This window comes from Lemur catta, chromosome 17 (genome assembly GCF_020740605.2).
Source record: "Lemur catta isolate mLemCat1 chromosome 17, mLemCat1.pri, whole genome shotgun sequence".
NCBI classification, from domain to species: Eukaryota; Metazoa; Chordata; class Mammalia; order Primates; family Lemuridae; genus Lemur; species Lemur catta.
This window is the reverse complement of record NC_059144.1, coordinates 41380080-41445106: the sequence shown is the minus strand read 5'-3', so window position 1 is coordinate 41445106 and position 65027 is coordinate 41380080. Positions and strand designations below refer to the sequence as shown.

Sequence of the window (65027 nt, the reverse complement as noted above, 5' to 3'; positions counted from 1 at the left end):
ACCCAGTAACAGTCGTGGGCATTACTATAAGTGGCTCCATGAACCCCTATATGTACTTTTATAATCCTCTCCCTTAACTAACTGCTTAAGCCTTTGAGTTGTTTCCCAGAAATGATAGACTCCTGGCCTCAAGTGATCCTCCTACCTCAGCCTCCCAAAGTGCAGGGATTATAGGTGTGAGCCACCGACTGGCCAGAAATGATGAATTTTCTACCAAAGAAGGTGAGATTCTGAAGGCTCCAGGGCAGACTTCCTGATGCCAAGATTCACCATCCCCCACAATCTGCCCCCAATGCATGTAGCCCCTAGTGAGATACACCATGACTTGCCCCAAGGCACATGGTCCCTCCTTTAAAAGCCCATGACCTCCCTTAGTCAGGGAGCTGGATTTGTGGCAGCTTCTACTGTTCTCCCAGGAAGACGTATTAAAAATTCCTTTCTTCTTTGGCAATCCTTGTTGTCTCAATAATTGGATTTTTGTGCAACAAGCAAATGGACCTAAACCAAAACCCCCTTGCGGTTTCCACTGCATGTTATGTTCAACAGAGAATTTAAGTCTTTGTTCTGAAGGGCCAGTAGATCCAAAGGATCAATTCCTAGAAATCAATACCTAGAAATTGCTGGGTCATAGGGTGTTTGTGTTTTAAATTTTAACAGCCCACACCAAATTGTTTTCCACAGAGGCTGTGCCTGTTTAAATTCTCACAGCTTTTGAGAGTACTGTTCCCCACACCCTTGCCAACACAGTGAGTTATCAAATGTTTTGTTCTTTGCCAATCTGATAGGTGGTTTTAATTTGCATTTCTGTTACTATATCTCCTTGAATCTAAGATGTCATTGATTCTAAGATGCATCCTGATTTCAGAGACATTTGAATGTAAAACTTTGCATCTTAGGATCACTGAAATACAATCTGTTCAGTGATATTGGGTATCTTATTGTTAGTTTAAAAGGCATTTGCATTTCCTTATCTGTTCCCGTCATTTCCTTTTCTTGGAAGGCAGGGCAGTAGTGGTTAAGAGCTTGGTCTTCAAATCCCAGCTCTGCCAGTTACAAGCTTGAGACTTGGGGCAATTACTTAACCTTTCTGTGTCTCAGGTTCCTCATCTGCAAAATTGAGATAATAATGGTACCTACCTCATAGGATAGTTGTGAAGATTAGTATATGCAAAACATTATGTTCCTGGAACATAGTAAATGCTCAATAAATGCCTGCTATGATTATATCTTTCTTTTGGATTGTTCATCTTTTTTCTTTATAAATTAAAGAAACTCATCCTTTTTGTCATGCACCCCCACCCCCTGCCCTGGACCCTAGGTTTTCATTCCTTTTTCCCTAACCGCAAAAGTAATATATGGTACAAAATTCAGATGTTACCCAAAACAATTATATAGGAAGATGCCAATGGAAATACCCTAGATGTCCACCCATGGTGTAAATGAAACGTACCATCTTAAGCAAGAGATACTTATCTCGTGTCTTAAGAAGTCTGTAGGTAGACAGCCCCAGGAGTCCTCCAGCAGCTCAACCACATCATCCAGGACCTGGCTCTTGCCATCTTTCTGAGCTGACATCTTCGATGTGTCAGCTTTATGGTCTCTGGCTTGTGCCTCATAGTCTCAATGTGCTTGCCACAGCTCCAGCCACCACAACCTCATATTGCAGGAAGGAAGAAAAGGGACAAAAAGTCTTTCTCCCCAGCTTTTACCAGGGGAGGGAAACTTTCCAAACACCCACTTTCACTCCCATGTAGGGACATGGTGACTGGATTGGCAGTAAACAAGTGTCCAACACATCTCCTCTCTGGACTTCCTGCCCCCAATATTGTTGCTGCCTGATTGGGTCTCCTTGTCCAGTTCCCTCCAGGCAGCCAGAATGCACTTTGAGAAAACAAACCTACCCATATTTTGCTTTAAACTTCCCAGGCTCCACCTCCCTCACCACAGAAGAACCAGCAGGTGCCCCAGGGTTAAGAGAACTGGATTCCAAAACTATTTCTCCTTCCTTGTGTGACCCTGAACAAGCTATCAAACTCCTCCAAGCCTCAGTTTCCTTATCTGACAAATGGAGACGGTAACAGCTACTTTGCAAGGGTCATTGAAGATTAAATAATAATAATACCATCTGATACTTAAATAGCACTTAGTGCCGAGCCCTGTTCTAAATTCTCTCGTTCTATTAACTATTCTAATCTTTCCAACAATCCGATAAAATAGGACTCTCTTACCCCCGACAGCTGAGTTTATCATCGCAAGTGCAGAGCCGGGAGGAGGGGCAAGGGGAGAGAGACCTCTCTGGGAACTGGCTGTGTTTTCCAGGAAGGGGGCGGAGCCTCTCCGAAGGCGCGTGTGCGAGGAGAGTACTACAACTCCCAGCAGGCTCCGCGACATCGCTGGACTACAATAACCAGCATGCTCCGGGCAGTCCCGCTTAACCTTTTCCTCCCGCGCTGCGGTCTGCACAGGGATTCGGCTTATTGTCAATGTTGCTTGCAAGAAAGTCCCTGCAAGAACCAAGGAATCTATGCGAGTAAACATTTATGACCATCGTGGATAAGAGGCTTGTGTTTTAATCCTAACTCTTCCACCCGTTAGCTCTAAGTCTCGGTTTTCTCGTCTCAAAAATGGGCACAGTCCTAGGAGTTGCTGCATCGAGTTGTGAGAATTAAAAGCTGGATTAACGCCTTGGTAAATGTCAGCTCTTTCAGTGTCCCTTCCTCTTCTCTGTGCCAAGGAATTTTATCGAAGCATTTTATCTCCACAGAAATTCTAGGAGGTCGATACTAGCAACCTCCTTTTTAGAAAGCAAAACTGATGGCAGGAGAGGTTCGAATCTCTTACCTGAAGTCACACAGCAAAGTGAGGGACGAAGGACTTGAACTCAGAAAATTTCACTCCAGAGGTGAGTCCACCTTAGGAGGCCAAAAGTTTCCACTTGCTGCTGATGCTTTACAGTGACTAAAGTCCAGAGCAAATATTTTCTGTGCTCCCCAGGGGAAACTTGTATCATGATACACGAAACAATGTCAAGTCGCTTCACGTGTGGCCAGTGCTGGAAGGGGGCAACTTTGAGAGCCAATTATACCGGAGAAATCAGGGAAGGCTTCCCTGGGGAAGTGGTGCTGCATCTGAGAATTGAAGAGTGGGAACAGCACAGGCAAAGGCCCTGAGTAGGGAGAGGGCATGTCATGTTCCAGAGGCCTTGAAAAGGGCCAGTGTAGCTGCAGAGGCCAGAAAGTCTCAGAGGTGCAGACAGTGCTCTAAGGCTAGGGTAAGGCAAGTGAGGCAACTAGGGTGCAAATTTTAAGGAGACGCTTGTAGGTTGTGCAAGTGCAGAGTCGGGACTTGAGTGAAAGCCTCCTTAAGTTTGATGCCCTAGACACCTCACTGCCCCATCCTAGTCCCAGCCCTGGGTGCAGGACCTTGTGGGTAGGGTGTCCATTCACCCTGCTTTGTCCTATAGAGTCCTGGTGAGATTATAAGAGGTCCCCTTTGAACTCATTGGATGATAACTGTATGGTCACTCAACTTGCAGAGTTTGTACTTTATCCAGAGGGAATGGGGAGCCACTGAAGGCTTTAGCTGGAGGGTATTTTGAGCACACTCTGACTGCCATACGGAGAATGGACCACAGGCACGAGAAGGGAGGCCACTGGGGTCCTCCAAGTGGGAGGCAAGGACAGCTTGCCCTGAGTGGGAGAAGTGAATGCAGAGGAGAGATGGATAGTAGGCATTGCTGTCAGAAAAAGGTGATAGATTGGATTCCGGCTTCCTTGTCTGTCTGTACTGAAAGTCCTGGTGGTTCCTCTGGCTGTGTTTTGCTCTGCGACATTGAGCCAGTCCCTTCACTTCTCTGAGCCTGTTTCTGCATGCATATAAGGGCTTCTCAGACCATTTGTGATAAAGGAGGCGCTACTTCTTGGCTTATTAATTTGCAAATATATCTCCTCAGGGCCTTTGCACAGGCTTTTCCCTCTATCTCCTCATCATTCCGGTCTCCGCTGAAATATGACCACCTTAGGAGGCCCTTTCTGATCATCCTCTGTTGCCCTTTCCCTGGTTTTATTCTCTTTTCTATCACAGTTATAGTTGCCTATTTATTTGTTTACTTGCTCTCCTCAGTCTTAGACTAGAATGTAAGCAGGGACTTGCTTCCTGAGGGATATATATCCATCCCCAGCACCTAGCACAATGCCTGACTCATAGGACGTGCTTAATAAGTATTTGTTTGGATTAATGAATGGATGGATGAGTGAATGCGTTCCCTGCCACTTTAATCCTCCCAAGTCATTTAGCTGCACCCAATACGGGCAGTGTCTGGGCAGGGAGCATGACCCTGGAAGCAAGACCTGGGTTCAAATTTAGACTCAGCCACTTAACAGCAAAGTTTAGATAAATGGCTTCATCTCTTTTAGCTTTATTTTTCACATTAACCTTGAAGTGGCAGAGATGTTGTGAGGATTCAGCTAGAAAGGAAAGTGCCTGAGGCGCAACAGGCGCTTCTCGCTTGGAAGCATTCCTTTCCCCTTTTCCTTTCCCCGTCGCGCCTTCCCAGCCTAACCACCCCTGCCCTTCTCACCGCACTTCAACACCTCCCCCGCACCGGGGCCCGGGGGGACTTGCGGGTCGCTGGGCCCTCGCGCACGCAAATATTCCATCCCTCTAAAAGGAAAGGGAAAAAGCCTCCCCGGCGCCGGGTCGCGCCGGTCCCCGGAGCGGGCGTCAGTGACAGCCTCTGCGCTTGCGTGCACGCCTGCGCACCGGGGCCAGGGGACGGGCGGGGGGTGAAGAAGGGGCCGGCCTTCGAGCGACAGCGACGCAAGATGGCAGCCACCACGGGCTCGGGTGAGCAAGGGTGCCGGGCTCGGTCGGCCGAGGGGGCGCGGGCTCGGGCCGGGAGCCGGGGACTCGCGGAGGCCCCTGCAGCGGGGCCGGGGTCTCCGCGCCGCCTCTGTCCCCCGGACTCCGCGGCGGCTACCGGCGCGGCCTGACGGGGGACGAGGAGCAGGCGGTGGCCAGAGCCCGGGCGGGGGCCTGGGGGGCCCGTGCGCGGCGTGAGGGCCGGGCCGCTGCTCGGGACGGGGTGGGCGAGGGGCGAGCCCCGCGGTGCTCCGGAGGAGACTGGGCTGGCGACTCTGGGGAAGACCGAGGGGGTCCCCAGAGGATGAGGAGGCGCCCCAAAGCGGATGGAAGTCCCCTGCTGGGTGCTGGGGTTCCAGATGAGGGGGCGGGCTTGGGACGTCTGTTCGGGGCCATCGGAGAAGCCCCTCAGGCCGGATGGGAGGAGGACCCTGAGGGGATGCTGAGAGGAGCCCCGTTGGTTACGGGGACGGCTCAGCGTTGGCTCTGGGGATGGGGTCAGCTGGGGAAATACCTGTGGTGACTGGAAAGGCGGGCCCTTGGGGTGGCCGCTTTGGGTGGGAGTTAGGGGGGTCTCCGCTGGATGAGTGAGAGCGGAGAAGGAGTCAGATGCCAGATGGATCTATCTGATCGGGGCGGTAGTGAAATGACCCCATCATTACCAGACTCCTCTTTGCGGGGACAGATGGATTCCTCCGAGCTCCCAGTGGGGCAGTTGGTGTAACCTCCGACATCGGATGAGGAAGAACAGGCGAACTGGGAGCCCCGGGGGTGCCTGTCGGGGGGTGGATGTCAACTGAGGGAGTCCCTTGCAGTAGGTGAGAGTGGGAACAGGTCAGGTTTTAAGATGTTCCTTTTAAAGAAGAATTATTTCCTTTTCCTGTATTAAGTGAGGGAGGCATACCCTAGAAGTGTAAGTGTCTCTTTTGTGGGGACTGTCACTCCTTTCAATAACTGGGACAGATTTGTGGGTTCAGCTCAGAAGTCCCCCATTGGCTGGATGGGAGTGAGGAGACAAACAGATGAGATGGGAACTTTTGGGTGAGGATGCACCGTTAGGTGCCTGGCAGTGAAGTTTCTTTTTCTTTTTTTTTTTTTCGTTATATATTTCTAGCTGTCTAAATCATTTCTTTCTATTTTTAGTAGAGATGGGGTCTCGCCCTTGCTCAGGCTGGTCTCGAACTCCTGACCTCGAGCAATCCTCCCGCCTCGGCTTCCCAGAGTGCTAGGGTTACAGGCGTGAGCCACCGCCCCCGGCTGGCAGTGAAGTTTCCACTGGGGTCAGAGTAGAGCCAAAGAGGTTCTCCCAAATGGGGTGAGGTGGGTTACCTCTGGTGGAGGACCCAAACAGGGCCACAGTGTTCCCCCACAATGGGCCTGCAGGACCCAGCCTGAGTACTGTAATCCTCGGACTATTTAAGGCCACAGCAGCAGCAGCAGCGTTGGGAAAGGGTTGGTGATCTAAGGGAAACAGGGTGAGGGGAATCCATCTTTCCAGGATGTTGCTCCTCTAGTACCCCAAGGAGCCATACTTGTCTGATTGTTAGGGGAGGGGATAAAAGAAATTGGATGTAGTGAAGTGACTCACTACAAGCTGCCTTTTACAGTTAAAGCAGTGGGGTCTTTTGGAGCATAGAGGAGACCATATATCCTTTTACCAGATTTTGGTTTCAGCTGGAACAGTGCTGAGTCAATTCATTTACAGAGACACCGCCACAGGCACTCTCAGAAGAGAGAGGCTGAGTCAGGCCAGACTGCTGGGGGAAACTTCTCACCAGAATAACCCTCGCTGGGTTGCTGTGAACCGGGGAGTACAGTGTGCCCTGGGGCGGCCAGCGTTTTGGTGGTATTGCAACTCAGTCCTGTTTGCAGTCACCTGAGATTGGCTACCTACAATCTGGTTTGATAGCTACTTGATTCTGACTTCTTGAGACCCTGCCAATTGAAGAGTGCTTCATAAATGCTATCGGGGTCAGATAAAGCATCATCAGCTGCTGTCTACTGAAATACTAATACAGTAGCACTTGGCATGATTTAGATAACATAGAACAGGCTTTGAGGTGCCCCAAAATGGGCTTCCCAAAATTCTTTTGTCTGTTTATTCAACAGACATTTACTGAGGGTCTGTTACGTCCCATTGGGAGAGCAAACAAGATGGACATAGCCCCTGTCCTTGTAGAGCTTCCATTCAAGTCAGAGAGAAGGCTTTAAAGGAGTAAATAAGACAATTTCAGATAGCAATAAGTGCTTTAAAGGAGATTATGTGATAGCGCAGAGGTTGTCAGGGAAAGCTTCTCTGAGAAGGTGGCGTTTGAAATGAGACAAATGGTGGAAAGAGCCAACCCTACAGCATGTGTCACAGATAGGAGAGAGGAATGGACTGAGTGCAAAGGCCCTGTGGTGGGACCAAGCTTGGCATGTTGAAAGAACAGCATAAAAGGCCTTGGGGTGCTAGGGAGGCCTGTTAAGGAGATGTGATGAAGAGATATGGCTTTGGATTTTAATAAATGTCAGAGGAAGCCATTGAACAAATGTCTAGTATGAAGTAGGTATTCAGTAAATATTTGTTGAATGAATGAGTGAGAGTCTTACAAAGAGGAGGATGGGGAGATCTGGCGTCCTTGGGCAGTGAAAGTAGTGCAGAGTGCTAAGAGTGGAAGCAGAAAGACCTCAGTCGGCTTAAACTAAAATGAGTGCACAGGTCTCTCTACTTTCTAACCCTGAGAAGTCTCTCAGGTGTGAGGTGTGGTCAGGGGCCCCGAAGCCTTCATTAGTCAGGTTTAGAGTGAGCCTCTTGATTAATCTGTGCCTCTGGTTGCCAGGAAACAGCTGTGAAGCCTTTGAGTCCTCTAAGGGCTGAACTTAGATTTTTATGGTTCAGCGTTTGGCTACACCACCTTCCCACTTCCCTTGGTTCTGCAGTGTGTGGTTTCTGCAGAGATCCTAGAGGGTGGAACTGTGAAAAGTCCACCACCGTCCCTCAGGATGCCTGTGCTGTGCAGGTGACTTCCTCCTCCCTTGGCCAGGATTGCAGGACATAAAACAGTGGCTTTCCTCTCACCCAGCATCCCACAGGTTTCCCTGACAGTTAACCAGAAACCAAGTGCCAGAGAGGTAAGCACCAGCTGGGCACGATTTAAAATTTTACATGCCAGTGGCCTCATACCCACATTCAGCTTATGAAGATTTAATCATATGGGCGGTAGAGATCAGGTAGTTGTCCTTTACATTCAAGGATGTTCCCCAGAGAGCTGGAGATGGGAGGTGAGAACCCATAGTCCCTTAGTTGGTCTCAGTCTTGTGTGTCTCACCGTGTGAGCATCTTGTGCCAATTACAGTTAAGTGCCCTTTGTATAACATAAGCTCTACATTCAAGACAACTAACTTCTTCATACTGTTCTCAGCCAAAGAACAGCAATCTGCTCAAATGATGGAGGGGAACTTGGCTTTGCTGGGCTAGTGCAAGCTATTGTTCTCTTGAGGGATTGCCAGGGTTCATTTTGATGATCATGATTTTCCCCTACACATTAACTTGAAAACCACCCTATTCCCCCCACCCATTCTCTTTCTCTCTGTATCTATATTCCTCCTCCCTCCCCACCTCCAACCTGGATTGTGGCTCTACAGTAATTTGATAAAAATGGAATACAAAATATGAAGTCAGGAATCCTCTGTTTAATTCTGAAAGGCCACTCACTGTGAAGTACAGAGCCGCATTTGGTGAAATAAATATTTTAATACTATTTTTACATCATGTATAGTGCTTTAGAGTGTTCTACATACTGTGGCTTACCTGTTAGGTTGTCTCATCAAACTCTCTACAACCCAGTGACGAACCAGGGGAAGTATCCACCCCACAGTGTTACTGTGGGAAGGGCCAAAAGCTGAGGGAAACTGGTGATGCTCAGACTAGAGCCCAGGCATTTTGACTCTAGTTCCCTCCCCGACATGCACCAGCATCTTAGGAGGAAAATGGAAAAGGCAAGGATTTTGACATGCTCTTCCTAGGTCTTGGAGCATTTAATCTTGGTGAAAGGGCTTTCATGAGAAGTGTTTGCTGCCTCCCATTTCAGGAGCCCTTTTTATAGCATCCCTGGCCACTGTTCATCCGCTTCTGGGTAATGGTGCTGTCCAGCGAGTGTTAGGTCTATTTTTAAGGAAGCTCTTGCTTATGCTTTATATTGAATAACTCACATTCTTGGGCTTGGGCCCCTCATGTCATGTACAAAGTCCTCATCCTCAATTATATGCAAGCCCTCAGGCTTCTTTTCAGTTGTACTTCTAGGGTTTACTGTGTGCTAGACACTGTATTAACTACATTATCTCACTTCTCACAGCAACCCTTTGAGGCAAATACCTGTCGGGAAGATGAGGAAGTAAGTAGCCTGAGGCTCAGAGTGGGTGACTTGCAGAGCCAGGTGCGGAACCGGGACAGCTTTGCTCCAGGACCAGTGCTCTTGGCCAGTCATTATTCTTCCAGCCCACATTCCCTGCTGTCTGAGCTAGGCATCTCGGGTGCCTTCAACCACTGGCCTCTCTGTCGAGGCCGTGTTTCTGTGTTGGCCAATTAGTTCATCAGTGGGTAGATGATAATGACCCTCAGGTAGGAGGCTTTTCTCATCTTCACATCCACCCCATCACAAGTCCAGTAGGTGTAGCCCCAAAATAAATGTCAAATCCTCCTCCTCTCCATCGTCTTCACTGTGTCATCCTAGTCTAACCAGAACCATCGTTCTCTTGCCTGGAAGACTGAAAAATCCTCCTGCTTCCAATCTTGCCCTTTTCCAATCCATTTTCTATACAGGAGGCAGAATGATCTTTTATAGACATAAGACAGAAACTGCCACTCCCCTTCTGGAAGCCCTTCCCACTGCGCTTAGAATAAAATCCAGCTCTGTTCCGTGGCCCACAAGGCCCTGCCACCCCGACCTCACGTGGTATCGCACACACCTCTGTTCTTGCTCTGTCCCTGGATCTTCACGAGCCTGACTGCTTCTCCAGATCACAGCTACTCAGAGAAGCCATCCTTGACCACCCCATTCAATGACGTTTTTTTGTCACTGTCATGGTTCTCTATTCTCTTCTAAGTTACTTTACCTGAAGTTTTCATGGTTTCTTGCATATTTTCTGTGCCTTTTCACTAGGGCAGGATTCTCTCTTGTTCTCTGCTATGTTCCTAGCACCCAGCCCAGTCCCTGACATAATAGTGGGTGCTCAATAAATACTTGGTGAAAGCTGGGTGCAGTGGTGCGGCTCCCAGCTACTCAGGAGGCTGAGGTTAAGAAGATTGCTTGAGGCAAGGAGTTCAAGACCAGCCTAAGCAACATAGTGAGACCCATCTCTGAAAAAATTAATTAAAAAAAATTATTGAATGTCTCAATGAATTAATCTAAGGTCTCACTTTTGATGTAGCCAAATATACAAATTTGACATATATGGAGAAAAAAATTATCAGATGGAACAGAAGCAAAAGTGGTTGTTCAGCCTTTCAAAAAGGAAAAATCCTGATTAGTTGGCATTTGTAGAAGCACTTTGTCATAGAATCAACTGTGTCCTCCCCTTCTCCAGCTGTCCTGACTCATCTCCCACATCCTACTCTTCATCTCCACCTCTGTCAGAGAAAATCTGATCTCTGGCCTTGGTCACTGACCGTCACAGCAGGAATACAGGGTCTTTTATTTTGTCACCAGCTGTTTGTTGTCACATTGTCTGGACTATAAAGAATGACAGGTTGCCACTGTTTCTTCTAGAGCAATGGGTCACAAATTAGTGAGCATCAGAATCACCAGGAGGGCTTGCCAGATTGCTGGGCTCACCCTTGGAGCTTCAGATTCAGGAGTTCTGAGAATCTACCTTTCTAGCTAGTTCCTAGATGAGATCCAGACTATAGATTTGGGGACTACACTTGGTGAACTATTGCTCTAGAGAAGGAGAGAAAAAGTCTGCATGCATATCTGGGCAGGCTAACTAGGCAGCCAGACTACACTTGCTGGTTGCTCAGGAATAAAAGTTGCCAGCCTTTGACTTTATATCGATCTTTCAGGTACATGGAATCCCAGCGTATCACCTTCCAGGCCTCCTCATTTTCTGAAGTTAGAGCAGCATCAGATTCCTAGCTCAGGGGGGTGGGGGGAAAATTAAAAATAAAAAGAAAGAAAAAAAGTGAAAAATTAAAGAAAAGATTCCTAGCTTAGTTCACTGTCTTCCCTGACTGGGCAACCAAACCAATTTTAACTAGCAGCTTTCCTTTCAGGCAAAACCTGTGAGGCTCTACCATTTAAAATCAAGACCTAGGGCAGGGTTTTCCAAGATTGACATGCTTTGAAAGCTGCTGCTCTATGGCCATGATTTTCCTAAAAGATGTTTTAAAGGACTTCAAAAATCCTTTTTGTACCACAAATATCTTAACATTTTGCTGTTTCAAATTATTGCATTAAATGTTTTACTGTGACATGGTATAAAACTCTATCAAATATTCATGCTTTTTCAACCTGGTTGTCATATTTTCTTTGTAATATCCTGCAGCTGCTGACTTTCAGTTTATAGTTAGCCAAGAGAATAACTGGCTGGCTTTTGATACTGACACAGATCCAGGAAAAATCCTTCTGGAAAGAAGAATTCTGAATAGGAACAAATATTTTCTTTTAAAAAGTCTTGGATTACTGTGATATTTTAGCACCTTGGTGAAGTTGTCTTAACATTTTCATAGTTAACTTTTTAATAGTTACAGTCTATTCAGTTATACTATTAGCTTTAGATTTTCATAGTATACTTTCTAGCTATTGTAGAGCCTGTAGTTCTCTTGGTTTAGGAAGATTATAAGAGTCTATTTTTATATCCTCTATATTGTCAACTAGATACCATCTCTCCAGCTGCTTTTAGGTAGTCAGCTTCTCAAAGAAATACTGGAAATCTTAAAATTTGTTGATTCAATTGATTAAAGTGCCATAGGAATAAAACATATGTTAGAGTATTCTTGGGTTTTCTGACTTGTTTCTGTTCTTTGGCATATGTGGATTTAGTTGTTTAATACAGTCACTAAATTGTTACTGTATCTTGTTTAATACAGTCACTAAATTGTTACTGTATCATGATTTTGAACTTATGCTCTCCATTTGAGATAGGATAAAGTCCTTGCTTGTGACTGATACATCCATAAGTCTGCAGGATCTCTGAGTTCCACTAATATTTAGATTTATGTCCCTGGAGTAGCCCTTGAAGGTCTAGAGCTTCCCAGTGTGGTTAGGCCATTGGAATTAAATGCTTTTTTACTTTTTAAAAAATGTTGATGTGTTAACTTTGTATGCAGTTTCTAAATGGTTTGGAATGTTAGTAACATGCTTTCATTCATATTTTAAGAAACAAAGTTCATTTTATAGTGAAGAATTCTTCCATTTGAGTGGTTTGAGTGAGAAACCAGTTTTCTCTCATTTAAAAGTATAAGTTTACCTAAAATTCTCAATCATTAAAAAAATAAAACTAGTTATAAAAATGTACTTATCTCAAAATAAAAAACCTTGGGTATCTCAATTGTATGGTATCAATGTCCAGTATTTTGGTCCCAGTGGGCCATATTAGAATTTACAATAGGAAAGGAAGAGATAATGTCGTTTCTTCAACCAGGAAACATTTGAGTTACCATTATATGCCAGACAGAATACCAAATTCTGGGAGGCAGGATTGAATGAGTCACACCTCTAACTTGAGAAGCTCAGAGAATGAGTCAGACAATAAAGCAGAAAAAAAAAATGTAAAGAAAAAGAGAAAATACAGCACAGGCCTTGGGGGTGAAGGTGTACTTGGCAGAGGGCTCTGAGAGGGCCTCTGCAGACTGGTTTCTGGAGAAGATTTATAATTTTTAAGATCATTATTTTTGATTTATAGTTTTTAAGATCAAGATTTAATATAACTTTCCCTGGGCTTTAAAATTCATACTAAGCCTCCTCTTTGATAGTCCTTATAATATTAGACTCCCTTTTAATGGTGCTATGAATGTTTTTCTCTTGTATTTTCAGAAATAAACCTGAGTTAGAATTCTCTGACACTGAGGTGTATTCATTCTGAAATACTATTCCTAGCTAACACCCAGCCGTCCATTCATTCTTTCAACAAGCATTTGAGAGCTTACTCTAGAGGGCAAAGCACTCTGAGGTGTTAGAGATTCAACAGTGAATAAAACAGACAAAGTTTTACTCTCATAGAACTTACATTCAGATGGGAGAGACAGATAATAAACACCCAGTGAAGTGGAAATGAATATATTTAAAATGTCAAGTGGCAACAAGTGCTGTGAAGAAAAATTAAACAAGACAAGGGAATGGGAAGTTAGACCTTAGGTTGAGAAACAAGAGAACCAGTCAGCCATTCACAGCACTGGGACATGGGATTCCAAGCTGAGGGACTAGCAAGTGCTAGAGGCAGGAAATAAGGATGCCTCTTCAGAAACTTCAAGAAGGACTGTTGTAGCTGAAAGAGGGTGAGGTAGCAAGGGGAAGAGTGGCAGGAAATGATGTTAGCAAAGCATGCAGGGCTCTGTAGGCGAGGTGAGGAGGTAGGGTGTGTTCCAGTTGCAGCAGGAGGCCAGGGTGGGCTTCGATAGTAGGGGAGCGATGGTGCCAGTGCACCTTCAGAAGGGTTATTGTGGAGAATAGACTGTAGGTAGAGCCAGGTGGATGAGGAAGCCAGTTAGGAAGCTGAGGTGGTGTGGATGCCAGCAGTCATGGTGGAGATGCTAAAAAAGGACTAGATTTGGGATAGATTTGGAAATGGGTTGGATGTGGAGTATAAGGGAAAGATTTCTTGTCATGTCTCTAAGATTTTTGGCCAGAGCAATATTTATTCCATATCCTGAGCTTGAGGAATGGCTAGTTTTTGTTTTTAGAGGAGTGCAAGGGAGTTGTTTCCGAAGAATTTGAAGTGTGAGAGGCCTACCAGGCATCCACATCGAGATGTCTAGGAGGCAGTTAATTGGAAATGTAAATTGGAGAGTCATCAGCTTACTTGGAGCCTTGCTCTGGGTAAAATCACTCAGGAGGTAGGGGCAAACGAAGAGCTCCCGTGCCCTGAGGCCTGGCAGCAGGAGGGAAACAGAGCTTGAGGCTGACAGTTAAAAGAGAGAGGATTGAGTGCTGCCCAGAGCTCCAGTAACTGGGGAGGGGCTGAGCATTGACGGAGGGATTTGCTTTGGGATTTAGATGGTCCTGCTGGGTACCCCTGACGTGAGTGTTAGGTGGAAAAGCCCAGTTGGAATAGGTGTAGGTGAGATGAAGAATCACAGACAAGGAGTCTAGACAGCCCTTTTGAGGTTTTTTGCTAATAAGGAACAAAGATATGAGATGGTAGCTAAAAGGAGATAGTGGGTCAAGTGAGGGGTTTTTGTTTTGTATTTTATGATGGATAATGCAGTGTGCTGATGCAGGGGTTCAGTGGCAAGCTTACTACGCGCCAGGTGTTATACAAAGTGCTTTCCCATCTCACCTCATTTATTCCCCCTTGCAGGCAGTGTGGTCCCTGCTTCACTGGGGCGCAAGGTTGCTTGCTCAGGCATACAGCTAGATTGCTGGAAAGTTGCGGAGCCAGAATTTGATCCCAAGTCTGCGCTCTTAATCTTCTGCTGAAAGATTATAGAATTTACTCTAAAGTACATTCTGATTCTGATTGTGGGAGATAACATAGCCATTACTCTGACCTGCCTTTTAGAAATAGTGGTAGACCAGGCCTCCTTACCTTGTGATTCTGTGTGGTATCCAAAGATCATTGATGTGAGTTTACACATACAGGGAAGAATGAGTTGACTTTGTGGGGTTTCTGTTTTTTAATATATAAAGTGGAGTTTGCAGACCTTTTTATCTTTTTTTTGCTCAAATTTTTTATTTTTCAACAAATAGTTATCTGAAGCCTGCTGTGTACAGGCCAGTTCTTTGTTGTTTTTTGGCCACATTGCAAAACCAGGAGCTACTACGTTAGTCATGCAAATGAATACTTGCCACTGTATTAATTCCTTCTGCTTTTGTTATCCAGGCCTGTAAGAAGTTTGGTAACAAATGTTCTGTCTTGGTATTTGCTCTAAGCAAATGCTTCTAGCTTTATATCCTGAGATTAGCGGTAGGGCATCCCTAAATTGGCCTCTAGCCCTTCCAGTCCATCCTGAACATTACCCAGGAGACTTGTGTTTGCTTTATAACTTGTCCACTCAAGAACCTTTTGCAGCTCCCCTCTGGTCACCCTTAAGGTAAAGTGCAGTCGTCTTAGTAACAGGGCCCCAACCTCTTCAGCTGTCATCAAATTTCAACTGGATTTATGACCTCTCAGGGGTTAAACACTATGCTCTGGTAGGTTCTATTCCTCTCATACGTTTTTTTTTTTTTTTTTTTTTTGAGACAGAGTGTCACTTTGTTGCCCTGGCTAGAGTGAGTGCCGTGACGTTAGCCTAGCTCACAGCAACCTCAAACTCCTGAGCTTAAGCGATCCTACTGCCTCAGCCTCCCGAGTAGCTGGGACTACAGGCATGCGCCACCATGCCCGGCTAATTTTTTTCTATATATATTTTAATTGGCCAGATAATTTCTTTCTATTTTTAGTAGAGATGGGGTCTCACTCTTGCTCAGGCTGGTCTCGAACTCCTGACCTCGAGCGATCCACCCGCCTCGGCCTCCCAGAGTGCTAGGATTACAGGCGTGAGCCACCGCACCCGGCCCTCTCATACGTTTTGATAATGTTTTTTTTCCATTGATCTTTAATGGGTATCTCCTGTTTCCACACTGAGACTTTAGACTCTAATGGGAAAGCCTCTGGTTTTGTTTCATTCCTAGCGACCACCCCCACCCCCACTATATTGTCTTGCAAAGTGCTGGATAAGTATTGGGTAATTATCACACTGAAAGAAGGTGTATGTGCATAAATGTTTCTAATAGTTATGTATAGGGGAATTCTGACAAGCAGGTAAAAAGCCTAGCAAACTTTTTTTCATTGCAGCCCAGAAATGTGTAGATTTTTTTGCTTACAAATGTGTAGTGAATACAGTTTTACACACAGTGAACATGGTGAGCCCCAGAATGGTCCCTTATCAAGAACATTATGTTCTTAGCACAGTAGAGTTCAGTAGACCAGCTAACCAGGTGGCAGTTAGCCACTTACATTTAAATATCAGGAAAGATTAAATGAACCACTCTATAATTTGTAAATTTTTGTAATTCCTGATTTCTACTAGCTGTTACTGTTCTCCAAACTTTGTTCTTAATCAGTTTTTTTTTATTTTAGCCGCAATATCAGGACTTGATTTAATCAGTTTTTGAGTGCAAATTAAAATTTAGGGGTTAGAAAAAATGAATTAAAAGTTACCAGTCTACTTTAGAAACTTTGTAGATTATGGACTTAAATTCTTCAAGATTTAGCTAAAGGTTAGCAGTACTTAACTGCCCTATGCCAGATTAGTACACCATTTACCAATCTTTACTTTCTCTTCTGACAAAGGGTTTAAAATACTTTCTGAGCTAAACCTAGGATGTTAGAGCTCAAAAGGATTTGGGGAGCAATTAGGTGACCTAAGATGTTACAGAGCGGTGGTCCATGTGCAGAATCTGGCCCACAGACATTTGACCAGAGGAAAGAAGTGACTGTCTCCTTTAGATTGGACGGACATATGTCCTCCAGCTCACCTCAGTTTCTCATGCTCCCTGTTGTTGTAAGCCAGTCATTAAAGAAATTTGCACACTCATGCCATCTTCTCACTAATTTTATTTTGTACTTTGTTTCTTAAGCTATATTATGTATTATTTATCTTAACACATAATGGTTTGTTGTGGTTAGTTTTAAATGATAAATATTTTTTTTTAATTTCTCAGTTTAAATTTCTTATTTATCAAATATTAATAGCTATAACTCACATAAACAAAGGCTCTTTGAGGTCTTCGGTCATTTTTAAGAATATAAAAGGATTTTGAGACCAAAAAAGTCTGAAAACTACTGTTCAAATGGAATAAATGCTTCTTGTAATTATTTAGTATATGGTATAGTTATGATATTTATATACATTCCAACTCCTACTGGGAATATTTCTAGACTGCCTAATAGATATTGGCCAATCCAAAGTTTTTCACTTATTAAACTGTTTCTGGTTTAATGGATGGTGTTATGGGCTAAATTGTATTCCCCCCAAATTCATATATTGAAGCCCTATCTCTCAGTATCTCAGAATGTGACTGTATAGGGCCTTTATTATTTTTCTATGTTTTTATTCCCTGGCAAGTATGTAGAGTAGTGTATAGGCAGGGCCTTTACAGGGGTTGTCAAGTTAAAATGAAGCTGTTAGGGTGGGTCCTAATCCAATCTGACCGGTTGCCTTAAAGAAGAGGAAGTCTGGGCCAGGCAGGGTGGTTCACGCATGTAATCCCAGCACTTTGAGAGGCTGAGGTGGGAGGATCACTTGAGGCTGGGTGTTGGGGACCAGCCTGGGCAACATAGTGAGACACACCCCCACCAACCACAAAAATAGAAAAATTAGCTGGGTGTGGTGGCATATACCTATAGTCCCAGCTACTCTGGAGGCTGAGGCAGGAGGACTGCTTGAGCCCAAGAGTTTGAGGTTGCAGTGAGCTATGGTCAATGCCACTGCACTCTAGCCCGGGCAACAGAGTGAGACCCTGCCTTAAGAAAAAAAAAAAAAAAAAAAAAGATGGGAGGGAAATCTGGACACATAAAAAGACACCAGAGATTGTATATATACAGAAAAAAGACAATGTGAGGACCCAGCGAGAAGATGGCCATCTGCAAGCGAAGGGGAGATGCCTCAGAAGAAACTAAACCTGCTGACACCTTGATCTTGGACTTCCAGTCCCAGAGCTGTGCGAAATAAATTTCTGCTGTTTAGGCTACCCAGTCTGTGGTATTTTGTTATGGCAGCCCTAGCAAACTCATACAGATGCTAAGTGAGACATCTTAAGAAGCTTATTTAAAGTTGGTCAGGCTATAGACCAAAATGTTAACAGCTGTTATCTCTGGGTATAAGGATTATGGGTAATTTTCCCCCTTTCTATATTTTCTAGTCTGTTTTACTATGATCCCATGCTTTTGTAGAACAAAACAATTTAGGAACTGCTTCAGCCACCCTCTAGGCAAGGTCCTGCCTCAGGGCCTTTGCATTTCCCATTTCCTCTATTTAGAAGACTCTTCCCCTAGATGTCCGTAAGCCATGCTCCCTCACTTTCCTCAGAGCTTCAGTTATATGGCACCTAATCTCAATGAGGGTCAAAGATTCTGTGAGTGGGAATCTCACTTAATGGCCTTCCCTGAGTGACTAATTTTAAATGGTCTGTGTTTTTATTGTTACCAAAATGTATTCAGACTGTCAAATGAACAGTAGCAAAATATAACAACTTCCATAGCTAAGCCCTTCATTACTGAATGGAAATTGCACATGTGACCTTTATTTTACATTGTTCTTTTTAGCAAGATAAAAAAAATGTGTTACTTTCTTGCGTTAGGTATTTAAATGTCAGGCTAGACTATTTCTAGCAGGACTGTTCCTCTTGTAAACTTAAGCAAAGAACTTCCTTGTGGTTGAAATATTACTTTTTCATTTAACAATCAGATCCAGTGTTCTAATATCATTGCTCATTGCTCTTAGTTTCAAAACAGGTAGTAAATTCAAGTTTTTTTGTTTTTTGAGACAGGGTCTCACTCTGTTGCCCAGGCTAGAGTGCAGTGGCATCATCATAGCTCACTGCAACCTGAAACTCCTGGGATCAAGTGATCCTCCTGCCTTAGCCTCCCAAGTAGCTAGGAGTAGCTGGAACTATAGGTGTGTCCACTGCTCCTGGCTAATTTTTCTATTTTTAGTAGAGACAAGGTCTTGCTCAGGCTGGTCTCAAACTCCTGACCTCAAGCGATCCTCCCACCTCACCCTCCCAGAGTGTTAGGATTACAGGCATGAGCCACCGCGCCTGGCCTAGATATTCAGTTTCTTAAAAACAAAGTATGCAAAGCCCACATATACAATTGAACCAAAGAAATAAGGAAGTTAGTTCAATTTATTTTAGGTTAGTATTTGGAACCTAAATCCAAGTACCTCGGATGTTCATCAGCCTTTCTATCATGATTCTGTGCTCTTTTGGCATTCATTTTCATTAATGTAGGCTTATAAGTTAACCAATAGTAATGCACAGTGACTTTCTTTCCCTAGCCAAATTAGTTTGAATTATTAAAGGTTTATGTTAGGTTATTCAATATGAGGTGCCCGATTTTCAATCAAAAATGTAGTTTATTATATCTCAAGCAAGAAGCAGTACAATTAATCAAAGTATGTGCCTAAACTATCAACACAGTTTTGCCACCTTACCGATAGCTTGTTTATGCCAGCAGCAAAGAAGCCTGGAAGGCAAGTGGTGATGAAATCGTGAAAGGCATTTTCCACAGCTTGTTGAGAATTGAATACTTCCCCTTGCAAGAAGTGGTCCAAAGCCTGGAAGAAGTACTAGTCAGTTCGTGCAAGGTCTGCTGCATACGGTGGATGACAGAGTTTTCAAGTCCAGCCTCTGCAGTTTGAGCAGCATTGTTTGGGCAACATGTGGTCGAGTGTTGTCTTGCAAGAGGATTGGCCTGTCTCTGTTGATCAGTCTCAGCTGCTTAATCACAAGCATCCTCATCATTTCGTCTAATTAGTTGCAGTAGACACCGCTGTAAAGGATTGACCAGGTTTCATAAAGCTGCAGTGGATAATACCAGCGCTGGCCCACCAAACAGACACCATTAGCTTTTTTTGATGAGTATTCGGTTTTGGACTGTGTCTTGGCACTTCATCTTTATCCAACCCTTGTGCCGAACAGTTGTAGTTTTCAAAAATGATCCATTTTTCATCACGTAACAATACGGTATAGAAATGGTTCACTGTAGAAATGGTTCGCCTTTATGTCATGACAGCAAAGAAAGGCAAACTTTGAGAGGATTTTTCTTCTGACTCTTCTTTAATTCACGTGGAACCCATCTGTCCAGTTTCTTTACCTTGCCAATTTGTCTCAAATAGTCCAATACTGTTGAAACAGTAACATCAAACCTTGCTGCTAATTCACTAGGTTGAGATGGATTCGCTTCCACTACAGCTTTCAGCTCATCATTATCCATGTTGGTCTCTGGTCGCCCACATGGCTCGTTTTCAAGATTAAAATCACTGGAACTTCTCAAACCATGGATGTACTGTGCGTTCGTTAGCCACACCCTCCCCAAACACTTCATCGATATTTGGAGCTATCTGCATAGCATTGGTTCCACTATGGAACTCATGTTCAAAAATAACACAAATTTTTGACTTATCCATGGTTTCACAAAATTTGCTCTAAAAAAAAATTTGAAAGATAATCACAAGCCAAACTATACGTTTGAAAGTATGAGGATGATGAGGATGTACCTTCACAATAAAAATAAAATAAGTGTCAGAGTGAAATGTCAGAGATATCAACTGTCAAACTTAGTACTTAAGGAAATCAGACATTTCATACTTAATAACCTAATATTTAATTCTTTCTGAACAAAAGTATCATGCCTATAATATCACAAACATCTTTCAGTTTTGTTTTCTAGAGGAGATAATCCACTATAGCTGAATAATACAGTTGGCTGTTCTGTGAATGAAAAACGCCAGTGTTTTCCGAAAGAGCAATTCACATATGCTTTCAGGTTTTTGCTATTTCAAGTACCACATGTACTACTATTTAATATTTTTCTTCAATCAGCGGACTCTTTAGCTTACAATATTTGAAAAGGAAACTTTTGCCATCGTTGCAAATGGGAAGTTAGTGTGATATTACTTGCCCTAAATAGGTCATTCTTAAAATTAAATATGTGATGGTAAATTGAAGTGTTAACCACATACCTTCTTAAAGCCATCTAATGTACCACTAACAACTCTATCCTTCCAGTTACTCAGACCAAAACCCCGGGAATTGTAGTTGACTCCTTTCTCTCACATCTCCCCAGTCAACCTGACAGCAAATCTTGACAGCTCATACCTCTCAAATATCTAAAATTGTGCCACCTCTCACCACCTTTGCTGCTCACCCTGGTCCAAGCCAGCATTCTCTTTCGCCAGGATTATTGCAGTAGCCTCTCAGCCACTCTGCCCTTGTTTCCTTCACGCTGTCCCTCACACAACAGTCAAAGGGATCCTGTTAAAACAAGTCGGCCAGTCTGAGCAAGAGTAAGACCCCATCTCTACAAAAAAATAGAAAAATTAGCCAGGCGTGGTGGAGTGCCTGTAGCCCCTGCTGCTCAGGTGGCTGAGGCAGGAGGATCACTTGAGCCCAGGAGTTTGAGGTTGCAGTGAGCTATGATGAGGCCATTGCACTCTAGCCTAGGTAACAAAGTGAAACACTGTCTAAAAAAAACTAAAAAAAAAAAAAAAAACAAGTCAGAGCCTGTCATTCAGTAACTGTTGGCATCCTTAATCTCCTACTACTCTCTAATCTTCATTTGATTTGAGCTGACTTGGCATCTTGCTGTTCTTTCTCACTCTAAGTAAGGCCCTAACTTAGGGCCTTTGCACTTGCTGTTCCCTCTGCCTCAAAGACTCCCCTCAGCTATCCATAAGTCAAGGTCAAGCTTCCTTACCTTCAGGTCTGTAGTCATGACACCTGATCACAGTAACACTTACTTGGTCACTCTATTTAAAATTGTAGCCCCTTCCCTATTCCTCCCTGCTCCAGAACACCATAATCTGTCATATAATTTACATATTTATTTTGTCAATTATGTGTCACCCACGGGAATGTGAGCTCCACAAGGGCAGGCATTTTTGTTTTGTTTACTGCTTGTTCCTCAGTGCCTCAAAAAGTGCCTGACATAATATTTATTCAATTCAGTTAATTCAATCAGAACAGTTGTTCGATTGAATTAATAATGGCATGTATCCTGTGCTTTGGGAAATGCTGACACATACTGGGAACACTTCCCACAGTCTTAGGTCCATCCAGTGGGCTTCTCTTCAGTTACATGGTAAGTCCTACTTGCCTCTCAGAGTCTCGCCAGTTGGGGGCTCAGCATTCAAGGCAAAGAAAACTTGAAAACTCTGGATCCTGAGTTCTTTCCAGAGAAAATAATGTAAATGCCAGGGGAAGTCAGGGAGGAAGGAGAGGCAGTCAGGGCTGGTTGGGAGAGCAACCCTAGGAGAGATGCTCTGTGCCCCAGCACAGGAGTAAAGTCAGTCCCCCTTCCCTCCCACAGCCCCCTCCCCTGTCTGGCCCCATTGCCTAGACTGTTTGAGATGTGTTTGTGTGTTGCTTTCATGAGCTACTTGCCAGGCTTTGGGTTTTTTGAGAACACATCAGAGAAGCAGCTACCTTCTTCTAGCTTTTTCACAAGTTAAGAGAGAAACTATAGTTTAAATAATTGAAAAATAATTGAAGATTGATTGTAGCCTTGGCACCTTCAGTTGACCCTTAGGTTATTAAGAGAACACCATTTTTATGTGAAATATCCATGGTAACTATTCCTCCTAATGTTTGAGAGTCAGTCCAACAAATGAGCATACCCTTAGCCTCTTCTCTTCCAAGATACTTTTGTTAGCACTTGATAGTTTTCTTCTCACAAGTTGACCCAAACTCATCAACATTTAGACATATAAACCCTTTATGAGGTTTGTCAAAGGGGTGGGGGTTGGTGTCTTTGAGTTTGGTTATCTAGCCCTGGTCATTTCACCATCACAGAACTGTGTCCCCTTTCCCTCTGATTGTGTTGGTCGATGCCGATGCCGATAGCTTTGTAAGTGGCAAGTCTGAGGTGTGACAATTTGCAGTGATTTTTTTTTTTTTTTTGCATGTTAGCATCTTTATTCCCAGGGAGTGATAATGAGCAGCTAGCTCTAGGCTTACAAGTTCCCCTGGAGTTGCTAGTATCTTGAATTTCTTTCCATTTATTTTAGGAGTAAAAGTCCCTCGCAATTTCCGACTGTTGGAAGAACTCGAAGAAGGCCAGAAAGGAGTAGGAGATGGCACAGTTAGCTGGGGTCTAGAAGATGACGAAGACATGACACTTACAAGATGGACAGGGATGATAATTGGGCCTCCAAGAGTAAGCGTCGAGCTACGACTATAAATGTCAATGTCTTAAATTCACTGTGCCTCCTTTTAAAAAAATATTAGCCTTATCACGGAAAAAAGCTCACGAATGGTATATTTTCTGAAATGTGGCTATTCTTTTTTGACCAGTTTCAGTTTATATATTTGAACCTCCTCTGATGCTGTTTAATCCCTCTAAATGGTAAGCAAAAACCTGTTTAGACTCTAGTGTGAATTTACACGACAATGTAGACAATGAGGTTTGAGGTCATTGCACCCTCAGGTGTGGTTTAGACCAAACTCTGGGCTTATCAAATAACCAAGCTCCAGGTATAGCTAGCATTCCTGAAGCCAGTCTCCCAAAGAACTTCGGAAAGCCTTCGCAGTCGTGGTTTTTGTTCACTGCCTCCCAGGTCTGCCCAGTACCTGTATCCTAATTCATTGGGCCATTCAGCAAAGGTTTATTGCCAGCCTGTCAGCTCTGTTCCAGCTACTGTTAGGCCCAGAGGCCTTTGCAAAGACCAAGACAATAGGAGTGGGAGAAGTGACCTCACCTAGAGTTCCATGATTTGGTGAGAGTTCCCAGTCTTGCTAATGTCAGCTAACCTTTTTTTGAGGGTATGGAGTAAACCCTCAAGAAATGTCATTTAATTTTCACAATTCCCTATCTTCAGGTGCTCCTATTGTTTAATTGCAGTTCATTTTACAGATGAGGAAACAGACTCACAGGAGTGAAGTCCTTTGTCCAAAGTCACATAGCTGATAACTCCCAAACCAGGTCAATCTGACCACAGAGCCTGTGCTCTTAACCTCTATACCACATTATCTCCTTGTTTACATTTTGAGTTTCATTTGTTACCATCATAGAATTATCCAGAGCATTAAGTAGTAACTTGATGTAAGAGTCAAGAAATAGATTCCCATAATGTGACACACTTAGACAAGCAGTAGGAGATTCTGCCTGAGTGTAGCAGGACCTGTCCTGTGTCTGCCTGTGCTTAAGGATGACGACATTCATTCATTCTTTTGGCTGTGTGCAAGGCTCTGCACTAGCGCTGTGGGAAAAGAAAGACATGTAGGGTGTGGCCCGGCTGGAACAGGGCAGAGCGATGTGTTCATTAAGTATTGGGACACCGTAATGTTCATCTTAGATGTTCATCAGCACTCATGGTGAATGGCTTGCTTTGCCATTTAATGTTGCTTTTTGAGTCATTTTGTGGCCATATAGTTTTGTAGGGTTTTTTAAAATGTATCCATTCAATCTGTTTTTGTTCATTTGTCCTTTTTTTTCTATGAAAACCAGAATTTTCTGTATCTGTTAAATACTTAGGAAAAGCCAGTCTAGAAATCCTATTTCTCCATGAAAATAAATTTCTTTGCTGTCTCTGAAAGTCCATTATATGCTGATGTCTTCTTCCTGCATTTCTTTTCTTCCTAAGAATGGTTTAGGTTTCTTGAGGGTGTGAACTATTCTTCCCTCCTCTCCTTATTCACCAGAGTATCTGGAAATGACTTAGAATGGGATAGTTATTCAGTAGATTTGTTAATCAACTGATTTACAGTAGCTGACATATTAAGAATTGAACCAATGTACAGCATTGTGAATATACTAAATGCCACTGAATTGTGCACTTAAAAAAAAACACATAAAACAATGCATCAGTAAGTTCTGTTGAAAATATTCTATTTCACCTAAAACAGCTTGAGCTATCCTGAATTTCAGTTTATCTCTTTACAAATGGGACTAATTTTTAATGAGTAGCTATATGCCAGGTGGTATAATATGCCAGGTGCTTTCCATACATTCTGTTTTTTAATAACAACTTTATTGAGATAGAATTCACCCTTTAATTTTTTTTTTTTAACTTTCTTTCTTTCTTTCTTTCTTTTTTTTTTTTTTGAGACAGAGTCTCGCTCTGTTGCCCGGGCTAGAATGCCGTGGCATCAAGCTCACAGCAACCCCAAACTCCTGGGCTTAAGCAATCCTGCCTCAGCCTCTCAAGAAGCTGGGACTACAGGCATGTGCCACCATGCCCGGCTAATTTTTTTCTCTATATATTTTTAGCTGTCCAGCTAATTTCTTTCTATTTTTAGTAGAAACAGGGTCTTGCTCTTGCTCAGGCTGGTCTCTAACTCCTGACCTCGAGTGATCCTCCCGCCTCGGCCTCCCAGAGTGCTAGGATTACAGGCGTGAGCTACCTCGCCTGGCCAGAATTTATCCTTTTTAAAGTATACAGTTCAATGGTTTTTGTCATATTCAGAAATGTACAACCATCACTAATTTCAGAACATTTTTATCACCCCCAAAAGAAACCTCTTACCCACTGGAGTCCCTTCCTATCCTGCCTACCACCCCCACCCCCATTTCCCATCCATGACAATGACTAATCTACCTTCTATCTAGCTCAGTGAATTTGCCTCTTCTGGACATTGCATATAAGTGGAATTATACAATATGTCATCTTTTGTGACTGGCTTCTTAGCATAATTTTTTCAAGGTTCATCCATGTTATAGCATCTATCAATACTTTGTGGCTGAAAAATATTCATTGTGTGGATATGCCATATTGTGTTTATACATTCATTAGTTGATGGACATTTGGGTTGTTTCTACCTTTTGGCTACTATGAATAATACTGCTAGGAACATTTGTGTAGAGGTTTTTGTGTGGATGTATATTCTAGGAGTGGAATTGCTGGATCATATGGTACCTCTGTGTTTTAACATTTTGACTAACTGCCAAACTGTTTTTCAAAGTGGCTGTATGTAGCATTTTACATTCCACTAGCAATGCATGAGGGTTCCAGTTTCTACATATCCTTACCAACACTTGCTATGATCTTTTTACCGCTGTAGTTTTGATTACCCTGGTTCTCCAAGGTTAAAAACAAAGTCGTAAAAGGAACTATCTGCTTCTAGGTGCTTCCTTTGACCAATCTATTTTATGATTAGCATATAAGATATATGCTGTGCAACTGTAATATCCACATAATTATTAAAGCATCTAAATAGAGCACTTGAGTAACTCATTTCCCTATTATATTTTTGTTATGTTTTACTCAAAAGAAAATCTTCCATCAAAATTTTAAAGATATATACCGTCTGATCCAGCAGTTCTGCTAGGAATTTACTGTCCAGTTTTTCTTGAATGTATTGGCAGTGTACAGAATTATTTCATGCGGTGTTGTCGGTATTAGCAAAATACTGGAAACAACCTCAGTGCCTTTCAATAGACCTTATTTTTTTTTTTTTTTTTTTTTTTTTGAGACAGAGTCTCACTTTGTTACCCGGGCTAGAGTGAGTGCCGTGGCATCAGCCTAGCTCACAGCAACCTCAAACTCCTGGGCTTAAGCGATCCTCCTGCCTCAGCCTCCCGAGTAGCTGGGACTACAGGCATGAGCCACCATGCCCGGCTAATTTTTTTGTATATATATTTTTAGTTGGCCAGATAATTTCTTTCTATTTTTAGTAGAGACGAGGTCTCACTCTTGCTCAGGCTGGTCTCGAACTCCTGACCTCGAGCGATCCACTCGCCTCGGCCTCCCAGAGCTAGGATTACAGGCGTGAGCCACCGCGCCCGGCCCAATAGACCTTATTATGTACTGTTTAGCTGTTGAAAAGAATGAGAGAAATTTACGTGTGCTAAAATGGAATGATCTCCATGATACTTAAGTGAAGAAGTAAGTTACAAAGCAATACACAGAGTATGCTGCCATTTGGGGTGGGGAAAATGGGGGAGAGGAAGAGGTCATACATACACTTGTGCTTTTGTGTGCTTTGAATACCTTTGGAAGATCATAAAAGAAGCTGGTGACAGTGGTTGCCTTCTTCAGAAGAAAGCTGGCTGGCTGGGGCCAGGATAGAAAAGAAACTTAGTTTTTACCCTACATCCATCTGTACTCTTTGAGTGTGTTTTAATCATGTGTGTGTCAGCTATTTGAATACTCCCCCCCCACCCCCGTTTTTTTAAATGAAAAAAGAAAAAGAAGTCCTCCAAACCTAAAAGCAAAGCTTCCTACCCAAGTATTCCTTGTACAATTTTTTCTGGCAAATGCCTGACTATCCATAGCATCACGCATGGAGTATTTCTTTTTTTTTTTTTTTTTTTTTTTTTTTTTTTTTTTTTTTTTTTTTTTTTGAGACAGAGTCTTGCCCTGACACCTGGGCTAGAGTGCTGTGGTGTCAGCCTAGCTCACAGCAACCTCAAACTCCTGGGCTCAAGGAATCTCCTGCTTCAGCCTCCCAAGTAGCTGAGACTACAGGCACACACTACCACACCCAGCTAATTTTTTTCTATTTTTAGTAGAGACGGGAGTCTCGTTCTTGCTCAGGCTGGTCTCAAACTCCTGACCTCAAGCAATCCTCCTGCCTCGGCCTCTCAGAGTGCTAGGATTACAGGCATGAGCCACCACGGCCGGCCTACATGGAGTATTTCTACTTTGACCACAGAAGTGCTGAGTAGTCAGGTTATAAAGCAGGGTTTCTCAGCATGATTGACCCCAGTTGGGCTGGATCTTTTCTTTGTTGTGAGGGGGCTGTCCTGTGCATTATAGGGTGTTTAGCCGCATCCCTGGCCTCTACGCACTAGATTCCAGTAGCACCCCTGCCCCAGTCATGACCGTGAATGTCTTCAGACGATGTTTAATCCTCCCTCTCCCCAGTATGGGAGGGCAAAAATTGCCTTGGTTGAGAAGCAGTGTTATGCCTCTGAGTTTCTCTAAGTTCATGTTTTTATGTGTGGGTTATAGCCTCGGTGTGTGTTTACACACATAACCAAAAGCTCTGTACCCATGCTTAAAAAGGGCAAAACATAATCACAGGAGTGTATGAAGTAAAAGGAAAGTAATCCTTTCTCCAATTCATTATGCTTTCCACAGAATGAAAACTGTTAAAGTGGTGTGTAATATGTTTCTACCTGCATTTGCTGTGGGTACATAAACATAAATACATGTTTTTCTTAAGAAAAATGGGATCTTGCTATGCATAATGTTTTGCAGCTTCATCTTAACAGATGGTGGACATCTTTCTGTATCAGTACCTATTGACCCCTTTTTAAAAAGCTTTCAGTTATATGACTAATAAATAAATATTCTCTTAAAGTTTTTCAACAATAGGCCGGGTGTGGAGGCTCATGCCTCCTAGCACTCTGGGAGGCTGAGGCAGGAGTTCAAGAGCAGCCTGAGCAAGAGTAAGACCTGTCTGTACAGAAAAATTAGCTGGGCGTGGTGGCGCATGCCTGTAGTCCCAGCTACTTGGGAGGCTGAGGCAGAAGTGTCGCTTGAGCCCAGGAGTATGAGGTTGCTGTGAGCTATGATGACTGCACTGCACTCTAGCTGGGGTGATAGAGTGAGACTCTGTCTCAAAAAAAAAAAAAAAGATTTTTTTTTTTTTTAAACAATAGAGATTATGTAGAATAAGAAGTTAATTTAGTTCCTCTTACTCCGTGTCAGTCAGGAAGAGAGAAATCCTACCAGGTATTTCTGTTTTCCCCCCAGTTTATTTAGTATAATTGACAAAAATCAAAGTCTACAATGTGATGTGATTTGATATATGTACACTACCACAATCAAATTAATCAATGCATTCATCGCTGCTCATGATTACTGCACGTGTGTGTCTATCTGGTGAAGACATTTAAGATCTACTCTTTTAGTAAGTTTCAAGTAAACAGTCCAGGATTATTAACTGTAGTCACCATGCTGTACATTAGATTCCCAGAACTTATAACTGAAAGTTTGTGTCCTTTGACCAGCATCTCCCCATTTCTCCCACAGCTCAGCCCCTGGCAACCACATTCTACTCTCTGAGTTTGACTTTTAGATTCCACATCTAAATGAGATCATACAGTTTGTTCTTTCTGTGTCCGGCTTATTTCACTTAGTATAATGTCCTCCAGGTTCATCCATGTTGTCGTGAATGGCAATATTTCTTTCTGATTTATGGCTGAGTAGTATTCTATTGTGTGTGTATACATACCATATTTTCTTTATCCATCCATCTGTTGACAGACAGGTTGTTTCCATATCGTAACTATTGTGAATAGTGCTGCCGTGAGCATGGAAGTGCAGATACTTCTTCAAGATACTGATTTTATTTCCTTTGGTTATATTAATATATCCAATACTAGGCAACAGAGATAATTTAATATAGGAAGTTCATCAAGTAGGTGTTGGACTGAAAAGGCGAAAATGGCACATTCTGGAAACACAGAGATAATGTCGCAGATCACAGTTATGGCCCCTGGGGCTGGGGAGCTAGGGAGGAAGCAGGGCCTCGGAACACCAGCGCTTGGAGGAGAGGTGCCCTCTGCTGCTGCTGGTCCCTGCGAGGTAGGGGCGAGCCTGGTGGGGGTGGGGGGTGCTGGGAGTGCTGGAGCCCAGAACCAGCTGCTCATGCTCACCCCAGACGCTCATGCTGGGGTGAGCAAATGCTGGGGTGATGCTGACAGGAATAGCAAGCGAATAGGAAGGAGCATGTGCCGCCTTCTTTTTATTTTATGTTAGGAGCTTGTGGTTAATTTGACAATTCAGTCCTTAGGTTGTAGAATATTTGGGTGGCACTAGGACTTAATCAGAGAAATGAATAATTAATCTTGTGCTCACTTAGATGGATACTGTGAGTGGTAGGAAGAGGGAGAGTCTGTACAAGCGATAATTGTGTCTTGCCACTGCAGAGGGGTGTGTGCAGGTGCTGGTTAGCACGCTCCAAACCCACCTTTCTCTGCTCTGCTTTGGAAACTGGGGCTGGGACTCTGCACATTACATTTTTCCTTCCTCAGCTGGCTTCCTGTTAAGGTTCCACCAGTCAGGGACACAGGAGAGCTCCTGAAAGGCAGGGGGAAGAGAAGGGATTTCCTCCATCCTGTTTGCCTGTTGTTCTGTCCACACCACTCTGGTAACAGCCCTTTGTCCTGGCATCAGCAGTGGGTTCCGCCTCTGGATTTTTTGGGCATTCACAGAACCAGCCTCATCACACACCCCCACCCCAGGAGGTACTAGCAGTAACCAGGCGGCACCGTCTCCTCAAAGGTCTGAGTTCAACTCTGGGGACCTCTTAGTCTGATAGTCCAGCCATTCCCTTCATTCCCCTGGCCTTAAAGGTTTCCATCCTGCTTCCTGTAGCTTTTACCTCTGTGTTAGCTTAAGTTGCCTTTTGCTCTTTTAGTCCGCTGGCACCTGTTTAACGATTCCCCATATTAAATTCTGTGTTCTAATTCATAGTGTGGTGTCTTTTTTCCTGAATTATCTCTAACTTCCATATCTCCATTCTTCTCCCCAGAGTAACTGTGATCAGCATTCTAACGTAGCATGTGCCCACATTGTGCATTAAATGTATTTTATATGTAACTAAGATTTGGACTGAGTAGCAGTTGACTAGTTGACCTAATGTTGCCTTTTTATATATTTAGATCTTGTCATTTTCTTTGCATATTTTTATAGGTAATACTTTATTCCTTTTCTCATCTTATATATTTTTAAAATAAATCTTATTTTATAATACTTTGAGATTTACAGGAAAGTTGCAAAGATAGTACAGAAAGTTCCCATATACCCTCCCCACCCTTGTCTCCCCTATCGTTAGCATCTTATATTGGTATGGTACATTTGTCATAACCAATGGACCAATATTGAGTGATATGTTATTATTAACTAAAGTCCATACTTTTTTCAAGTGTTCTTAGTTTTCACCTTATGTCTGTTTTTTGTTCCAGAATCCCATCCAAGATACCACATTGCATTTAGTAGTCATATCTTGAGCTCCTTGTGGCTATGACAATTTCTCAGGTTTTTCTTGGTTTTGGTGCCTGTGACCATTTTGAGGAGTACTGATCAAGTATTTTGTAGACTGTCTCTCTATTGGAATTTGGTGTCTTTATTATGAACAGACTGGGCTTATATATATACACGTACATATATTTTAAGGCTCAGGAAAAGTTTGCTCTGGGCCTGTATTGCCCAAATAGCCTGTGTGCACACAAATATACCCAGAGTAGGAAGAAGGTGTATGTCTGCTTTTATAGGTGGTACATAATCTGCATCCTGCTGTGTTTACCAAGTGCTGTGTCTGGGCAGTATTTCTGTGGGGGGCGGGGAGTGGGCCTTTGAAAAGGCTGTATAGTATCCAGTTATATGAATATGCTGTATTTATTTTGCTGTTGCAGACAGTGCTTCCCATTACTGTGCACAAGCATGAGTCCATCTGTAATTCCTAGAAATGGCCTCACTGGTCTGAGCACGTCTGTCATAGGCATTGCCAAGTTGCTGCGTGAAGCTTAAACCGTAAAAATGTATCAACAAAGTAGAAAGTGTTTGTTTCATGATCAAATAGTGAATCTTAAAGAGTAGTATTCCTCACAGAGACAGAATGTTCCAGCAATTCTCCTTCAGGCACATTTTGATGAACCGTTTTTAACAGGTCCCTGGAGCATCAGTGAAAAAAAATAAAAGAAGAAAACCAGAAACCCTGTTTTCTATTAAAGTCTAGCTTGGGACTTTTAAATGACCCTTTAGGTGTGTCTCTGTGATCACTTGACTTGGGCCTTCTTTTTTTTTTTTTTTTTTTTAAACCGTGTTCCAGTAAAATTGCCAGTTGAATATCAGGGGTCAGAAATTCAATAGTTTGGCCAGGTGAGGTGGCTCATGCCTGTAATCCTAGCACTCTGGGAGGCCGAGGCAGGAGGATTGCTTGAGGTCAGGAGTTTGAGACCAGCCTGAGCAAGAGCGAGACCCCGGCTCTACTAAAAATAGAAAGAAATTATATGGACTACTAAAAATATATACAGAAAAAATTAGCCGGGCATGGTGGTGCATGCCTGTAGTCCCAGCTACTCGGGAGGCTGAGGCAGAAGGATTGCTTGAGCCCAGGAGTTTGAGGTTGCTGTGAGCTAGGCTGACGCCACGGCACTCTAGCCTGGGCAACAGAGTAAGACTCTGTCTCAAAAAAAAAAAAAAGAAATTAGTCATAGCATGGTTGTTTTTAAATTTGACTTCATAATATCAAACTGCCCACCTTCTTAGCCATTTTGATGCTATTATCAGTAGAATGATTAGTGAAATCTTAGCAGCACTGATAAGCCACAAAACTTGCTGCCAGATGACTGAATTGGTGCATTGAAGCCTCCAAAATTATGTTACCAAAGATTTTTAAGACTATGATTTTATTAATTACTATGAGCCCATGCCCCAAAAAACACTTTTTTATATAAGATCTTCTATCTTTGAATTGTGTGGTAAAACCATGGGCGCATGAATGCTGGGTACACTTGGAGATGGATTTGGGATCCAGGCAGTCAACAGACACTTACTGAGTATGTAGTTGTTGATGGAGACTGTGCTAGGTGCTGAGGATAGACCTTTTATAATATTTTCCATAAATCTGTCTGTAAGTCATGCCCTTGTTTGCTTCCTACTTGTTCTGTTTACTTCCTACTTGTTCTGTTTACTGAGGCAATTTTCTTTCTTTGAGGAAACACATTAATTGCAAGGAGGTATTCATTTTGTAAAAGTGTGAAGAGCAATATTCATTCATTCAACAAACATTTGAGGGCCAATGCTGCTGAGGGCCCTGTCGAGGCCCCTGCCCTCCTCAGTCCGCATGTAGTGAGGGAGGCTGATGTGTGGCTGAGTGCCAGTCTTCAGGTGGGGGGTTAGGAGGACTGGTGAGAGGGGAGCAGCTGGTGCAGGACCCCAAGACGTGTTTGAAGAGGAGTGAGGAGGCCAGAGGGGCCGGGCACAGAGGGAGAAGAGTAAAAGGAGAGGAGGTCAGGGCTGCACAGGTCAGTGGGAACTTGGGCTTCCTCCTCACGTTCCTAGGAAGCCATTGGAGGGTTAAGCCAGCAAAGACAGCTTCCGCTGGTTTTAAGAGGTCAGTTGGGGAGCAAGAGAGAGGGCAGAGACTTGGAGTTCAGAGGAGGTGGTAGTGGAGGAACATGGGTGGACGTGGGTCTCTTGGAGGTGGAAGCAATGGGACCTTCTGACAGCTGGAGGGTACGAGGTAAGGGGAGGCAGACTGAGGCTGGCTGCTAGGATTTTGCTTTAACTGGGTAGACGGTGCCACTTACTAGGGAAGAGAGGAGAGGAGCAGGTTGAGTGGGTGGAGATCCAGGTCTGAGTTTGGTGTGGTTGTAGTTTGGGATCCCTGTGGACGAGCGAGTTTCTGTGGGTTTGTTATGAATGCTTTCTGAATCCAAAATATGTGGCAGCTTTTTCTTAGGGATTGTTTGGATACACTTTTTCAAGGGTTTAAATCACATCTTCTATGATATATTCCCCCCTCAAAGACTGATAGGTGTCACTATTTACAGCGGAACAGTTCCTGAGGAAGGGGCACTGATGCCTGAGAGGGGAGCCCACAGGAGGGGTGGCCCTTGCCCTCAAGGGGGCTACTGTGATGGGGAGCTGTCACCTTTCGGTGTGGTCTTCAGACATACACGATAACAGCAGGGCTTCGTATAGGACAGAAAGTTAGGGAGCAGGTGGTGTTGAACTGGGTCTTCAGGGTGTGAGGTAGTTCAGGGCGTGGGGCGCTCCACGTAGAAGGACCAGCCCGGCCACAGCAGTGTGTCTTGCTGCTCATCAGGTGGATGTTAAAGGTTATGGGCCTGGGGGATTGGACTTTTTCAGTGATTCTCAACAAAGGCATAATTGGCCTTTTAAGAAGGACTCTTGTTTCCTATGCAGGCCTGGGGTCCCCACACACTAAATGTCAGTAATCTCTCTGGTCATAGTGACTACAAAACAAACCAAAGCAAAAACCTGCAGGGAGGGCAGAGCACAGGCTGGGATCCCTGACACAGTGCCCAGCCCAGAGTGGAGGAGAAGGGGCAGCAACTCTGGGTCTATACCCTGCCCCCTCCCGGTCTTAATTTTGGAGCTCTCCAAAGCAGTTGCCTGTTGAGTGCTTTGCACACAGTGGTATTTAATACATTGGCTGATGAGCCAATGAGTGAACTTTCAGTGTGGTTTCCTAGAATGAAGAATGTCTCTTGGGCACCATTTCCCAGAGAGCAGGACAGGGCTGCACAGTAGGGAAATTAGCATAAAAACTGGTCCCTCTGATTGGACTTAATAATACTAATAAGAACTTCAGTGATGCTAGCTTAAATGTTCTCTTTTTTTAATTTCCTCAAGGCCCAGAATTCATATAAACTAGTGTGGAAACTAGTTACTACTGACTGACCACATGACAAGTAGACTCTGTGCTACAAGCAGATGCACCAGTTCTGCAGTCAGCGATAATGGGGTTTCACAAGTTCTGCCTTTTCAAATTCTTTGTTTGTAATTGCCTGACATCTTTGTACCCTTTTTTTTCCAGACGATTTATGAAAACCGAATATACAGCCTTAAAATAGAATGTGGACCTAAATACCCAGAAGCACCCCCCTTTGTAAGATTTGTAACAAAAATTAATATGAATGGAGTTAATAGTTCTAATGGAGTGGTAAGTTGTTCTTTCTGCCCCCACTGTTCTGGGGGTTGAGAATTGCTTTGTACTTAACATCAGGGACATTGGGACTAGGCCCAGTTCCACATGTTCCTTGGTTATTTGATGATAAAATATATCGCGGTGCATGTGAGTGCAGATGGTGGCGGGGGGACCTGTTTCACAGTTGTATCTGACTATCGCTCATACAGCACTTCCTCTGAGCCAGCTCTGTGCTGGTCACTTTGAGATACGAGATCATTCAGTCCTCATGATACCCCTTTGAGGTAGAGATGAGGAAACCGAGGCACAAGATCTTGCCCAGGGCAACACCTTTTCCTCCTGGGCCTTAATTGTGAACCACTGGTACATAATATTCTTTTCCTTGAGTGGCCTTGCTTTTTAAATTTATTTTTACTATGATTTTCACTACCATAAATGGAAACCAGTCCCACTCATCATAAGAAAGCAGTACTGGCAACAATAAATACTACCAAAACAGAACAGGGCTAACAAATTCTTATTCCATGTTATCTGCCAAAGGCTTTGAGCCTTTGAGGCCTGCTCTCTTGTTCACAGGGGAGATCACCAAGTGTTAAAGCTGTTAGTCATATTAAAATCATGCCAAGCCTTGGTCTTTGAGATCTTCAGAAGACTTGAAAGAAAATTGAAAAGAGATGAGCCCTTCTCACTGTGTGTGCAGTGTTTAGTGTTGTATCTGAGTTCTACCTAAAGTCCGGAACCCAGAATTCAACCCATGCTTTGGGGAATTTACTTTGGAAACGTTCAACCTGAGTTTGTGTAGGCCGATGTCAGGAGAGCACGGGCCCAGGCTGCCCTCTGCCTTTGCTCTCTTTCCTGACCTGCACGGCTTTGTTACCCACCACCTGAGGGTAGAGTTGAGCAAGGACAGCCCTGGGCCCCCTCAGCAGGTCATTGTTGTAGAGCTGAGTTGGGCTGGGTCAAGTCCTGCCAGCTGTCAGTGTCATCATTGCCTTCTGCCAAATAGATTGTTGGGGCACAAAAAGGGAACAACTGACTGGAGGGAGGGAATCACATAGGTAGGTATTCTGCATGTCAAGTATTGTTCTGTGGACAGCATGTTCAACTAGAAAAATGCCCTTGACTCAAGTTTGTACTATAGCTTATCCCCAGCATACAGCTATTTTGTTTGGTAGCCTGAGAGTAATTTTTTTTTTTTTTTTTTTTTTGCCTTTTTTAGGTGGATCCAAGAGCCATATCAGTGCTAGCAAAATGGCAGAATTCATATAGCATCAAAGTTGTCCTGCAAGAGCTTCGGCGCCTAATGATGTCTAAAGAAAATATGAAACTCCCTCAGCCACCTGAAGGACAGTGTTACAGCAATTAATCAAAAAGAAAAACCACAGGCCCTTCCCCTTACCCCCATTCGATTTAAGCAGTCTTCATTTTCCACAGTAGTAAATTTTCTAGATACGTCTTGTAGACCTCAAAGTACTGGAAAGGAAGTTCCCATTCAAAGGCAATTTATCTTAAGATACTGTAAATGATACTAATTTTTTGTCCATTTGAAATATATAAGTTGTGCTATAACAAATCATCCTGTCAAGTGTAACCACTGTCCACGTAGTTGAACTTCTGGGATCAAGAAAGTATATTTAAATTGGTTCCCATCATAACTGGTGGGGCACATCTAACTCAACTGTGAAAAGACACATCACACAATCACCTTGCTGCTGATTACATGGCCTGGGGTCTCTGCCTTCTCTCCTTTCCCTTCCTGCCTCCGTCCCTCCCTGCAACAGCCCTCCAGCTTGGGGGCTTGTTAAGAGTAGATGCGATGTGAAGGTTTCAGGTTGCAGCCTGTGGGACTACTGCTGGGTGTGTGGGGTGCTTTGCCTGCACCCCTGGTTTCTTTCTTTAAGTCTTAAATGATGCCCCCTTCCAAGCCATCGTCCCCTCCCCACTCTCCTCCACTCCCCTCCACTCCCGCCCTTGGCCAAAGCATAGATTGTAACCCCTCTGCTCCCCTCTGAGATTGGCCTTCGGTGAGGAATTCAGGGCTTTCCCCATATCTTCTCTCCCCCACCTTTATCGAGGGGTGCTGCTTTCTCCTCCCTCCTCCTCAAGTCCCTCTTTGCACTGTCATCACCCAACACTTTCCATGACACTCCTTGCTTTGGCCAGAAGCCATCAGGTAAGGTTGGACAGAGTCTCTGACCTCCCTCGTTTAGTTTTGGAACCGCATTTATTCACTCCACCAGCCTGGGAAATGAATATGGGGTCCTCAGCCCTGCCACCCTCTGCTGTCATCATCAGCTGATGCGTTTTTTAGCTCAGGTTTTGATAAGGTGAAAAGAACAGTCACCAGGGTTACTCAGACCTGCCAGCTCTCAGAGTCCTTGGTGGTTAAACTTGGAGAAAGCCCACATGAAGACACTCCTAAGCACACACGATCCCTCTGAATTGTTTTATTTTCCTGTAATTGCTTTTGCTAAATTTAAACATTGAAGAAGTTTTGAACAGGGCTCTCATTTGGTCATCCTTGCAATCCATTGGGGTCTAGTTTGGTGTCTGACAACTGGAACAAAAAGAACCTTGAATTCAGTGCATACTTTGGTTTTGGTGCTGCTGCTTCTCACGGTCCTCAGCAGGGATCCAGAAAGAACTGGGTGTGCACAGCAGATCCCCGAAATTGGCAGGCTTGACTTCCTGGCAAATTGCTGCGTTTTTCCACTTTCTGTTCAGGACCACTAAACGCTGAAATGTGGATGCATACCGAAATAAAAGCAATTCATTGTGTACTAAAGTTTTTTTTTTTTTTTTTTTTTTTTTTTCTAATTTAGTATTTGTGTAAAACCACCTTTTGAGCAGCAACTGTCAAAAGTCTGAAAAGCGATTTCCATTCATCTTCTTCTGGGGAAAATGTTAGTTCTAAGGATTTAACATCCTGTAAGCAAAGTTTAACATAACAGTATTCCATAAGCAGCCTTTTTATTGTCAGACCATTGCCTGATTTTAATATAATAAAAAAAAGTGTGCGTTAATATTTAACAGGCTGTGCTCTTCTTCCTCTTGGCATATTAATTTAGGGACAGAATTTGATGTTTTAGATGTCTCGGATTCAATAGACATGCTAAAGCAGGGATTGGCAAACTTTTCCTACAAAGGGCCTAAATTTGTAAATATTTAGGCTTTGCAGTCCAAGAGGCAAAATCAAGGGCATTATGTAAGTACTTAGATAATAGGAGAAAACAAATTTCCCCAAATTTTTTTATTGGTGAAATTCAAAATAGAGTACAATATTTTTGTAATGTTACTGGCCTACTAATGTGAAGAATGGAGTTCACTTAGGGGATAACATTTTGCTTAATTGGGACTAAAAGTTAGTGTTCCCTATCAAATCAGTTGCAAATATTCATCAATAAAAATCGTTCTTCATTTGGGAGACCACACAAGGTCAGGCAGTGGGCTAGATTTGGCACATGGACCATAGTTTGCCAACTCCTGTCCTTAAAGGATTTTAACAAAGGTTCTTCCTTTGCTATTAAGTCTCCGCTAGAAGCCATTTATTGGCTGAACTTAGTAGTCTATTGGGAGAAGAAAACAACTTAAGATTTTCACATGTATTTTTGATGTTTGAAACAAAAGTTTTGATCTGATGATTGACAATGTGTCTACCATCTACTGTGTAAAGGAGTAGGGACGTGTCTAGTTGTTTTTACCCAGGTTTGAACTTCCTGCTGTGGTCCCACCTGCCTGCAGGCATGACATTGGTATCCTGTGGCAGGAACAGGCCATTCCCTTCTGGCTGTTGGGGCCAGCTCAGGGGTCAGAACTGGCTGCAAGGAAAGGGCCAGGTTCTTCCCAATAGGTCACCCTCCAGAAAGCCATGCCTGAGTCTGCCAAATGGTCTTTATAGTCCTCTGGAGTGAATTGCTGCTTTCAGTTCTCAAAGTGGATTGGGCAGAGACGCTTGGTGGGTTCTTCACTCTCAGTCAACCCTCCCAAGCAGGGAGGAGGAGAATGAGAGGTTCTAAAATGATTTCAAAATGTTGCTAGAAAACCCCAAAGCAAATTCAGGGCTAAATCTAAAAGTGGCATCTCTTCTGTACTGAGTGACCCCCAGAGAGGGAAACAAGTCCTATCTCAAATCCTAGAGTGTACAATTTGAACCTTATTAGTGGGCTAGGTGGAACTGGGCTTAGGGCCTCTTAAACTTAAATAGAACCCTCTGTGACAGCTGTTTGAATCTGTGATCTTGTGGCCATTATGTCCCACAGTTGTGTAATTTGCCTTTCATTGTTGGTGTCAAAATTTTATGGGTGAAGTTTAGGCCTAAACTTAGGGCACACGAGAAGTGCTCATCAGGTTCAAAGGGCGCCACTTCTGCCAGGTGATTTCCTTGGTCCACGCACCTCCAATCCCCAGCCCCTGCCAGGTTTTCTGCCCCAGAGAGAGGGTCTATCCAACTGTTAATTTTCACTGTGTGGAACTTTGAGGTGTAGGGAGGTCTCCATAGTGACCCGACAAAATTGGGGGAGTTGGTGGGTATAGAAGGCACCCCCTCTGGTTGACCAGCAGCAAGCCAGCCAGCCGTGGGTCTGCTTCCCCCGACCTCTGACCAACTCCCTGGTCCTGGGGTGAGGCCAGTCCCTTGAGCTGCATCTCTGAGTAAGAAAGTTCTTGGGCCCTTTGGGCAGGGCCCCATTGGCTGCTCTGTCGCCTTTAGTTGTGATGTTGTACAGCAGTGTAGACGGTGTCATATAAACGGACCAGACCCTGCAGATTCTGTGTTCTCTTGCCATCCTGCCAAGGGATCCCTGCTTGGCCTCTTGCCCTTTCCCTCAGGAGCCGTCTGGGGGCGAATGGGCACAGTCACGTTCCTTCTCTTGGCCCGTCCCTGCTTCAGTCGCTCCCTCATCATGGAACCCCAGGAAGGAAGTTGAGGATGCAGCATTAGGGGTTTGCTTACTCAGCAGGGGAAGAAACTCAAGAAGAGACAGTTTGCGAAACATCTTTGTTCTTTCCAGCTTGCAAGAAAGAAGCTGCTGGTGTGGGCTAACCGCACCTAGGTCTGAGCTATGGGATGATAACAGATCTACCTCGAAGACTTTCTTGGGCGGCCTGTGCAAGGTCACCCCTGTGCAGTCAGCTGTCAGGCTGAGGGGACCTCGGCAGATGTCGGTGCTACAGCGTCTCATTGCTGCTGCTGGTCCTGTCACCATGGTTGAGAAGGCCACATCTTCGGGGTTCCAGTGTGTGTCTGATGCCATGCAGGTGGGTGGGGACAGGTAAGTGTGAAGGTGTCAGTACTAGGCACATGGGCTTAGTGAATGCCTGATCTTTCTGATTTTCCATGAGAAGCTGTAAATGCAGATTTTTTGTGAAATCTCCCAACATTCATGTGTCAATTAATAAAATTTTCGCACCCCATGTGGAAAAAAGTAAACTCATCCCTGGGCCGCACCCAGCTTTCAGGCCACAGTTGAGACAGCTGCATGTGGCCCTCTGTCACCCCCTGCCCTGGCCCTCCCAAGATTGTCAATGTAGCGTGCCTTTGACCTCCAGGAGGCCTGTGGTCCTGGCAGCTCTGCCCAGGGGCGTGTTTGGGCCCTCAGAACCTGACTGTGAGACCCATGGGGGACACACCCATCGGTCACTGCACCAATAGTTTATATACCATGAAGAAAAAACGCTGTTGGTTACAAGTGTAAGATACTATTAGTTGTAAGAAATGTCCCAATACCAGAGATGTTACAATGTGAGAATGTCCGTTTTATTTATTTATTTTTATTTTTTTTAAGACAGAGTCTCACTCTGTCACCCGGACTAGAGTGCCGTGGTATCAGCCTAGCTCACAACAACCTCAAATTCCTGGGCTCAAAATCCTTCTGTCTCAGCCTCCCAAGTAGCTGAGACTACAGGCATGCGCCACCATGCCCGGCTAATTTTTTCTATATATATTTTTCGTTGTCCATATAATTTCTTTCTATTTTTTTAGTAGAGACAGGGTCTCGCTCTTGCTCAGGCTGGTCTCGAATTCCTGAGCTCAAATGATCCGCCCGCCTCGGCCTCCCAGAATGCTGGGATTACAGGTGTGAGCCACCGCGCCTGGCCAAGAGTGTCCGTTTTAGAGTTGGTGGAAGGCAGGGTATATTTGTCAGTGTGACAGGAAGTAGGGGGTGAAGGCCAGGAAAGTGAATCGCCCCTTACACTACCAGGACAAATCTGGGCTGGAGACCCCATTTTTAGCTGTTATTAAATAGACTACATGAACCTAGAAAGTACTTCAAACAGCAGGCAGGGTGGAGTGCAGGGTGAAGCCCCCTCCAAGACTGAGCCCACTTGCGGGCCGGCGCCCCCCACCCACCCCCTCCCTCCTGTACAGTTTTTCCCCCTTTTTACACTGGTGGGAGTGAGGCCTCCACTCTCCTCCCCCGCTGGATGTTTTCCCGGGTGCAGAGCAACACCTAGAGATCTGCCCTGCAGCTGAATGGCTGCGGAGCACCCAGGACGTGACATGCCACCACTTGGTGGCCAGGCGTTTTTTGCTGGGCCTGAGATGGTCTCCAACGTCGCGCTGCTGTTTGCCAGCCTTGGGGCACGTGTGTGCGCATCCGTCTGTGGAATAAAATCCTAGACGGTAATTTCTCCATGCGAGCACATGGGCATTTTAAGTTCTGACATTTTCAAATCACAACTCCCCCTCCCACCAGTGACACAAGCCCATGGGTTTGCCGTCCTCCCTCTTGAGCGTGCTCCGTGCCTGCCCATCTGTGAGCTGAGCTTGGCTGAGATTGTTTCACGTGGACGAGGCTGCGTGTCCTTCCTCACGGTGAAAAGCCAGCTGCGTCCTTTGCTCACCTCGGTTACTTCTTCTCACTGATCTGTGTGAGTGCCTTATGAATATAAACGGGTTCTCGCTGCCTGAAACTGTCTTTGGAAGCATAAACAAGTGGCTCTGGTGTGGCTTGGTGGGGCCGGCCAACCGGTGGCCACCTTCGCCAGCGACCTAGTGGCCCTGTGGGCCCTGTGGCACAGGTGGGTATGTGCACGTGTGCAGTTAGGTCAGACACTCTGCCCTTGTGGCCAGTAGGGGACATTTTCAGACCCTCCCTCAAGAAGCTGGAAAGTAGCCTCTACCCCCTGTGAGTCCCCGGATGAGGAGGTGTTGAAATGAGTTACGTTTACATGTACATAGCTCTGAGCTACGGAGATGATGACAGATCTACCTCCGAGACTTCCTTGTGAGGCGTGCGCAAGGCCATCTGCAGTGTGCAGATGAGTAACAGCGATGTGGCCGGCAGGGTGACCTGACCCCCCACACCACCGGTGGCTTGGGTGACTGAGGTGAGTCTTCCTCACCTCCGCGTGTGTTCCTGACGTTTCCTGACGTCTCCTGCCCCAGGCCGGTGCTTTGAGAAGCGCAGACCTCATGCCAACAAGCTGGTGCTCTAAGTTCATACTATGGAAACCTCTTGCTTTCAATATCTGGTCCTCAGCCCCACGCTTCCTTCCTAGCCCAAGTCACTGTCATTGCTCTGGGCTCTCAGCTTTGCCCTGGTCCCTCACAGGCCGTTCTGCACATAGCTGGGACCCTGCTCAGCTCGCAGCCTCTCCCCCATCTCAGCCTTTGCACTTGCTGTTCCCTCTACCCAGAATGCTCTTCCTGTGCCCCCGTCTCTGCACGGCAGGCTCCCCAGGCCCCAATTTTTGCTCATGTGTCTCCTCTCCAAGCCCCATCTCAAGTAGCCATCCCCAGTCCTTCTCTGTCCACATCACTTGGTCATGTTTTATTCGTGGCAAGTATTAATATCTGCTACCTGATTGATTAGTTTCATTATTCCTTCTTCCACTCCGGCCTGGTGCAGGCAGGCGCCCCGTCTGGCTTATTGGTAGCGGTGCCCAGTGCTAACAGTGCCCAGCTCAAAGTCAGGAGGTGTTAGCTGAATGGATGAATTAATCCCCGGGGCTGGGCCTGGCCTTCCCCTCTGGGCAGGTCACTCGGGCTTGTCAGGCAGTGACAAGGGAAGGGTCCCAATGGTCCTCTGGGGCCTCCTGCTGCCTCTGCCATGTACTCATTAAATGACGGGTGGGTGGAAGGGAAGCCGGGTGGCTGGGTGAAGGGACAAGCATATGGACAGGCTGGAAGTCAGGCCTTCCCCAGCAGGAATGCTGAGGGTCAGGCCTGGGCAAGCCCCTTAGACCAGAGTGGGGCCAGACAGTCCCCATTCTAGTACCGTCCATGGGGTGGGGTTAGATGGAAGCCGTTGCTTTCAGATTGGCCAGGAAGGCCTGCACCTCGGGTTGTTGAGGGTCACCGGCAAAGGCACAGGCCACAGTGGCAGAGAGAAGCCTGCGGGCCACCCACCTCCAGAAGCTAAGGGCACCTCCATCCCCTGGGCCTGGCCTTGGGGCTGGCTCCACCTCGGGCTTCCAGAGGCAGATTCCTGCACCACCGTCTGCTCCAGGGGACTGAGGTGGCTGCCAAGGACGTTGAGTAACGTGAGGGTAAAGGCACCACCACCACCACCACCCTTGGCCCAAAATAATAGATGGCAATCGATACTGCTTGGTGCGGCGATGTGAAATCCCTGTATATATTTTATCTTATTTATTGATTGATTGATTGATTGTAGAGACGAGGTCTCGATATGTTGCCCAGGTTGGTCTTGAACTCCTGGCCTCAAGTGATCCTCCCACCTCACCCTCCCAAAGTGCTGGGATTACAGGCGTGAGCCACCGTGCCCAGCCTTTATATTTTTTAAAAATACGTTTAAAGTAAAAACCATTTGTCTAGAAGCAAATGCGGAGTAAATAATAGCACAGGTAGGACTCAGACGTGGCAAAAAATCACATTGGGCTGGGTGACACTGGGGAACATACACAGGCTCGTCCTCTGGTTTCTGTCACAGCTGGGAATGATATTAATATATTGATATTTATTATCTACACCCTTCCTACTCCACTAAAATGTCAGCTTCAAGAGGGCAGGGACAGGACGGATTGTGTTCATGGGTGTGTTCTGCTGCCTCACACAGTGTCTGGCATACAGTAGGTGCTCCATAAATACTTGTGAATGGGTGAGTAGACGGAAGGGCAAGCACTCTTGGGTGAGTGAGTGGAGGTGTGATCGTCTGTCCCATCATCTCTCTACCTCGATGGACCCTAGTTCAGGTCCCGTAATCAGCCTCTTCTGCCTGCCAGCTGTGTACCCCTGGGCAGGTTCATTAACCTCTCTGTGCCTTTTGGTATCCACCTCACGGGGTTATTCCAAGTATTACGTGGGGTTTTGCGTGGAGCGGCTGCTCACAGCCCTGGGCACGGAGCGACCCTTCCGTGAATGTTCCTTAGCCATCGTTGCCCCCGCATTTCCCGGCGCCCGGGCCTGCGCGCCTGTCCTGGGCCGGCAGAGGGCGCGCGCGCGCTGCGGGACCACGCGCCGGCCCGGCCCCGCCACGCGTCCGCGTCCGGCCAGCGCCCAGGCCCGCGCTGCGGGGGGGACGGCCGCGGGGCGGGGCGGGGACCCCCAGACGTCCGGGCGCGTGCTTGGGGCGCAGGGGGAGAGCGCTGGAGACCCCGAGAGGGCGGTGCGCAAACTCCCCGCATCCCTGCGCTCCCCACCCGCTTTCTACCGAGGACCAGCGAGGCTCGGAAAGGCGGTGCCCAAGGTCCCGCGGCCGGGAGCGCGCGGCGGCCGGTTGCCGGGGTCGCAGACTGAAACACCTCCGAGGCCGCATGTGCCCCTGGAACGCCGGCCCAGCTGGCCACATCTTCCAGTTTTTCTAGAGAGAAGCGGGACATCAGGACTTGGTGCAACGTCTCCATTTTTATGGTGGCAACGCATGAAAGGCTTTTTTATTTGTAATCACTAGTTGCCACCTCTGAACTAACTACCTTTTAACCCTCCTCGAGGAAGGTGTTTTAAAACGACACCATCTCCCTGGTCTCTTCACCTGCCCACCCAGGCCCTGTTCCGGCTTCAGTTTCCAGGTCACCTTCATCTGGGGTGGAGGTCCCGTGAGCTGCCCCCGTGGAGCTTGCTTTCCTCCATTGATTCATTCGTTCATCAAGCATTTACTGAGTGCTTACCGTGTGCCAAGTCCCACGCTAGGGACATCGCAGTGAACAGAAGATAAAGCCCTGCCTTCCTGGAGCTGACGTTGGAGTGGGGGAGACTGTAGGGAAGTGGATACACAGCGTCCTGGTCAAGGCACTCAGCACGTGCCCAGGCAAAGGGACGGAGGGCAGAGGGCAGCTCCGGGGAGGGATCCTCTCTGAGGGGGTGATCCCCGAGTGTGAGGAGGAGCCATGGGGCGGGTAGACAGTTCCAGGTGAAGGGCCCAGCAGGAGCAAATGCCCTGGGTGGCCAAATGCGTGTCACATTGTCACATTACAGGTCCACAGCACATGCTGGGCAATAGGCACTCTGTGAATGGATGGAGAAATGGACACACAGACGAGCCTGTGGCACTGCCATCCCCCTCTCTTGGCTCAGTTGTCCCCACCAGGGCCAGGATGAAGGGACAGGACACTGCCTAGCCCAAGGCAGTGGCTCAGCCAGCTCCAGGGTCCCCTGAGCTGCACACTGCCCAGAAAGGGGTCTTCCCTCCCCACCGAGCAGGAGCTGAGGCCTGGCGGCTGTGCCCAGCCATTTGCGACATAAGGGACACCTCCCCTGGCCCAGTCCAAGTCCCTGGTTCTCCTGGGTCACCCTGACCTAGTGACCTGACCACTCGGAACCTCAGGTGGGGCCACCATCTCCCTGGGCCGGTCCTGCCCCTCTCACCCCCTAGTGGCTCTGGCATCTAAGCCAAGGTTTCCTCGGAATGTAATTATTTTTCTTCCCAGATAATTCAGGCCAGAAGACTGGGCCAGCCACTTCCGGCCATGCTGACTTTGCCGCCCTCCCCCTCCCCCGGCCCTTTGCTTCACAAACTTGACGCTGCGGTCAGAGGCCTAAAGCCAGACCCGGAAGCCCCCTGGCTGCTCCCTCCTGCCCCGTCCCACTGATTGGCACCCTGCCCTGGGAATCGGACTGTAAACAGCAGGACCCTCAGCTACCCCTTTCCCACAAAACCCTGCTCAGAACATGCTGACCCAGCTGTGGCATCCAAACTGCACTCTACAGTTTACAAGGTGATTCCAAATCATAGAGCTTCCCATTTAACCCAGGGACATGTCGGCACCCACACCTTCAGAGTCTCACGGTCCACAAAGATTTAATGAGCAGCTACTGTGTGCCAGGTACTGTTCTAGGGCCGGGGGACACAGCCAGGAACAAAACAGGCAGAAACCTGCCCTTGTGAAGTAGGCATTCTGGGGTGGTGTGGGCAGGGGAGGAGGAGTAGGGAGAGATAATAAACAAATGAAAAACTACATTCCGGGATGGTGATAAATACTATAAAGGAAAATAAAACAGGAAGGGAATGGGGGATGGGGTGGGGCAGGGGTGCCCCTGAAAATGGAGCGGGGGCAGGGAGCCCTGACGCTTGAGAAGGGGACATTTGAACAAAGCCCTGGAGGAGGTAAGGGAGCAAGTCATGCAGACACCTGGGGGAAGAATGTCTCAGACAGAGGAAAGGCCAGTGCAAAGGCCCTGAGGCAGGAGCATGCCTGCTTTGTTCGAGAAACAGCCAGAAGGCCAGTGGGGCTGGAGCAGAGTAGGAGGGGGAAGAGGATTTGGACCAGGGTGGGGGGACCTTGAAGGACAGATGTGACTCAGGTTTTCACAGAGTCCCTCTAGCTTCATGCAGAGAACAGACCATGGGGGTGAGGGTGGAAGCAGGGGACCAGGGAGGTGACTGCAGTAGACCAGGGAACAGAGGATGGGGCTGGCCCAGGTGTTCCCAAGAGAGGTGGGAAGAAGTGCTCAGGTGGAGACCATATTTCCTTGATTCTGGGATGCACATTTTTCTCATGACCTCTGAGATGCAATGACATGCAGTCAGTTGAGCCCACAGAACTCACTAGTGGGGTGAATGTGGGGGGTAAAGGGGGGAGGAGTTAGGGGACCCCCTGGTCTGGCCTGAGCCAGATGGAGCTCAGGTAGAGCCAGTTTTGGGGGGCCATCTGGTGCTGGGTGGGAGTGTGTTAAACTGTGACGCCTGTAAGAGCCCCAGATGGAGGGACCAAAGAGGCTGGCCAGTCCGGAGTGACCTGGCAACAGGCACCAGAGTAGCCGGGGAGTCTGAGCTCCTATAGGAGGGTATGGATGGAAAGAGAAAGGGAGGGAGGTGGGAGGATTGCTTGAGGTCAGGAGTTCGAGGCCAGCCTGAGCAAGAGCAAGACCCTGTCTCCACAAAAATAGAAAAATTATCTGGGTGTAGTGGGGCGAGCCTGTAGCCCCAGGTACTTGGGAGGCTGAGGCAGGAGGATCACTTGAGCCCAGGACTCGGAGGCTGCAGTGAGCTGTGAGGACACCACTGCAACAAAGTAAGAACGCTGTCTCAAAAAAACAAAAAAAGAAAGAAAGAAAGAAAGAAAGCGAAAGGGAGGCCTGCATTCAAATTAGGAAAGGCTCTCCCCTCCCGCAAGCATGGCCCACCTGGGCGAGGACCTGGGGGCCATCACTCTCCCACCTCCCCTGTGGGCAGTGGCAGAGAGCACAGCAAGGACTGGACCCCAGGCCCCACTCAGCCCTCTGCTGCACAGCCCTAGAGTCTCCTGATGCCAGCAGGATGAAACCGAGGCCCAGAGAGGCTGAGTGACTTGCCCAAGATCACACAGCTTTGAGCCACAAAGTGAGATTCGACTCTGATCATTGTGACATCGAGCCAGTGGCCTCAATTGCCCGCCCCTATGCACCACGATGATTAATCAGCTACTTCCAGCCTGGTGAGGTCAACTGAGGTCAAGCTACTCACCCTAATGAGCTGCCTGATGTGCTTCACACCCACCGTCTCACTTTTCTCCCAACCATCCTATGGTGGTGTCAGCGCCCCCATTTCACAGATAAGGACAGTGAGGCTCCGAGAGTTTCCATCACCAGCTCAGGGTGACCTGCCAGAGCTGGGACCTGAGCCCAGGACTGCCAGGGTCCAGCACACAGTACCGTCTGCATCTGGAGCTCTGGCCCGGGGCGGGTGGTGTGAGGCCAGCTGAGAAGGCCAGCTGCGACCCAGCCAGCGTCCTCTCTGCTGAGCACAATACGAGGTAATTCACCGACTCTCCACAGCGCATGCACCCCGTCCAGAAGAGGAAACTGAGGCCTAAAGGACTTGCCAGAGGAGGCCTGCTGGCCCCTGCACTGACCCCACCTTCCCAAAGGTGACGAGGCGGTGGAAGAGGCCAGGCGATGCTGGCTGACCCTGAGGTTCAGAGAGGACGCCATTTGCCCAGAGACACACAGCTGGCGAGGGATCCGTGGGGCCTCGTGGGGCTGAGGGACTCAGGATTATCTGCTCCCAGAGGGGCGGCCGGCCAGACACAGCTGCTGCAGTGCCGGCCCTGGAGGGTCCCGGAGACAGGTGTGGGGGTCCTTGCGTCTAGGGGAGCAGCTGCCGCTGCGCGTGCATGTGTAGTTGCGTGTGTGTGCGTGTGTGCGCGTGTATCTATAAGCTGAATAAGACACTGAGTGGGTAAAACGGGGACTCTGGGACAGACAGCCCGGTTCAGACCCCAGCCCCCGACTTACTGCTGTGCAACTTTGCACAAGCAACCTCTGGGGCCTGCATGTCCTCTGTGAAGTAGGAATGACAAAGGCCCCTCCAGGTGGCTTCTCTGTGCCCATGAGGGAGCTGTGGGCCCTGGGCCCTGGCCAGGTGGCCCTTGCGCCTCCCTCAGCATGCAGCTCAGGGTCGCTCCTACAGCAGCGGCTCTGGTGGCCTAGGGGACCGAGGTGGGTGAAGGGCCCCTTCCCACCTTCCTCTCCTTCTACCCCTTGTTCCTCCTCACCCGGAACCTCTGGGCTCCTCCTCCTGCTCTCTGGAGGCCCTGGGGTCCCAGGTGGTCCAGGCAGGGGATGCCTGACCGCGCCCCTGGGGTGACGCCTGCAACCCCAGATGTGGAGCCACACCTGGGTTCCAGAGGTTCAGACCTGGAACTCCGGAAACCTGCCCGCTCTCTAGCCTCAGTTTCCCCACCAGCCATGAATTGGCCTGGAGGGTGGGATCAGGCTGGGGTCCTGCTGCAGAGGGGAGCTCTGGGGGCCTGGAAGTGACCAGGAGAGACCCAAGGCGCCCTGTCGCACGTGAGCGTGGCGTGTGGAGTCAGGAAGGAAGGTGCCCAGCCCCACTGCCAGCGAGGTCAAGGTGGCCCAGGGGACGCCCAGGGGGAGGCCACAAACCCCTCCCCAATGTCCCCCCAGCCCAGAATCTACTCGATTCTTTGCTGCACCTCACAGGGCCTAGGGCAGCGTGGGGCGACGTCAGATTTGAACATTAGATGGACTCAGCACAACAGCGTGTCCCCAGCCAAGGCCGGCGACAGCTCCCGGCTTAAGTTATGGGCACTGGAATCACCCTGTTACTCACTCAGGATCTTCCTCTCTCTTCTGAGCCCCCAGCCCGAGAAGATGAACATGCCTAAGTTCAATGCATGTGTGATGTCATCCGGCTGTATATTTTATGGGAAAATGCAAGACACAAAATGAAATGCATGCCTACTTTTGAAGAGAGAGAAAGAGTGTGTGTGTGTGTGTGTGAGTGTGTGTGTGTGTGAGTGTGAGTGTGTGAGTGTGAGTGTGAGTGTGTGTGTGTGTGTGTGAGTGTGTGTGTGTGTGAGTGTGAGTGTGTGAGTGTGAGTGTGAGTGTGTGTGTGTGAGTGTGAGTGTGTGTGTGTGAGTGTGTGTGTGTGTGAGTGTGAGTGTGTGAGTGTGAGTGTGAGTGTGTGTGTGTGAGTGTGAGTGTGTGTGTGTGAGTGTGTGTGTGTGTGTGTGTGTGTGTGTGTAGTCAGGGAAAACCCCAGCGGAAAACACTCCAGCATTTCAACCCCAATATTCTTGCCCCCTCCCCAGGTCACTTGGTGACATTTCTGGTTGTCTCACTGTGGAGCTGCTGCTGGCATCTGGTGGCAGGAGCCAAGGGTGCTGTAGAACACCCTGTGGTGTGCGGGACAGCGCCCCACGCAGAGTTGGTGGGTCCAGCACGGAACGAAGTTGACAGCCCGGCTCTCCCTGTGCGAGTGCGTTGCGGGGCTTTCCTTCCCCCGGCCTGTTCGTGTTTCCCACGGGAAGGGCTGCAGAGCAGGGACCGAGCAGCCAGAGGGACGGGGGCCCTGGCCCTGCTCTCACCGGCTGTGTGCCCTGGGCAAGTGTCCTGACGTCTCTGATCATGGCTTTCGTGACTGCAGCCCGGGGGCGCTGTGGGGAGATTCAGTGAGACGGGCCTGCAAGGGTGTGCTCAGGGCAAGCCCTCACCGCAGGACAGGAAGAATAGTAGTGACAGTGTCAGGGACTGAGCACGGCAATGCCCAGGGGCAGGCCAGCACGTCAGGTAAGGTCACTCTGGTCACCTCACCACAGCCCTTTGGGGGAATGACTGTTATTATCCCCGCTTGACAGACAAGGAAACGGAGGCACAGAGAGGTTAGGCAACTTGCCCAACGTCACACAGGGAGTGGCAAAGCAGGGGTGGCAACCTGGCTTCAGGGCCCGCGTCCCCACACTCCCACCGCTGGCCGCCTCATGGCCTCTAACACCCGGTGAAGGGGGTTTCCGCGCGTTTTTCCCACTTGTCTTCTCTCAAACTCGGACATTTTTTCCCTAAAGTCTTTTTGGCATTCAGATTGTTGCTAAAGTGACAGGTGCCCCCTGTCCCCAGTCACTACCCTGCTGCCTGGGGCCTGGACACCCTGCCAAGAGCCCCCATTTATGGCGGGCTCCCCAGAGAGGGGCCAAGATGGCCCCGAATTTCAGGCCCCCTCCTGCCCCGAGCTGACTTCAAACCCCCGTGTCCTAAGCCCTGCTTTGGTTCCAGTCATTTTATGGCATGAAATCCAAGCCTTGGTCCCTGCAAGGGTGTCGAGCTGCTTGGGGGCTGGAGGGCCTTTGAGGCCACCGGATGGGCCGTGGGGCAGGGCGCAGGCCTTGGGAAGGATCTGAGCTGGGGAAGTCCAGTCCCTCCCTTAGGGTTCCAGGCCGTGTCCTGGAGAGGGGACGCCAGGCCCACTTCCGTTAGCAAGCCCCCTCTAGGTGCCAGGTGCTCTGCCGGCCTGTGTCGACCTCCAGTCTCCACATGGCTTCTGCAAAGCCAGGTGACTTTCCCCCAATTACAGATGGGGAAACTGAGGCTCAGCAAGGAACAGTCGCTCATCCCAAGTCATTCAACACAGAGCCGGGATTCAGGCTCTTTTCCCTGCACCCTGCTGCCTCCCAACTTCCAGAGCCACAGCAAGAGAGACTAAGGGGAGATAGGTGGAGAACTTCCCTCCCACTGCCTGGGCTCTGGACCGTAACTGAAGGTGATGAGAGCCCCTTGGGTGGACTGAGGCGCGTCCAGGATTCGGAGACGAGCACTGGCTGTAACTTATCTGAAAGGCACTGGGAGAGGAGAGATCCCCCAAAATCTCAGCCCCAGGTGCCCAAGCTGAGTGTGGGCGTGGGCTTCTGGGGTTGGGGGTGCTCTATAGAACCTGATTTCCTGGTCACCTCGAAAGGCGGGGCCCTCGTCAACGTCTCACACCCACCCCCGTCACCAGCTAGGCCACATCTGCTCCCCTGTCACGGCCGAGCAAGAGCCCAAATGCAGCCGGTCCAGGTCCCAGCCTAGGCCCTGCCGTGGCTCCCGTGAGGGCAAACGCCTGGCCACACACGGCGGCCCTGCACCGCCCGCGGGGGCTCGCGGCTCACTCCTTTGCTCACTCGTTCTTTCGCGTATTTATTCACACAAGAGCGGTGTGGGCTTCCAGGGCTGCCACAGACTCGGTGGCTTGTGGAGAGAACTGCATCCTTCCCCAGGTCTGGAGGCTGCGCTCCCGCTGACGGCGCCGGGAAGGGTCCTGCTTGGCCTCTTCCAGGTCCCGGTGGCTCCCAGTGTTCCTGGGCGTTCCTTGACCCGTAGCTGTGTCGCTCCGATCTCTGCCTGTCTTCCTGTGGCCTCCTCCCTGTGTGTCTCTGTGTCCTCTCTTCTTCTTTTTTCTTTGTTTAGAGACAGGGTCTCACTCTGTCACCCAGGCTGGAGTGCAGTGGCACGATTATAGCTCACTGCAGCCTTGAACTCCTCAGCTCAAGCGATCCTCCTGCCTCAGCCTCTTAAGTAGCTGGGACTACAGGCACGTGCCACCATGCCCAGCTAATTAAAAAAAAAATTTTGTAGAGATGGGTTCTTGCTATGTTGCCCAGGCTGGTCTCAAACTCCTGGCCTCAAGCAATCCTCCCACCTCAGCCTCCCAAAGTGCTGGGAGCCACCAGCACCTGGCCCCTATCCTCTTCTTATAAGGGCACCAGTCATTGGCCTCCAGGCCCACCCTACCTCCAGGATGGTCTTATCTCAAGATCTTTAATTACTCTGCAAACACCCTATTTCCAAAGGCAGTCACATTCTGAGGTTTTACGTGGACATAAATTTTAGGGAAACATAAATCAACCCACTACAAGGGCCTACTGTGTGCTAAGGCTCTCAGACAAGTTCTAGAAAGTATTAGAAGTCACTATTATCAAGAGTATGGCTGGAGTCTGGAGCAGAAGGGAGTCATCATTTTTTTGCTTTTTTTCCCAGTTATTACTTATTACTACAAAATAGTTCAGGCCAATGAAGACAATATAAAGAATAGCATCTCCCAATCTTCAACCTAAGAAAGAAAATACCTGGAGGCCAGGTGCAGTAGCTCATGCCTGTAATCCTAGCATTTTGGGAGGCCAAGGTAGGAGGATCGCTTGAGGCCAGGAGTTCGAGACCAGCCTGGGCAACATAGTGAGACCCCCGTCTCTACCAAAAAAAAAAAGTTTTTTAAATACTGTGCAGAGAACAGAGCCCCTGTGAACCCTCCCCAGTTCCTTTCCTTCCCATAGAAGGGACTGGCGTTCTGAATCTGGGGTTTGTCTTCCCAGAGGTGTTGTCACTTTGCCTACTCACCGAGCACCCTGAATTTTGTTGAGTTTTGCACTTCTCTGCTGTGTGGGTTACCTCTCCCCACGGGGATGTAGAAAAATAAATTTGAAAAGGAGATTTCTTGCACTGTCACCCTCCAGACTGCTCCTGCAGCTTCAGGTTCCTAGCAAGGGGGCTGCCCCTCGCCTGGGCCCCCGGAGACCCGAAGAACAGGGCCGTGGGGCAGATGAAGACCCGGGCACAAAAGCCCAAGCGCAGCCAGCCTGGCTTCTGCAGGCCCGGGGCTCGGAGCCAGCAGGCTGGAGCCAGGCGGCCTCCCGGGCCTCCTCACAGCCGCTTTTGATAAAGCCCCTCTGTGCATGGGGCCGGGGCCCGGCCGGCTGGAGCCGGCTCACATCTGGAGGCCAGCACAGGCCCGGGGCAGCCGGCGCGGCTGACAGCGGCGCCACCCTGAGCCACACGCCGGCCCTGGGTAAACACGCCTGCGCCCACCCAGCCGCTCACCTTTCGCCCACAAGGCTGCCTTTCTTCTCGGACCCAGGCCGGGGCCGCCACGAGCATTCCTCCCTGGCACAGGGCAGAACGCCTGCTGACCTCAAGGCTGGGCGAGGAAGAAGAGGGGCTTGGGAAAGCACCTACTACGTGCCAGGCAGGCACCCGCCACTTGTCAGGCTCACTGCTGCCCAGGGAGCGGGGGCACGGGGGCAAGAGAGGGTGCTCTGGAGCTAGGAGCCCTGGGCTCCAGTCCCAGCTCCAGCTGTGAGACCTCGCTGAGCCTCAGTTTCCTCCTCTGTAAAATTCGGATAGTAATGGCCCGACTCTCAGATGGTTAGGAGAATATTAAAGAAGTTATTATTAATATAAGTAACTTGCTTGGAAGCCACCAGGGCCTCAGTGCTCCACACCGCGACCACTCAGTACCTCGCTTAGCAAAGCCTCGCCGAGGCTATTCTGCCTCCTGTTGACGTGGGGGGTCCTTCCTCCGGTGCCAGGACACGGGCTCTGGGGCCGGTGGGCAGGGGCAGGAGAAGTGGCCAAGTCTCTGTCCCCAGGCCAGGTTGTGTGTGACCGTGGGAGGCAGCTCCAGGGGCGCACCGGCTCTGTCTTTTCCTGGCAGTGGGACCCCCAACGCATCCTGCCGCTTCCTTGGCCCTCTGGTTTCCTTATCGGCAGGGGGTGGGGGACTGATAGCCCTGGGTACAGTTGCCTCCCTGACCCTCCATGTGCTCCCTTGCGGAGGGGACAACAGAGTCAGGTATCAGTTGTGTCGGGTGTTGGGGAGACTCTGCACGAGAGGTCATGGACAGAGCACAGTGTCTGGCACGAAGGGAGAGGTCTGAGTAGAAATCAGGGCCGCTTCCTGGAGGAAGCGATTATGCTCCCAGCTGGGAGAAGGAGCAGGAATGGGAGGAGATTGAGGAATAGGGAGACAGAGGGTGTGCTGAGCGCCTGCGCTGGGCGTAGCTGGCACAGGGCAACCGGTTCTCCGGAGCCACATCATTGACTCTTCCAGCCATCCTACGAGCTCCATACTCTAGCCATCCCCATTTTATAGATGAGGAAACTGAGGCCCAGTGAGCAGAATTTATTCACCCAGGAAATAAAAGCTAGAGTCAGAGTTTGAACCCAGCAGTCAATGATTCCTCCTTCCCTTCCTTCCTCGGGTCTTTATGCTGTCTGCGCTGTGTGCTGGATTCACAGAGAGGAAGCAATCTCCACGTCGACCCTCGAAGAGCCCCTCCTCACATCTGTCCACTACCCACCTTGACCCACCCCTTACCCCTTCTGGGCCTCAGTTTCCCCTCTCTGAGCAATGGGTTCACCCCTTCTGGCCCAGCGTTCCTAACTCAGGGCAATGTGGAGGCGCGGCAGCGGCAGCCGAGGCCGGCTGGCAGGGTGGGGGTCCTCCACCTGCTGCCACCCCCCAGTCCCTCGTGAACCTGCTCGCCAGGCTGGAGCCAGCCGCCATCTGGAGCGACGGGCTGTTTATGGAGCCAGGCGGCGGCGGCCCTGGCCCTGACCCGGCCAATCTGGAAGCGATTAGCGGCTGGGGCTGGGGAGCATTTGGAGTTCTCATCAGTCGGCCGGGACCCCCCCAGCCCCCACACCCCTTGCAGCCTGGAGCCAAGGCCGCTCTGGGGGTCTCCAAGGAGCCCCCTTTCTTGCAGGGCACTCCAGCTCGGACCTGCTCCAAGGCGGGGAGCGCAGAACACCAGCAGCATCGCAGGGAGACTGGGCCACACACAGGCCGGGACGCGGGGGCGGGGAGGGGGTGGGGCCCACCCAGGGCCTCCCCTAAGGAAGGAAATCTCTTGCAGAATCTCTTTCTGGAGGGTTTGGTTTTGAATATGCATGTAAGTGCGTAAAAAAAGAACAACTCAAACAGCAGAGAAGGAGATAATGGTTAGGGAGTGAAAAGTTGGTGTCCCTCCTCCTCCCGCCCCCCACCCCACCGTTTCCCACTCCCTCCACCTGGCAGAGCCACTGTCGCCAGCTTCTTGGGTCTCTGGAGATGGTGTGAGCATCTGTGCACCAATCTATGTAGTCATTCTTTCAACCTTTTCTACAGGCAGCGGCTCAGTTTACCCTCTGCCTGCTCCTTCCTCCTCTCCCGTGGGGCATCCACACATCCTCTATGACTCCTACTGCTGCCGCCAATGCCGACGATGTCAGTAATCATAATATAGCAACAGCAAAGATTTCTATCGGGCTTACTCTGCGTGGGACACAGCTCTACATGCTCTGCACGGAGTCACTCATTAATCACAGGGTGACGTGATCCTATCAGAGGGTTCTATTATTGTCAACGGCCCCATTTTGTAGATGAGGAAATGGAAGCACAGAGACACAAGGCACCTGCCCAGTGCCACACAGCAGTGACCGGCAGAACTGAGATTCAGGCCCAGGCTGTCTGGCTCCTGCTCTGTGTTCTGAAACTCAGCAACATTTTGTCTCTCCTGAGACTCCAGAATATTCTGCTGCCTGGACAGATCCTGCTGGGTCTCACGAGGCCTCGGGTGATGCATGGTGGGTTGTTTTCATCTTGGGCTGGTGGGAACTGTGCGAGAACACCAGGGTGGGACGTCATCGTGGGGCTGGGGCTCTGTTCCCAGAAGGTTCCTGGCTGGTCACAGGACTGAGCAGCCCTTGGGCCGAGGACTTTTGCCCAACTGCAGTCCTGGGGGGCGGCTGCTGCTGACGCCTGATCCAGGCCCCCACAAGGAGGGAGGAAGCCTCAGCTACCACATCCTGGGCCTGTTGCCAGGGAACTCAGTCCTGGCCCAGCACGTCAGGGTTTGCAGCTCCCTCCATCTGGTGGGTGGACAGGACTCCAGTGTCCCCTCTGTTCTTCCCACTCCCGGCCTCGCCCCTCCAGTCCCTGCTCCCGCTGCAGCCAGGGCAAACCTCATAAAGCCTAAATGGGGCCAGGCACCATGGCTCACACCTGTCTGTAATCCCTGCACTTTGGGAGGCTGAGGTGGGAGGATTACTTGAGGCCAAGAGTTCAAGATCAACCTGGCTGCCGGATGCAGTGGCTCACACCTGTAATCCTACCACTCTGGGAAGCCGAGGCGGGAGCATTGCTCAAGGTCAGGAGTTCGAGACCAGTCTGAGCAAGAGCGAGACCCCATCTCTACTAAAAATAAAAAGAAATTATCTGGACAACTAAAAGTATATATATACAAAAAAATTAGCCGGGCATGGTGGCGCATGCCTGTAGTCCCAGCTACTCAGGAGGCTGAGGCAGGAGGATCACTTGAGCCCAGGAGTTTGAGGTTGCTGTGAGCTAGGGTGACACCACGGCACTCTAGCCCAGGCAACAGAGCGAGACTCTGTCTCAAAAAAAAAAAAAAAAGAGCACCACCCTGAAACAAGCCTGTGCGTGGATGCAGGCCAGTGGCGGCGGAGGTTCCGGCTGATAACTTCTTGTCGGGTTGCCTCCCGGGTCTGCTCCAAAAAGCCAAAAATCTAGGTCGGTGCCTGCCTTGTTCTCTGCTGTCACCCCTGTCCTCAGCCCTGGAGACTCCAAGACTGGGTCAGTGGCGCTAACGAAGGGGGCTCAGTTTCCTGTCTGTGCGAGGGGTCTCTCAGGCTGCCCGGAGGAGAAAGCATCTGATGCACATGGCCTGCACGGCCCTTCTTGGTTTCTTCCTGTCCCCCCAGGGCCAGGCCTGGACCCCCTGCCCCCGGGGCAGCCGTTATGCTGACAGAGCCCTCAGAGGAGGTCAGGCTGGGTTGCCCCCACACTCACTTATCCATTCATACACGCAGGCGCTCCTGCATTTGTTCCTGCACACATGCATTTCACAGGGTTTGTTTTGAGACAGAGTCTCACTCTGTTGCCCGGGCTAGAGTGCCGCGGTGTCAGCCTAGCTCACAGCAACCTCAAACTCCTGGGCTCAAGCAATCCTCCTGCCTCAGCCTCCCGAGTAGCTGGGACTACAGGCATGCGCCACCATGCCTGGCTAAGTTTTTCTATTTTTAGTAAAGACGGGGTCTTGCTCTTGCTCAGGCTGATCTCAAACTCCTGAGCTCGAGCGATCGTCCCGCCTCGGCCTCCCAGAGTGCTAGGATCACAGGCGTGAGCCACCGCGCCCTGCCGGGGTGGTATCCTGACACAAGTGGTGTCTGTCTGCCTCCTGTTCCGCGTGTTCAATAATCGTCATGGCAACGGCGAACGTTCGCGTCGTGCTTCCTGTGTGCCAGGCCCTCATCTGAGTGCTTCACACAGAGGCTCTTGTTTAATTCTCAACACGATCCTCTGATGTGAGGACTCTGATTGTCCCCATTTTACAGATGAGGAAACTGAGGCTCAGAACGGGTAAGTGACTTGCCCAGGGACACACAAAAGTAGACCTGGGAAGGTAACACTATGAAATCACACACAGGGTCATGGAAGCCAAATTCAGGATGAGGGGGAGGTGGGGGAAGGGCTGCGATCCAGAGGATGCTCGGTGGTCTCCATGGTCACTGCCACTTCTTTCTAAGAGGAGGGAGCACTGCCAGGCAGCATTTCTTTCTGCAAGTCAAAAATGGTCCATAACAGCAAGTAGCCATGGGGCCCATCACGTAGAGTGGCAAACTGGGCACAGGGCAGGCCTTTGACCAGCTCTGTGTGCGTCAGGGCGGAGGCCAGTCTGGGTGTGGGGCCCCTCCCAGTCCCCCTTGGCCTTGGGGCCCTCCTGGCTCTCACTGACGCAGCTGTGGTGGCGTTTGGCAACTCAGGCCTCCCGCAGTTGCGACAGCCCCGCACATCTGCCAGCTGGGACCGGGGAGCCCGGGGCCCGGCCCTGCCTCTGCCAGCTGGGCCCTCCTGCCGGCAGCCTGGCCGAGATGCCCGGACACCCTCTCTCCAGCCCCTTGCCCGCCTCACCTTGCTTCACAGCGGTTGCACCACCAGACATTACAAGTGTTTTTTCACTGCCCAGAAAGTCAGCCCCCTGCGGGCAGGATCGTGTCTGTGTTCGTCACCATCCTCTCCCCAGAACCAGGGCACAGTTGGTGCTCAGTAAGTATTGGTGGAAGGAACAAATGAAAAACTGGACAAATGAATTGCAACCCCTCCCTCCGTCTCTCCTTCCCTTTCCTTCCTTCCTTCCCGCCTTCCAGAGATGGTTATCAAACACCTATGATGTGCCAGGCACTGTGCCAGGCACTAGGGACACAGCAATAAACAAAACAGACAAAATCCCTGTCCTCAGGGAGCCGACGTTCTAGAGAGGGAGCTCGATGATGGAATGGCCCCACGCACCACGTGCAGAATTGCAGCCGTAGACGAGGCAGGGAGAGGCCTCGGTGTGTCCACGCCTGGAGCAGGGGTGGGGGTGTCTCCCCGGGAGGGGCCCCTGCAGCGGCTCATTCACGCCTTGACTGGGCAGGTAAGACGTGCCAGGCAGGATGGCAGAGCCCGCATCCCTCACGAAGCTCCGAGTGTGCGGGCCGCGGAGTTTCCAGTGACAAGGCAGCACGTTATGAAAGAGCAAACCCTCGGTTCCGAGCAGGAGCACCGGGGCTGGCCTCGCCCTCCCGGCCCGGAAGGGCCCTGAGGAAGTGACGCCGGCAGTGCCACGGCGACGCTCCGGGAGGAAGAGTATTCCCGGAGGGGGCACCGGCGGGTGCCAAGGCAGGAAGACTGTCACCACCCCTCAGAAGCTGCGACTCCCGCCCGGGAACGCCCCTGTCTGGCCTCAGCTTTCTCCTTTGTAAAAAGGGAGCAGTGCTGCCTGCCAGGCCAGGACGCTGGAAAATTCTCCAGGAGCCTTGTAGGGGCTGGGCACGGCACTTCGTTGCAGTCCTCCAGGGCTGACCTCCTTCTCCTTGTCCGTCCCGGGAGGCTGTGAGTCCTGCGGGAGGGGGCCCGGGCCGTCTGCCCCCTGGCTCCTCCCAGGGCCCGGCACGGCCTGGCGCCAGTAGGTGTCTGTGGAATTGAATGCACGAGGACATCCCAGTTCCGTTGTCTGCGTGGTGGGGACAATGCGGAGGTGGCCGCAGTGCAGGGATGAAAAAGCTGCTGTCTGCTCTCCCCGCCTCCCGCTGGCAGGTCAGGCCGCTGTGGACCCCCGAGAGCCCCCGGCGGGTGGGGAAGGAGGTGAGCGGGTGGGCTGGACAGATCCCCCAGCTCTGGGTTCTGAGGCCGGGGATCCCGAGGTGCCCGGAAGGAAATGACAATCAGCTTCATTGACAATGGAAGGAAACTGAGGTACGTTAACAACAACAATAACAAAATCCATCCCTTACTGAGTGCCTGCTCCACGCCAGGCGCTGGGCTGAGCCCTTTGACCCACGTTGTTTCGGGTAACCCTTTCAGCAGTTATCCTAGGAAGCTGACAGCACGGCCCCATGTCACAAGTGAGGAAACGAAGACTCAGAGAGGTAAGTCGGGGCCTCACCACCAGCCGCCGTGCCCAGCCCTCTTTTATTTTTATCTTCTATTCACTGGAATCTAAAACAGAACTTAGAACAGTTTAGGTACTTAATAAATACTTGCCCAATGAATAAATGAATTAATTTTGATTTTTGATCCAATATGAGTCTTTGTTTTTTAATAGACCTATTTAACTCATTTACATTTATTACATTTATTGTTTAAATGATATGTTTGGTCCTGTGTCATCTTGTATTATTTTTGTTCCCATTCCCGCCTGGAGGGACCATGAGGAGAAACAGAGCCACCTTTACAAAAATCTGGCTCCAGAACTCAGAATCGAAAACCCGGGACTGCTGAGTGGGTAAGGGGTACCTGGGGGAGACGGGATGTGGGGATTGGACAGAGTTCTCATCTGGGGGACCCGGAGCTGTGCAACAAATCACTGCAAGAATGAGGGGTCTGGGCTCAGTGTCATGGCCTTTTCACTCTGGATGGCCCAGGGCAGGGAGGGGAAGCCCCAACCTCCAGCTCACTCCAGCAACCTGGAATTTACTCTGCTTCATTCATTCATTCTTTCAATCAGTCAACAGAAAACATAATATGCAGACGTGCCGGGCATGTTCACACGGAGCTGTGGGTCAGCCATGCTCTTGGCTCTCAGCAACCCGAGCTGGACTCTTGGCCCTGCCCAGCCAGGGCCCTTCCTCCCACCTGAATGGCCTAAAAGTGTGGACCCAGCCTCCCCCTCTAGGGAGAAGACCTACCGTGAGTCACTCGGTGCCAGGCTCTGCACTGGTAGTTTACATGCTTAATTGGCTCATTAATTGGCTCATCAGGTTAGTTTTCTCCCCATTTCAAAGAGAAGACTGATGCTCAGAGAGGTAGAGTGACATGTCCAATGCCACACAGCCAGTGAGTGTCATGGCTGGGGTGTGAACTCTGTGCGGACACTATAAGGTGCCTTCTTGCCACTGCAGGGCCGCCTGCTGGGAAATGGCAGTGGACAGGCCTCAGCCGGCTGCGTGTCCTCACGTGGGTCCCCTGACCTTTGTGGCCTCAGTTCTCTGTCTGGGAAACACATGAGGTCAGGGTCAGGACCTTGACGGCCCCACCCTCGGGGCAGTGGAGTTCCCAAAGGGCTGAGCAGGCGACTTCTCATTTCACCCTCACAATGACCCCGCCTGACAAAGGAGGAAACTGAGGCTCAGAGAGGGGAAGTGCGTTTCCTATGAGGACCTGGGACGGAGTCTGTTCACTGAATGGTGAGCTCCCACAATGGGGAAACCCAAGGATGCCGAGACCTCGGGGCAGGGTCGGGGACAGGAGCAAGGACATCCAGAAGTCAAGGGGGGAGTGGGCCTGGGACCCAGGACACAGGCCCCCAGCCCCTGCCCCTCACTGCTTCCTGGGCCAGTGCGGTCCCTCCCCCTCCCCACTCAGGGCCATGCCCTGGGTCCTGCCCGTACAAGCAGGAAATGTCAGGCCGTCCCCCAGCCCCATTCGGGCCACGGCCACACTCCGCCTGGGATTCCACTGCTCCCAGCAGCCGCCCAGCCTGGCTGGGGATCTGGGCCCTGGCAGGGCCTGCCTGACCCTGGGCAAGGCCCTTCCTGTCTCTGGGCCTTGGTCTCCCCCTCTGTAGTCACAAGCTCTGTGTCCAGCCGCCTCTGCCACCTCCTGGCTATGTGACCTCAGCAGGTGGCTGTCCCCTCTGGAGCTCAGCTCCCTTTCTCATAAAGTGGAGGTCAGTGCACACAGCACGTGAGCCATCAGCTGAGCCATTGTGACCCCAAGCAAGGGCATGACGGGGAAGGCTGGCCTCTGGGAAGACCACTGTGGTCTCTGGGAATGACATCCTGGCTTTCCCTGGACTCAGGACCACACCAGGTGCCTGTCTGCACCTTGGTCTTCTAATTTGCAGAAGAGGCAGAGCCGCAACCTGGCTGAAGCCTGGGTTACCACAGGCCTCTGTTTGCTCATCTGTACAATGGGGTAGTAACAGTTCCCTCCACAGAGGGTCCCTCTGAGGGTCCCAGGAGTTATCTCCTGGGACGTGTTTACTATGTGCCTGGTTTTTTTCTTTTGCTACTATTCCGACACCCAGCACACCACAGATGTTCAATATGCCTCAGCTGCTGTTGTCACCGTTGTCACCAGGCCCTGACTGTCCACTTCCCAGCTAAGGTCGTGCTCAGTTTCACTTTCATCCGTCATAAAGTGGAAGGAACAGCGGCGCCTGCCTCCGGAGCTGGGCAGGATCCGTTCATGCCTCCACAAGTGCCTGGTAGGCGCTGCTGTTTTAGGACAGGGGATTCAGCTGGGAATAAAACGGAGAAAAAATCGCTGCCCTCGTGGAGCCGACACTCCTGTGGGGTGGGGGGGGGGGGACAGATGAGGTGGCCGGGTTTACACAGGGTGTTGGGAGGGCGTCGGTGCTGAGCAAAAGAAAGAGGCAGAGCCAGGGAGGCCTCGGGCTTTCTGCGTGAGGCGGGAGCCCTGGGGGGGCCCCTGAGCAGAGGAGGGACATGGAGTGACTTAGGTTCTCTGGCACAGAAGGAGGGCGCAGGGGAGGCAGGGAGCCCCAGGTGTGACAGGATGGGGACTCAGGGAGACACGGTTGAATCCTGGGTCTGGCTTCATCCTCAAATCCTCCCCAGGCAGAATCTGTCCCCATGTGGCAGCTGAGGCTCAGAGACAGCAAGTGAGACCTTGGGGGTCTTGCGTCCTCGAGCCAGGCCTGGGAAACCTGCTTCGCCTCAGGCCGTGGGTGTGGCCGGGACAGGCGTCCTCCGCCTAGAAATCCTCCGCCTGGGGCCCACCCTGCAGTCCTCCCCGTGGTCCTCCCTGCAGTCCTGCTGCCCCTGGCTTCTCCCGTGATCATTACCATTGTCACTAGGCCATGAGTAAACTGTGATTATAAATCGTATAAATAAAATTCTGTTGTCTAAGGCTGGTGGACAAGATGTACGTTATCCCAACTTTAGAGCTCCAGACGTTTGCGGGTGCTGGGGGAGGCGTCACGGCCTGAGGTCAGAGCCGAGTCTTGTCAAAGCCACGGCATGAAACAGGCTGTCCGAGGGTCCGCCCTTGCAAGATAAGTCAGGGACGGCCCCTGCCCTTGGCCACACGGAGACCCCAGGGCAAGCCGGGCTGAGCGGCCCCTCCCAGGATCCCCCACAAGCTGGGGGTCCCTGGGCCCCGCAGGAAATGGCCAGGGCTGGGACCGGCCTGCTGCTTTGATCAGCTTTACGAGCCACGGCTGTTTATGGAGTCCCCCAGCCCCCTGCCACCCGGGGCTGTGTCTCGTCACCGGCACTCGGGATATTAGCAGTCCCCAGAGAGTCTGCGGGCCAGCCGGTCTTGGCCCCATTTCCTCCCGCCCGGCCAGCCGCACCCTGCCCCCTGGCCTCAGCCCCCAGGAAAGGGAGGGGAGGGGCGGGCCCAGAGGGTCACCTTGGGCCAGACCCCTGGGTGGGAGGGGGTCCTAGCAGTCCCTCTGCAAATGCAAATGCAAGCTTAGCCCCAGCACAGGCCCACCTGCAGCCCACCTCCCAGCCGCCCCGCCCTCTCCTCCTCCTCCTGGTGGCTCCTGTCACCTCAGAGACGCTTCCCTGACCTGCCACCAAAGTCACCCTCTAGCACGGCCTTAATCTCATTTTCATTACCCACATCACTGTCTGGAATCCCACAGCTCCTCTGTCTCCCGTGGACTTTCTGTCTTCTTGCCCAGGACAGGGACCTCGTCTGTCCTGCTCACTCCTGAGTGCCCACGCCTGGCGCAGCTCTGGCACACAGTAGGTACCCAGCGCCTGGTGTGGCTCTGGCACACAGTAGGGACCCAGCGCCTGGTGTGGCTCTGGCACACAGTAGGTACCCCACAGCGCCCGGCGCGGCTCTGGGACACAGTAGGTACCCCACAGCGCCCGGCGCGGCTCTGGGACACAGTAGGTACCCCACAGCGCCCGGCGTGGCTCTGGCACACAGTAGGTACCCCACAGCGCTTCCTGAGTACAAGAAAGATAAGCCGCTTCAGGCACACCCAAAGCATCCAAGCCCCCAGCCCACCCCACGCCTGTGCCAGGTGAGTTCTCTGGCACAGAGACGCTGACCGCATAGGGGAGCCTCAGCCCCACTGTGTGGATGAGGAAACCGAGGCTTAGAGAGGTGACTTGCCCAGTGTCCCCAGCCTGAGGAGCAGGGCTGGGACTCTATCCCAGGCCCCTCTGCCCCCACCCCCATATCTGCCCCCCATCCCGCCCCCTCCACCATCTGCCCCCACCCCACCCTTGGGGCCTGCCTCACGCCTGTGTTGGCTCCCGAGGAGAAGCTGCAGGGGACAGGTGTCGGACCAGCCAGGCCGGTTCCAGGGCAGTGCACGGGGCACTCCCCCCAGGGCCGATGACAGTGGACACCTGCTCCCACACCTGCCCCTGCTCCTCACCGCCATTCAGGCCCTGCCATTTCCTCAATACCCACAGGGCCACAATGGGCTGTTTTGTCCTCGGTGACACCAGGCTCCCTGCCCCACCCCCTCGGCTCCCTGCCCTGTGCTCTGTGACCTGGGGCAGGTGCACCGCTCACTCTGGCCTGGGGAGGAGGCGGCAGGTGGGAGCCACTCAGCCTGCTCCCTGCACAGACACCCCTGCCAGCTGGGGAACTGCGGGACTCAGGGGCTGGGGAGCCGGGTGACACCATACGGGCACCTGCTGGGGGCTGGATGGCTCCCATTCTCACTGAATTCTCTAGGCTTCCCAACAACCCTGGAGGGACCCACTGTGGTCATCCCTTATTCTATCTGGGCAGTGGAGGTTAGGAACAGAGAGTACAGGCCACTTGCTTAAGGTCACACAGTAAACAAAATTCGAACCTGAGTTTTTGTGTTTTTCCTAATTCCTCCAACTTACCTCTCCTTGGACAGTTGATGTCACTACAGCCTTTGCCGAAAGCCTGCCGTGTGCCAGGCATCTAGCCACGCCCACGTCCATTCAGAGTATTCACTCAGCAGACAGCGACTTGCCGGGCACTGTGCTCAGTCTGGGGACACAGCATGAATGGGACGGGCAGACCTGCCCCTCGGGGATCTGACCTTCCAGTGGGGAGACAGCGAGCAAGATCGAGGCAGACACGACAAGGGCGATGTGGGTGGGTCAGGCTGCTGGGGGCTCTCTGAGGACGTGACGTCTCAGCTGAGACCCGGAGGAGGAGAAGCCGCCCTGGGAAGAGGAGAAAGCGTGTCCCAGGCAGCTGGACCTGTGCCCGCAGAGGCCCGGAGCTGGGAGAGGGCCCAGCGTGTCTGCAGAGACGGGGTGGACCATTCGGGCTGGGAGGTGGGGGACAGGGAGGGGTGCTCACCATGCGGAATAAGACTGGCCTCTGTTTCCTCATCTGAAAACTGGGTTGAGCTACTCCCAAGGCTGCAAAAACACACAGGCCCATAAAGAGAGTGGGAGCTGCCATTCCTGCCCGCTGGGGGGTCATCGGCCCCCCTCCTGTTCTGGGGAGACCTTTCTTGCACCTCTCCCTCCCCAACCTAAGAAGGGTCGGGCAGAGGAAAGAGCTAGAGCTGGAGCAGCTGGCTTCTGTGATCTTGGGCAAGGTTCCTCTGGGAACCCATTTCGCCATCTGTGAAATGGGCCCAGTCCTGCTCCCCACTCCACAGGGCTCAGAGAACGGGCCTGGCACTCAGCAGGGCTCGGTTCTCCTTCCTCGGGGGCGGAGTGGTGGGATGGAAGCTCGGGCCCTGTCCCAGCCCCAGCAAGAAGGGTCTTAGCCCCGGGTCAGGCCCAGAGGGCCAGCCTCTCCGCCTGCCTGCAGGACGAGCTGCCCGGTCTGAGGCCGTGTGAGAGTGGCCGGTCCAGAGGC

The 65027-nt window shown here is 49.5% G+C and overlaps 1 protein-coding gene and 1 long non-coding RNA gene across 10 annotated transcripts; both read left to right on the top strand.

Annotated features, from left to right (window-relative positions):
- Positions 1-4763: 4763 nt before the first annotated feature.
- On the top strand, positions 4764-37108 carry UBE2V1 (ubiquitin conjugating enzyme E2 V1). The gene is made up of 4 exons (XM_045529256.1): positions 4764-4845; positions 22769-22917; positions 34218-34343; positions 35548-37108. Exons 1-4 carry the CDS (start codon positions 4824-4826, stop codon positions 35692-35694), a joined length of 444 nt encoding a protein of 147 aa, XP_045385212.1. The 5' UTR covers positions 4764-4823; the 3' UTR covers positions 35695-37108.
- Positions 37109-58373: 21265 nt separating this feature from the next.
- LOC123622713 lies at positions 58374-62095 on the top strand. Of its 9 annotated transcripts, none has more exons than XR_006729620.1 (4): positions 58374-58838; positions 59106-60427; positions 61270-61449; positions 61823-62095. It is a non-coding gene; the product is annotated as an uncharacterized LOC123622713 (long non-coding RNA). The 9 variants fall into 9 exon arrangements; XR_006729618.1 differs by having other exon boundaries at positions 58374-58997; positions 59109-60427; XR_006729616.1 differs by having other exon boundaries at positions 58374-58997.
- Positions 62096-65027: the final 2932 nt, after the last annotated feature.

Excerpts from the sequence above, each read along its gene's own strand:
- UBE2V1 (XM_045529256.1), top strand. The coding sequence starts at position 4,824 with ATGGCAGCCACCACGGGCTCGG. Across the intron at positions 22,918-34,217 it reads TGATAATTGGGCCTCCAAGA|ACGATTTATGAAAACCGAAT; the intron begins GTAAGCGTCGAG and ends TTTTTTTTCCAG. Across the intron at positions 34,344-35,547 it reads TTAATAGTTCTAATGGAGTG|GTGGATCCAAGAGCCATATC; the intron begins GTAAGTTGTTCT and ends TGCCTTTTTTAG.